At 44.7% G+C, this 69,180-nt stretch overlaps 7 protein-coding genes and 1 pseudogene across 10 annotated transcripts; 3 read left to right on the top strand and 5 right to left on the bottom strand.

The window, feature by feature from the left end:
* Positions 1-17,602: 17,602 nt before the first annotated feature.
* On the bottom strand, positions 17,603-20,096 carry tmem150b (transmembrane protein 150B). The gene is made up of 6 exons (XM_034539957.1): positions 19,995-20,096; positions 19,370-19,429; positions 19,200-19,267; positions 18,909-19,036; positions 18,625-18,802; positions 17,603-17,855 (listed from the first exon to the last, which is right to left on the bottom strand). Exons 1-6 carry the CDS (start codon positions 20,057-20,059, stop codon positions 17,647-17,649), a joined length of 708 nt encoding a protein of 235 aa, XP_034395848.1. The 5' UTR covers positions 20,060-20,096; the 3' UTR covers positions 17,603-17,646.
* A 564-nt stretch (positions 20,097-20,660) lies between these two features.
* adsl (adenylosuccinate lyase) lies at positions 20,661-27,203 on the bottom strand. Its single transcript, XM_034540114.1, has 12 exons — positions 26,813-27,203; positions 24,429-24,632; positions 24,182-24,226; positions 23,829-23,908; positions 23,531-23,702; positions 23,402-23,448; positions 22,546-22,636; positions 21,880-21,949; positions 21,635-21,782; positions 21,297-21,477; positions 21,035-21,211; positions 20,661-20,948 (listed from the first exon to the last, which is right to left on the bottom strand). The coding sequence occupies exons 1-12, from the start codon at positions 26,954-26,956 to the stop codon at positions 20,862-20,864; spliced, it is 1,446 nt and encodes a 481-aa protein (XP_034396005.1). The 5' UTR covers positions 26,957-27,203; the 3' UTR covers positions 20,661-20,861.
* A 572-nt stretch (positions 27,204-27,775) lies between these two features.
* On the top strand, positions 27,776-32,867 carry si:dkey-110g7.8 (GTPase IMAP family member 8). The gene is made up of 6 exons (XM_034540177.1): positions 27,776-28,419; positions 29,179-29,791; positions 30,241-30,338; positions 30,447-30,578; positions 30,795-31,385; positions 31,477-32,867. Exons 1-6 carry the CDS (start codon positions 28,389-28,391, stop codon positions 31,548-31,550), a joined length of 1,539 nt encoding a protein of 512 aa, XP_034396068.1. The 5' UTR covers positions 27,776-28,388; the 3' UTR covers positions 31,551-32,867.
* A 2,026-nt stretch (positions 32,868-34,893) lies between these two features.
* On the bottom strand, positions 34,894-37,897 carry atf4b (activating transcription factor 4b). Its single transcript, XM_034540178.1, has 3 exons — positions 37,725-37,897; positions 36,382-36,837; positions 34,894-36,230 (listed from the first exon to the last, which is right to left on the bottom strand). The coding sequence occupies exons 2-3, from the start codon at positions 36,731-36,733 to the stop codon at positions 35,278-35,280; spliced, it is 1,305 nt and encodes a 434-aa protein (XP_034396069.1). The 5' UTR covers positions 36,734-36,837; positions 37,725-37,897; the 3' UTR covers positions 34,894-35,277.
* Positions 37,898-38,057: 160 nt separating this feature from the next.
* Positions 38,058-43,504, bottom strand: LOC117735513 (muscle M-line assembly protein unc-89-like). 3 transcript variants are annotated; one of them, XM_034540174.1, is made up of 12 exons: positions 43,422-43,504; positions 42,119-42,217; positions 41,728-41,874; positions 41,502-41,639; positions 41,296-41,397; positions 41,033-41,146; positions 40,791-40,886; positions 40,003-40,137; positions 39,848-39,919; positions 39,527-39,566; positions 39,269-39,320; positions 38,058-39,048 (listed from the first exon to the last, which is right to left on the bottom strand). In XM_034540174.1, exons 2-12 carry the CDS (start codon positions 42,185-42,187, stop codon positions 38,304-38,306), a joined length of 1,710 nt encoding a protein of 569 aa, XP_034396065.1. In that variant the 5' UTR covers positions 42,188-42,217; positions 43,422-43,504; the 3' UTR covers positions 38,058-38,303. The 3 variants fall into 3 exon arrangements, with proteins under 3 accessions (XP_034396065.1, XP_034396066.1, XP_034396067.1); XM_034540175.1 differs by lacking the exon at positions 41,728-41,874; XM_034540176.1 differs by lacking the exon at positions 43,422-43,504 and having other exon boundaries at positions 42,057-42,203.
* A 1,502-nt stretch (positions 43,505-45,006) lies between these two features.
* napsa (napsin A aspartic peptidase) lies at positions 45,007-49,914 on the top strand. 2 transcript variants are annotated; one of them, XM_034540179.1, is made up of 9 exons: positions 45,007-45,189; positions 45,524-45,677; positions 45,902-46,025; positions 47,022-47,140; positions 47,288-47,487; positions 47,651-47,773; positions 47,953-48,097; positions 48,254-48,352; positions 49,170-49,914. In XM_034540179.1, the coding sequence occupies exons 1-9, from the start codon at positions 45,122-45,124 to the stop codon at positions 49,329-49,331; spliced, it is 1,194 nt and encodes a 397-aa protein (XP_034396070.1). In that variant the 5' UTR covers positions 45,007-45,121; the 3' UTR covers positions 49,332-49,914. The 2 variants fall into 2 exon arrangements, with proteins under 2 accessions (XP_034396070.1, XP_034396071.1); XM_034540180.1 differs by lacking the exon at positions 49,170-49,914 and having other exon boundaries at positions 45,014-45,189; positions 48,218-48,330.
* Positions 49,915-51,615: 1,701 nt separating this feature from the next.
* Positions 51,616-55,560, bottom strand: mief1 (mitochondrial elongation factor 1). The gene is given in 21 exon segments (XM_034539059.1): positions 51,616-52,274; positions 52,276-52,320; positions 52,323-52,679; positions 52,681-52,761; positions 52,763-52,827; positions 52,830-52,925; positions 52,928-52,970; positions 52,972-53,051; positions 53,231-53,285; positions 53,287-53,331; positions 53,333-53,394; positions 53,397-53,447; positions 53,450-53,509; positions 53,869-53,884; positions 53,887-54,027; positions 54,029-54,052; positions 54,183-54,200; positions 54,202-54,261; positions 54,264-54,379; positions 54,587-54,730; positions 55,548-55,560. Coding segments are annotated over 21 exon segments (1,629 nt in total). The 3' UTR covers positions 51,616-52,217.
* A 12,481-nt stretch (positions 55,561-68,041) lies between these two features.
* The window catches only part of LOC117735226, a 2,476-nt pseudogene continuing 1,337 nt past the window's right edge, over positions 68,042-69,180 (top strand).

The following is a 69,180-nucleotide window of genomic DNA, read 5'->3' as shown; positions in this document are numbered from 1 at the left end:
TTAACATTTGAGTGAGAAATGACAGTACTCGCTCAAATATTTAAGAGCTTTTCAGAAGATCCGGAGAGGGTCACAGCACCCTGCGCTAATCTCCTGTTGAACAATGATGCCATTTGATTTCATGCCTTTTTTCCAGCGTTGGCTCAGAAGCTCCAGTGGTTAATTTGACGCAGTAATCGCATAGTTGGGTCCTCTCTCCCCCCCCCCCCCCCCCCCCCCCCCCCCCCCCCCCCCCCCCACGGCCGGCTTCTCCGGATGAAAAAAAAAAAACATGAATGTACTGTATTTGTGTTGCACAAAAGCACCATGGGTTTAAGGTGCACTGCTGCTGCATGCATCAGAGTGGCGAGGGGAGACAATTGACCCTCGATTAGTCGCGGGGATAGACTCTCTCCGGCGCGTGTGTCTCAGAGATAAGAAAGGATCATGTGGACCAAATGGACTAATGGGAAGTCATTAGTTGGCCCCTCGAGCCTCCAGTATGACCACTCACCCCGGATCTCAAGTTTCCCAATCCCAGGAAGGAGGAATGTGACTGGATCAGATCAAAAGACGAAACAGCCGTAGATTCAGGTGCAGAGAGCCGTGGCTGATTTATTCACATTCGGCAACAGCATACACGCACACACACACACAACAACAAAACATAATCTCTGACTAGTCACATCCAAGTAATAATCCATTCTGAGATGTGGGACTTCTTAATAATGATTGACCACTGATCAGTTTGTCGGAGTTAAGGCAGCTGAAGGCCTCCGTGTGTCAGCAGGGATCTGTCACCAGCATCTAACCAATGGGTCTGAATGAGGGAGGCTGACTGAGAGGAATTGTTGGAATGCACTCTACTGAGACAAGGACGGAGAGAGGGGACGGCATGGAGAAAAGAAAGACAGGCAGACAGACAGACAGACAGACAGGCGGACACACTGAGATATGCAAAGTGTCAGAATAGATGGGAACCCAGGAAAGACCAAAAACACACAGCATATCTCTGTGAACAAGTCTATATTGGGGTACAAGTCAGAGAGCAGAACACACAGAGTCAGTCGGTTCGTGCTTCTGGACGAGAGCCAACAGCAGTCGATCAGGCTGCAGCCTTTTACCACGCTACTCTTCATGCATTGACCCCGCAGAACTGCACCGCCACGTCCTAAGTGGATCAAACGAGATACCTAAACTTCAAGAACTCATTTATACACAAGCATGTGCAGCATGTCACAATAGCATTTGTCAGAATATGTATTTATGGCTGGATTGATCAAAGAACATAGTTTGTCCTGTAAAGAATCGCAGGACTACAAAAATGGCGGCGGGGTCAGTGTAACTGCTCAAACTGTTTATTTTTCAGGGGCTTTACAGACTAAAAAGTCTGTAAAGTTTTTGTTATGTTAACTTGCTGTTGCTCCCAGAGTGCCTGTTATATTGTTCTGAACATTACTTCAAAATAAAAGCATGTATAGTTTTTAATTCATTCTTGATTTGTTGCGCATAATGCGATTCATCGCTGTTAATCACAGAAAAATCATGCGATTAATCGATTAATTTTGTTCATCTTTGACCAGCATTAATATATATATATATATATATATATATATATATATATGTATACTGTATATTTCTGATGTATTTCTCGATTGGCAGGGTTATGGGCGTAGATTCTGATTGTCATTTTCCTCAATGTAACCAACTGATTATTTATGCTTTGCTAAATTGGGAATATGTCAACATCTCTGTTCCAAATGAGGTTTTATTTCTGTTGGATGAGCACCCTGCTGACGCTAACAGATAGCAGTGAGGATGGAGCGTGCCACGCCACGGAGCATAAACACCTCCATGAGGAATGCCTGGTTTTGTTCAGCTCCGAGAGGCTGTAGACAACAGCATTCCTCTGCCCTCCCCGTCTTGGTTCACAGGGGACTTCCCTGCTCTCTACTGTACTGACGCTACTCTGAGGAATTATTCCATGTAGGCCTATTATGATGATAATATCTGTGTCACTAATATGGCCATGTACAGGGTCCTAATGTCTGATCCGTTAATCTCAAATGTAGTGTGCATGAGCCAATTTGTCAGCCATAAGCCACATGTATCAGCATTGGCTAGTCCATCTATTCCACATGGCATTCCACACTTAACAAGCAAAAGGTGTCTCAAATATCTCAACAACTATTGAATGGATTAGCACTACCTTTCAAACAGGCATTCGTGGTCTCATCGGGATTAATTGTAAAAACGTGGGTGATCCCACAACTTGTCATCGAGCTCATCGGCTCAACACAACTTCAACAATGTGGTGTTGAGTCCTAATTGGTCAAACGTGAAGATACTCATTTGCTCAACAAAGATGGAGACCATGTCAAACATAATGCCTGCTAAAACTCAGCTGGGCCGGTTTAACCATAGGAGCAAATTGGGCCCTTCAAAACCTCTGAAGGGCCCAACACGCAAGCAAAATATCCGTTTCACTGAAAGAAAAACCTGCTTGTGTTGCTTGCGGGCCGCTTGTAGCGTCCTCACACATCGGGTCTGCACCCTGACGGAACCTCCTCTCATTGGCCAGGGATCCTTGAAAGAGGTTTGAGGATATTGTGCATCAATTTGCAAAAAACGGACAGAGGCGAGTCGTGGCGAAGATTTGCCAAATGAAATCAGTTAAACATATTCCCACAACCTGTCTCTCATTACTTAAAAGTTGTGCATGTTGCCAGAAAAAAAATATTAATGTATATATATATATATATATACACATATATATGTATATATATATGTATTATTATATAAATATATACATTTATATGTATATATTATTTTATATATATATACGTATATATATATATATATATATATATATATATGTATATATATAAATATATATATATATATATATATATATATATATGTATATTGAGTGTGGGGACAACAAAAATTAAGAGAAAAAAAGAAAACAAATAGTGTATTCTGTAATATACAACTATTTAGGCTTCACTGTACCGACAGCCTTGAGAACAAAGGGAGTGGAGAGGCGATGGTGGGACAGACAAGAAAGAAAAGAAAGAAATTTACACTTTTATTTATTCCCGTGGGGAAATTCTTCTCTGCATTTGACCCATCCTTAGTTATTGAGGAGCAGTGGGCTGCAGTGAAGCGCCCGGGGTTCATCTCAAAACAATAACAGATGGTTAAACAGAGCCACAGAGGGATTACAGGAGTATTTGTATTTGTAACGGTCGATCTAAAAATGTCTGCATGGACTTTGTTCCTCTACGTTGCTCAGCCTCCTCCCAGTCGTTCCTGTTTACGCGGTTACTTCCTGATGACGCTGTGCTGAGTGTGTCACGGTCCGTCATCTGGTATTCCTCTCAGAGAGCAGCACCGCCATGTGCTGTGTGTATGTATGTTACTTGATTGATTGATCCGTGGCCTTATTGATCCTGAGCTTTTGACATATAGATTGCAGATAGACTCCACTCTTTCCTTCCTCTGATGGAGGATTCCTCACATCAATCCCTTGCTGACAGGATCACTTTTCTAAACCTGTGGGCCTCAGCCGGGCTGTTTGTAGGTTACACATCCTGGAACAGAGGACATGACATTGTTCTCTACAAAATGACAAGTTTGAAAATTGTTGATCTAGCTGTCATAACCGGGCCAAAACAAAAATGGGAAGTGGACGTGGAAATGCCAGCACATTTTAAAGTTTCTATTTGTATACAGGAAATAGACCAAAAAAGGACATTTTGTTGAGAAGTGTATTAGTTGCAATAAAAGTGAAGAAGTGCATGTGACGTGTGCATGTGACGTGTACATGTGACGTGTGCATATGACGTGTACATGTGACGTGTACATGTGACGTGTACATGTGACGTGTACATGTGACGTGTACATGTGACGTGTACATGTGACGTGTGGCTGTGGAGTTTTTTGTTTAAAAGGCACCTTTTAATGGAGTAACAAAAGTAAAGTAACGACTAGAGCAGAAACATTAGTAAAGTAGTGGAATCCCTCTTTCCGGGAACAAGAGGCAATTCAATTAAAATTTGTATCGCATCATATAAAAAGAAGAAAGGTCTTTATCGAGTAAAGATGAAAGACAGCAAAAGTTGAATTTCCAGCTTCGCCTAGAAAAAAAAGCACTTTCAGGATGATTATCTCTTTGAAAGATGCACAGAAACAGAAAAGCACATCAGAGGTCATAGCACAATATGTGATCAGTCTCTCTGCAAAGTTTGACTTTGAAAAAGTAAAGCAGAACAAAGTTAGAGGTTTTAGTACAGATAAATTAGGCGAAATGGGCATTTGGGCAATTTGAATTTTCTCATGTACCAAACCATATATTTCACTTTTATATTACTTATGGTGTTGAATACATCAAAATATAGCGGTCTTTGTTGATTAGAAGAAGAAAAATGTTTTTGTGTTTGTTTTTTTAAATCCAAAAATAAGCAACATTTGTGACTGTAAGCGCTAAATCGATTCATGTTGCTGTGTTCTTTGGCTCATATCTCAGAATTTAGAATCTGTGTGGAGTCCTCTTGCTTTTTGCTATCTGGCTTTTTCTGATAGCACCGAGCTACGGGTTGCTAGTTCCGAAAACGTGCTGAGTGGGCTGACTCCTGACAAAATGATGATTATGATATTTTCATAATTCTTTCAGTTGGTGTTTGAGTTGTGTGGAAATGGCTTACTGATTCTTGTAGCCCAAGTTATCTTGTTTAATTTGATGTACAACATCAATATATTTGCTCATGTTTATTGTGATGTTTTACACAGTCTAACTATGAAGTGTAAATCGGCCCCCAATTGGGCTTAAAAGGAACAGTCTCCTTAGTAACTCAAGCAGTAGCTATATTGTGCCTTGTGCATCTGTGTTAAGTCTCTTTAATCCACAGTAGAGACAACAAAGATCTACTGAAAAAGACACTACAAATAAATTCATTAATTAAAAAAAGCTCAGGAGGAGGCCGGTAATTAATTTGACGCGCCCACGCTCACCCCCCTTTGTAATTTGCTCTTTGTTGCTTCGCCATGCAGCTGCTTCAACGAAAGTTGGAAATCCTTCAAGCGCCGTAAATTACACAGGTGTCAAGTCCTCCTGCACAGATTCTTGGAAGGCTTTCATACGCACACCTGCATTCACAGGCACATTGTATACTGCGCTGTCCAAACGTGCGTGTGCAAGCGCATACAGTGTACGCGTGTGCACACGCCTCGTCAACCAGTACGCTTTAATACTTTGATTGAGCCGAGGACCCTGTAATCAAAGCGAACAATCAGACGGGTCCGGACAGCACAGCGAGCTGATTACCCGACCGCATCCTGAAAATGCCTTAAATATCTCTGCTGTACCTGCTTATTACATCATGAAGGTAATGACTTATCCCATGGATTTGGCGGTGCAGAGGGGAGAAGCAAAATGGCCTGCAAGGTTGCCACTTTCTATCTGGGCGAGTGGAGGGAGAACTCCGTGGAGGTATTCTGGGTAAGCAAAGATGAAGAGAGTGAGGACGATACGCTCTCACGCGAGCATATACATTCATGTGTGAAAACGTGCCTGATTTTTAAAACTAAAGCCGGGGATATTTTTCACACGCTGTTCGTGGGATTCTGATGTTGAGATTTTGGACGGATAGAAGTGGTCCAATGAGAAATTGGCTGCTGGAGGTATCCGACATATCAAGCCACGAGGACAGGCTTCAGAACAGGTAGACACAGAGCGGGGGGGGGGGGGGGGTGGGGGGTGGGAGGGTGGGGGGGTTAGCTTTTGAATAAAAGGACATAATGGTTTAACAGGGGAGGGGAGGAAATGAGAGGAGTGGTGCTAAATGAGAGGGTGAGAGCGAGGCGTTAGTTGTTAAAGAGCTGGGGAGAGTGGAAACGGGGAAATCCAGGCTTTACCTCCCAGAAGTCAGTGGCGGGGTGGGGGTGGGGGTGGAGTGCGGAGCGCTGGGAGCTGCAGCCGACTCTCCAATGCCAATAAGGGTCGTTGAGTACACAAGCGCTTGGCGTCGACTGCAGCAGTGATCTCCGTCCCCTCCTACTCCAGTTACAATGAAAATTGTGTCTGAAAACAATGCCATCTGCAGAGACAGAGTGGGAAGAAACTTTGGAGTGGCCCAGTTCAGCTGACTGGCAGCCAGGGAACTGTGTCAAGGATGTGATGTCTGGACAACAGAGAGCGGCCTCTGTGCGCCTCGTTTCTTAGGAAGGGCCGGTCTGTGGCGTGCGTCTGTGTTACTTTGCGTCAGTCCGTCTGATTTGTGTTTTTTATATGAAGTGAACCAAAATGATTTGTATCACTACTACAGTTGTATATCTTGTATAGCATTGTTTGTGTCCTGCAACAAACCTGTATTCTCAAAAGGAGGCTGTCGGGGCAGAAAGGCGTCCACATGCTTCCCTCTCAAGTCCTCAAGTGTTCATTCCTTAACCGGCGACTTCCATCACCTGCAACACATGAACGTCCTCCAGGAGAGACTGAATGTGAGCCAGTATATCACCATATGTTCAACCATTATTGCTTTTCACCCGCCTCCAAACACGGCGTGGGAACCCGTTTTTTTTCAGCATACCATCATCTTAAAGACACACACACACATGCTGAGGTCCTTCACTTTCTGAAACAGCTGGATGTGTAATGACTAAATTCAGTCCACTTTTTGTATGAATATTGTCAGCTAGTTAGTTTTTCTTGTCTGTACTGTACTGTACGCTATATGCAGTACTTTGACTTCCTTTGTGCTCCACGATATACATTACAAAAGTGCACCAAATACGCGTATTTGCTGTCTTGTCGACAGTTGGCGTTGAAGATTGATACCACTCTCATGTTCGTCCGTTAAATATAATGCTACAGCCAGCAGCCGGTTAGCATAGCTTAGCATTAAGCAGTGGTTCTCAAACTCTTTCTGTCATTTACTCTATTGGAGGAAGAAAATCACCTCTTTGATAATGGGGTGTAACTTGGTGGAAAGGTGTTTCTTAATATTCACTCTAGCGACGTTCCATACTGTTCAAAATCCGCCTCACTCAGAAAAATAATTAAAAAGAGGCCGATCAGACTTTCTGGCAGCGTCTTCTAAAGTGAGGTCTGAATGAAGTTGATGAAGGACCAGAGTGTTTATTTCTCCACCTCTCTTAAACCCAAAAGAAAGGGCGTCGTCAAGAGCTGAACAGCTCCAAGCTGCAAAGCACACTCGGCTCAACAGGTGATCTGAATAACCCTCCAATCGACTTGGGGGAATTGTGACGTTCACCTCATATTAATTAGGAAAGTACCAACAAATGATGGACAGCTATACAATGTGACCGGGCTGCATTGTTTCCACGTGTGTTCTTTATTTCTAAGGTCTCATAATGTTCCCGACATGAAACACATACTGTACTCATTTCACAAGAAAACTTCTTCTCCAGCAGCTCAATCCCAATGATGCTACACCGACGTATAAACCGGAACTCTCTCTTCCTGGACTCCACATGGCTTCAACGGCAGCTGCTCCGGCCCTCTCTCTCTCTCTCTGTTTAATTCCCCTCCTCATCCTGCCTCTCCTATCCCTCTTCTTCCTCTTCCCTTCTCTGGGTTTGTTTGTTCTCCCTCAGCTCCCAGGTTGTCTTCCTGCAGAGGTGCCGCTTAAAGGCTCCTCTTCCGCTCTGACTCAGGTACCGATGGCTTCCCCTTTACTGCAATACACAACACACTGATCAATGTACACACACGTGTCACACACACGGTGTCATATTGAAAGACATAAATCACACGCACACACATACTGTAGTAGGCAACACACACACACAGCCTTCTTCCAGTTCCCTCCCTCTTTCTCCCTCATCCAACAATAACACAACAACCCTTGCTTCCTGTGCGTGGGGGAACAATAGTGGGATAGCTTTGATGGCCAGAGGTGTTTTGTGGTAGCGACTCCCTTATCGGCCCCAGCATCAGCAGATCAGCTATGGATCCTGTCTGTGGAACGGCTTCATCGTTTCGCCAGCGTCCGGGACGTCAGGATGTACGGACGGCGTGCCGCTGCATTATTAACAGACAGCACCGACAAAATTTTCTCGCTGCTGCAAGTGGGTTTTTTTTCTGTGGGGCTTCATGCTGGCCAGTTATACTGTATGTGTGCTCATTGTAACCCTATAGTTTGTACTTCCTGTCGCTGACAGTTCACTTCCTCCTTAACAGCAGATTATGTGTGCGAAATATAAGTTTGTTATAAGAGGTATACTCGCTCCACTTTAGAAATTGTCATTTGTATTGTAATTAAACAACTATAACAACCAATTGATCAAATTACTATGAGGTGATAGGGTTTGCATGTAGTGATAAACAAACAAAGAGAATTGGCATCCAACTGATTCTCACAGTACTGGGAAGTGACTGTACAGTACAGTTAGCGCCTTTCAGATATGTATGGGGGGGGTGATAAGCTATCTTTCCAGCAGCAGGCAGCTGTTTTAGCAAAGAGCGACTAATTGATGAACATATGGGAGCATTTAGCACCTAAAGAGCAAGTTATTTCCATCAGGAGTTGGTTGAGACCTAAACAGAGCAAAAAGAAAAGTAAATATTAGATCTAAATGTGTTGGATTGGTTGCTGGACTAGTAATTAGGCTACTGTTAAAAAAAATACTATCAACAACTTAACACAGTGATATTGAGCCATTGTTGTGTTTACAGCTGCTCACAGTTGCTCTTAATAGCTGTTGTGAAACTCAAATATTGTTACAGTTTTCTTTAATATAACTCTCATCGTCCTGTATTAAATACATTTAATCCCTGAGTTAATCAATGCAACACAGGCCCATATTTGTCCCATAGACACAAATAACACACACACGTCCTCACAAGGTTAGAGAATACATACTGGGGTGGGAAATAGACAAACACAAACATAAACATAAACATAAATACACTCGCATCATACAGGGCTCTGAGTTTCAGTATTTAGGTAAAAACAATAAAGGAAAGCATATACTCTGCAACTATGACACACACACACACACACACACTCACTCACTGTCCATCCATCATTTATCTCCTCTGTTGTCTCACTCTCTCCATGTGTATCAATACTACCATTGATTCAATAAGCCACAGGCGTTACCGGGGTCAGAGCTGTGTTGGGTTATCAGTTGCCCCGGGCAACATCTCCATCGGGCCGCCTCCACATCCCACATGAAGCCCCCGTCCCTTTTGTCCATGCGCCGCACTGTATAACCAATGATGCACTGTGTGTTTGTGTATGTGTGCGTATCACTATGGAGCTCCGGCTGACAGCAGCTGTGTACGGCTGTTTCAGTGTGTGTGTGTGTGTGTGTGTGTGTGTGTGTGTGTGCGTGTGTGTGTGTGTGTGAACGACTGCGTGGGAGAAAGGAGGCAATGAGTCATAGCACACATACCAGCAGGACACAACAGCTCCCCCTGTTGCCGGGGCAGGGGAAGCCCCGGAGGTGTGGGTGTATTGTCAGGGAGAACAGAGCTGACCGTGACATCATAGGACGTCCCGCTCCCACACCAGTCGGTGGAGAAGTTCAGGGAGGAGGAGGAGGGGGGGGGGGGAACAGGTGGAGGCAGTGGTTCTTTCTTTTTTCTTCTTCTTTTTTCTTTCTTAACATTAGGGACAGACTGGTGAGAGCAGAATCTGTCACTCATTCCTGAGTTGTACTAATACTTTGATAAGTGCAGCTTTCATCAGCTATTAACTTTTATGAATGAGCCTCACTGTTAAGAGTCTGGTTTGCTTTTTTTCAGTAGGTTATAGCAAAAGCATTGATTGAGAAGTGATGTCGAAGGAAGAAAATGGTTATTATATTACCGTTGGATCTCGGTGCTTTTTTGTGCACTTATGTTAGAGTTGACATATATATGATGAACAATTTGTTGATTTTGTTTTAATTGTATTACTTTGTTTGTTTGGAGTTTTTTGTTTTTGTTTGTTTGCTGGAGTATTTAAAAAAGGCACATGCCATGCTGCCACATGTGATTTCAAGAGTGTAATAAACTTTAGATTCAAATATTGAAATCAGCAACCCTGAGCGTGTGCGTGTGCGTGTGCGTGTGTGTGAGAGAAAGAGAGAGAGAGGTGTCCAGCATGTGTGAAACATCATGTATCACTCTTCAAGCCTCTGTACTTTGTGTACGCTGACCCAGTTCACTAAAACACAAGCACACACACACACACACACACACATTGAAAACACAAGGACAGAGCCCTCGCACGCGCATCAACTCATACGCTCACATGCACGTGTGCGCACACGCAGCAGGGAGAGGAAACTGCAACACAATGATAAGGTCTGGGAACACAATGGGCTCAGCAGTGCACAGACAGAAGCCAGGACCAGTTTAGCTCTGAAAGGTCAACAAGCCTCTCCAAGCTTTCATTCAGTTCCCCCAGTTATTATTGTTCCAACTTTATAATGATTACTCTGATGGCCTTTATTTTGCAAATGTGGGAGCCATCCGGAAATACCAATGAAATATGAAAATGCAGGCCGGACCATGCCAGGTTCACGTGAGACCTCCAGTGAGGGACCGATTGCCTCTAGTGAGGGACCGATTGCCTCTAGTGAGGGACCGATTGCCTCCAGTGAGGGACCGATTGCCTCGAGTGAGGGGCCGATTGCCTCGAGTGAGGGGCCGATTGCCTCCAGTGAGGGACCGATTGCCTCTAGTGAGGGGCCGATTGCCTCTAGTGAGGGACCGATTGCCTCGAGTGAGGGACCGATTGCCTCTAGAGAGGGGCCGATTGCCTCTAGTGAGGGACCGATTGCCTCCAGTGAGGGGCCGATTGCCTCCAGTGAGGGACCGATTGCCTCCAGTGAGGGACCGATTGCCTCCAGTGAGGGCCGATTGCCTCCAGTGAGGGCCGATTGCCTGTGTACGCCCACACAGGTTGTCAGTTACTGTGGCTGATGAGATCTCTGCTCAGGCTTTGATGAGAAGTCATCAGGTCATAAAACCTCATCTCCCAATAAGAATGGTCAAGGAGTCACTCTGTCAGTCGATAGACGTCCACACCGCATGGAGAAAAGGTCTAACCAGACAGACTAACTTGAAATGCCAGACAAATTGTGAACACATGTAAAATATACTTCCAAGATGCACCTTGAGACTTTGTGCACCTTGAAAACAGCAAAAATAACTTCATTCTGAGTTTTTTCTTCCACTACACACATAAGATAATAATGTATTTATCAACAAATATCCCCACCTTTGTCGTCACCTTTCTTGTATTCCTGCAACCTAAAAACTATACAATTATGGCAGTAAACGTTTCATTATATGCGACCACAGGGATTAAAAAACAGGAATAATAGTTGTGTCTCGTAATTTATTCAACAACAAAAAGGTGATGTCCACAAAGAGTCGCAGCCTTTGATGTCACAAAGTCTTAAACTAAGACTTAAGGTGAGTGCAGACCAACTTCCCGACGAATGCCGGTGCTTATTGGGTGCCGCGTGGCGCCAATAGTGACATCTTTGTCGCCGCACATCGCACAGAGGGAGCCTGTGGCGAGCCTTTCTGCTGCAACTGCTGATGCTGCATCAAGACATCAATGCAGCCCACGAGTGGCGCCGACCTCTCGGGTCCGAGTGAGCAAACGTCTGACCGGTCCTCAAAGCAATGAAGGAGCAGAGCAGGTCACAAGCCCACTCCGAAATGTCACGGCCATTACATAATGCCTGCATGTACTTTCTGCAGCAGCTCAACCCCCTCGGCCCGCTCTGAAGTCCTGCAGCAAGACAAGAAGGTCAGGACGTTAGAGAGAGGAGAGAATGGCTCTGGCATGCACGCCGAGCATCGTGCAAAAGGTTAGCATGCAGAGGGGGAATTTGGACAATTAGAGAATGACCTTGACACCCCCACCTCTGACCTTGATGCTGACTTATTGATTGTGACACAGTTATTGTGGGTAAGTGACCCATGACAATGTGCATTCAAGTCTGGCTTTGTTAGACCGGGTGTGGTGAGACATCTGAAGACCTCGCTCGTATGGCTGTCACACAAAGTGACAAATCAGTTTAGTCCATTCACGGTAAAACTGAACGCAAAGCCTGCATTCTGTAGCTTACTTTTTTCATGTCACACCGCAAAGTGACCACGATTGTGAGCGACTCCAGCCCCCCCCTCCCCCAGCCCCACCCCTCACAGACTCGCTTCGTCCACCAGGGTGTTAGGAAGCTGAACTCTCTCCTTCCTCTCCTTTAAGAGTCTCCTTTCAGACTCCATATGTCTGATTTCTGCATATAAAATATATATGTTGTCTCATATGTTGTTAGTTTTTTGTATCTATTGCACTTTATTATCTGTACTCACGTTATATGTTGGACTGACAACATGTTTTTTCCACTCCTCTGTATGTTTAGTACATACAGTCGAGGAATGGACAATAAAACTGACTTGAAATAAACATGGCATGCAATGAAATAAAGTATTTCTTTTTAAAGAAGAAAAAAAAGTTGTATTTTTATTTCTAATTCATTTCCCATGCCAATAAATGTGACCTCTGCCCTATCACTTTTTTTTCCCCTGGAAAATGTTTACCAAAGAAGCGCAAACCTCTAGGGGGAAACAAAGCTTAAGATATAGCTGCCAACATCTAAAAACAGTGCGATCGAGAACAGAAAGCCTCGGCGATGGCACACATTTCTACTGAGGCGGTAGTTTCTCACCGTCTCAAAAACAATGTCTGAAGCCCAAATATAGTTCGGCAGCATGTGAATACATGTGAATACCCTCTCCGAGCTGGATGACGGTCTGTAATTGAAGATGGTTGTTGCCATGAGAGTGATACTTTCTACCGTATGAAGATCTATCTTTCTACGTGTTCAAAAGCAGTAATCTCAGCCGACACAGACAATCGGAGCCTCGTAAGTGCTAATGACTGTTTGCTGATGTTTCAGGGAAACGGTCGCCTGCGGCCTTATTCTGGCGAGACAAAGAAATTCTTTACCGTTTCTTGTGCGTGTCGGACAGAAAGCATCAAGGCAGAAAGTACCATGTGTGTAGTAATTGGAATGCACCATATACTGGTTCTGCATGTTTCAGCTCCTTGACTACAACGGTTCACATTACTTTTTCCAAAGCGAACCATGCGTTTCACATTGATTTTCTACCCTCTCGAAAATGGAAGGTTGCCCAGAAACTAAAAATCAATCATAAGGATCTATGCTGTGCCTTGAAAAAAAAAAATGGTCAGACCTAATGTACATTAAGTGGGAAAATGTAAAGTGAAATGGCTAAACACCAACATGGTTCTTTTGAAATTCCAGAAAACTAAGAAACACAAGATGTGTGTTTGACGAAGCCGAGTGACTCTTGAACGCAACACACTCCGTTTTGTTCTGGAGGAGGAGGAGGAGGAGGAGGAGGAGGAGGAGGAGGAGGAGGAGGAGGAGGAGGAGGAGGAGGAGAAGGGAACTTTACAACAGGGTACAGTTAAAGGTAGCCTTCAAAAATCCACCTCACAACTTTAACTGTAATTGCGCGTGCGTGCGTGCGTGCGTGCGTGCGTGCGTGCGTGCGTGCGTGCGTGAATACATGTCCAGTGGTTCTGCATCAGTGCACACGCATGTAAGTGGGAGGGGAGCCATATGCTTCATTGTCCATGTGCTTCTCGCTCGCTCGTTAAAAGCTAATTCCCCCCCCACCCCCTCCACCCCCCTCCACCATCTCCCTTCCCCAACACCGCCCCCCTCCCTCTTCCCCTGGCTCGCTGTCTTGTGCGATCAACAATAGTCTATTCTGTGCTGTCCCGTGCGAGTGGAGACACACCCAAAGCCAAGGCCACGGTGCGAGGGGAGATTGTTGGGTGGTGGCCAACCGAGCGGGACACTGGCTCGATTCTCGTCTGGGAGCGTGGATCCTGCCTGAGAGGTGGTCTGTTTGGTCATTTTAGTGGTCGTTTGTTACCACGGTTACATGGCAAGATAGGGGAGTAACTGAATACATTTAAAAAAATTATTATTATTATTTATTGGGCTGCACGGTGGTGTAGTGGCTAGCACTGTCGCCTCACAGCAAGAGGGCCGCGGGTTCGATTCCCGGTCGGAGCGGTCCTTCTGTGTGGAGTTTGCATGTTCTCCCCGTGGCAGCGTGGGTTCTCTCCGGGCTCTCCGGCTTCCTCCCACAGTCCAAAGACATGCTGCAGGTTAATTGATCTCTAAATTGCCCATAGGTGTGAATGTGAGAGTGAATGGTTGTATGTCCCTACATGTGCCCTCGATGGACTGGCGGCCTGTCCAGGGTGTCCCCTGCCTTCGCCCTATGTCAGCTGGGATAGGCTCCAGCGCCCCCGCGACCCTAATGAGGATAAGCGGTATTGAAAATGGATGGATGGATGGATTATTATTTATTTATTATGACTTTAAAAAAATAAAATATATTATGCATGTGTCAAGTCAGCTGTAAGACCCGAACACCACCGTGTGTTCAGAGCAGATGAAAAATTGAAAAATTGTTGGCAAGTGAGCAGAGAAGTCTAGATGGATACATTGTTAAACTAGATCAATGGATAAACAGATCAAGTTAAATGCAAAGGATAATAATTAACTGAAAGGGGTGGAGAAATGGTTGAAATTAGCGAAATTAGCTGGAAAGCTAAATTATAAAAACTAAGCTGATGTTGGATAAATGGTTAAAGTAAACAGCTTAGAACAATAATTAGAAACTGTCAAAATAGATTGAGCAATGGGAGTGGACAACAGGTTGGAATGGCAACGGGTAAATTGCTCAAATTGACTAGATTAGCTAGTAAGCGAAATTAAAAAAAAAAAGTAATGGATACAAGTTTGAAATGTCCAGCATCCCCACTCAGAGTTTGTCGGCCAAAAATGATGATGACAATATCCACTTTTATACATTCAGCGGTGTTAAATACCATCCAGCATCATGCCAGCCATTCAATTTGGTCTCCTATGTTTCTGTCTGGTTGTCGGAGCCCCAAAAGTCCCCACCTCTTCACATATCCCAGGATCCAAAACACACACACACACAACACACACACACACCAAGGCTCGGCCACAGTATGCGGGCCCTGATCTCGGCCGGGCCACATGCTGGAGGTCGTTCTATCGACCCGTTCTTCTCTATCGTGACAATCCCTTCCTAAGTGCCACAGCTGGAGCCCCCCCACACACTCCTCTGATAAGACCAAGTCTCTCTTCATTGTCCGACAACATAAATATGACACACCAACACACCATCTGAGGGTCCCTGTCTGCACCAGCCAGCCTAATTATATAATTATCCCTTGTCTGATTGTGCCTGTGCAGCTGAGACGAGGGAGGGCCTTTGTGTGGCGCTGGAATGTGGTGCGCTTGGCATTTTTCAGCGAAAGGGCAGCTTTCTGGATGCCGCTGCCAGAGGAGAGTATAGAGGAGGGTGAGATCACGGCTGCTGGTGCCCACTCTTCTTTATCCTCCCTCTCTTCTGACTCTATCACCCTGTCGATCTTTCTCTTGCCTCTCTTTATCAGTCTCTGGATCGAGCTCCCTCACTTCTGGACAATCGCATCTCTCTTCTGGGTCTTCCCCTCCATCCTCTTCATCTCCCTCTCATAACTTCTGAACTCCTCTCCGAAAACCTTCCCGCTTGGCAGATCCAGCTGTCTCCCGCAGATGAAGTGGCCTTTCCCCCCCCCCCCCTGAGATGGAATGCCCGGGATTCGGCTCTCACCGACTGCCTCGGCGATGGCGGCGACCGCCCCGCTGCATCGATAGGAAGGCCTTTGCTATTGTTTCTGGTGCAGAGCTGTTGAGGGGATAAGAGGGACGAGAGCACGAGCAGGTGTTGGGAGAGATTACAGTGCAGGCCGAGAACGCGTGCGCCTCTTTTCTTGAATCCGAGTCAAAAGCAACAAGGCGGGCGTCACATAAACCGCGTTCTCCGACACAACAATAGAGCATCCAGACCTTTTTATGACATATACATCAAGGGCCTCCCAGTCTTTGCACATCGCTACAGGTGATTTTTATGAGTTGTATGACTTTATCAGACGCCTTTTATACTCACTAATGAAAACAGCAGGGCTGAGAGTATTTTGGCGCCGCTTTCCCTCTGAATTCCTCTACACGAAGAACAAGTGGTCATTTCAGCAGACCCCCGCCGAGATACATTGCACTTTCAAAGACAAATATTCACGCCGTTCAAAGGCTCAAACGTTTTGTATGCAAGGCGGGACAAATCAAGGTCTCTCAGCTTTGGCATTTTGAAGTTCACATGCACCAACCGGCTGCAGTAACGTTTATCAGAGAGCACGAGACGGCATTATTTCACCCCAAAGGTAAGTAGCCAATCTGCATGCCGCCTGCAGCAGAAACACTGGTAACCAACAACACTTGAGAAATTCCCTAGAATTCCGAGCTGTCCATCTGATCCCTCTGCCCGCCCGTCAAAGCTCGCCCTCTGGTGATCGCACAGCACGAAGTATGTGAAAGAATGCTGTCGGGACACAGCAGGACACTGGGGGCCCAGTATTCCCAGCACAAGCTTCCCTACATGCCCAGTGATTTACATTTTCTAATGACATCAATAAAAGATACAAATACAAGTGAAAAGATTTTGATCACAGAGTACGACCGGAGGCCGTGCCAACGGACCCCGCAAGACAATATGTGTAAATAAACAAGAGGAATGGTTTGAGTGCCGGAGCCAAGAGGAGGACCTCTCCCACTATCTGCATGGCTGAGAGGACTCCATTGTTTTGCTCGTCTCAAATAGCCCTGACCAATTGTGCTGAATGTCGAACCTCTGTCTAAACTAGAGGCATCTTCCAAAAAACATGCTGGCACGGCGCCAGAGCTCTATTTTCCCATCAGGATTAATGATCACCGGCCAGCATCACTCCACAGCGCCGCTGCTGGCCGGTGCAGATACTGTGGCTGTGAGGGGCAACTTCAATGATTTGAAAAGAAAAAAGATTTTACTAGTATTGCAGAGCGTTGATGAGAATCTTTTGTAAATTCCTTCAAATTAAACTGTAAAATAGTGAGTTGCAGTCCTCATTATGTCACAAGGGGAACTTTTTTTGGTCTCCTGCAAACAAAACCTTTCCTGCATAACTCCATCCTCCTTTTCTATTCCCCGTCCTCTATTGTATTACATCCAGCTGGCAGGTGGAGAGAAAAGGAGCAGACTTTTCCTGGTATTCTCTGTCTATGAACTAATAAGAGATGTTGTTCCAGAGTATGACATGCAGTGCTGACAAAGGGAAGAGAAGGTTGTTTGGGGAATAAATATTAGAGATAACAATATATGTATGAGTGAATGATCTGTGGATAAACGTATTACATATAAGTTACCTTGAAAGGGTGATTATTAAATAGACATCAAGTCACTGTGCAGATTGAATGATAGTTGAATGGTGCCACCATGTGTTAGTGTACATTTATTGCAGTTTAAAATTCTATAGACGCAACAACGTAAAAGAGGTAAAGGTAGTCAACACTTGAGACAAAATATGAGATAGGAAGGTTCAAATACCACTTTTATTCAAAGATTCAAATACACAGCTATCAAACCTGATATCAACTTTTTCACAGTGTAGTATACGAGATCCAGAAGATGTCATGTGACCACAGTAAAGACGATATGTGAACTGCAGGTGAGATTGTTGTTGTGGAGCCACAGGGCCTCGTGTGCGTTCAGAGTGCATTTGCGACATAACCGTTGACCTCTAGGGAGGCAGTGTTGCGCTGGTCGGCAAGAGCCGCTCTCTGCACAGTGAGCTGGTGGCAGTCGATGTGTCTGAACTCAGCTGCAAAAAGGCCAAACAGGCAGAAGACCAACATGACCAGGGCCCATTCGCACACGGCGGCCCAAGAGGGAGAGCCGGTGTTGTGGAGAACGACCACTGGAGGGACGGAGCGGTCAAGGAGTGCAACAGGAAATAAACGTAAATCAAATACTTGGTAAAAGAGTGTGTGCGTGCGTGTGCGTGTGTGTGTGTGTGTGTGCGTGCGTCCCTTCCTCTTGCGCCTCTCTGTCTGCAGTTTCCTGTCCTGGTTTGTGGTCACAAACAATGGGAGGGACGGTGCCATTCACTAGGAGCTAAATCTGTCATTAAAAAGAATATATACATCTCAATATACATCTTTTAAAGAGATTTTAAGAGTTTATTGTGGCAATATCTTGTTACACCCTAACCCACTATAGTCTAGGAGCAGTGATTCCCAACGAGGGGTACTCGTATACGTCTAAGCACTGAGCTAAAGGTGATGGATAAATGTTTATACAGCTAAATTATGAACACTATAGCATAGTTAGCTAAAAAGTAATTTATAAACAGTTAAAGTGTTATAAGTTGTGGATAAATAATCTAAAAAGTTAACATTTGGCTAGTAAACTGAAAGTTGGGGATAACGGTTGAAATGGATAGCTCAACATAATAGATAAACTATTGCAATGTAGTTATGTGAAATAACATCCAGTTTCAAATCAGTTAAAATTAACACATGTTGATTAAGACAAAAAGGGGGTGGGGACCACTATCGTTTAATAGCTGTGCATTACAACTGTGGTTGCAACAATAAGCACCCATTTATTTTTAATAATCCTTGTATTCCTAATAATCCTACTATTCCTGACACACACACACGACTCAATTACGTTTGGAAGGATACTAGCGATGACCAGGATGGTACAGAGGATGCAGCAGGTGGCCCGGGCCGGCCCGACCCAGCATCGGTCCGGAGACGGCGGAGCTCTGTATGTCAGAAACAGTTGGACCCAGAAGTAGGCCAGGCCCAGGAAGAAGGCCAGGAACACTCCCAAGTGGTGAATGTTCTTTAAGATGGATTGCTAGACAGAGAGCGGTTCTAGTCAGGGCTGAGAGATTCTTAAGGGTTAGAGAAAGATAAATAAAAGTCCTATATTATTCTATGCATTACCTTTTGAACATCTTTACCTGGAAGTTGCCAATGATGGAGATTCCTATGGAGGAGATGAATCCCAAAACGACGCTGGCTGCATTGGCCTTCCCGTGGTTACCGCAGTCCCTAATCTGCTGGAAGCGGATCGCCACAATCCACAGGGCTGAGAGACGAGGGCAGAAGATGGTCCAGAGGGCACTTCATTGGTTAAAGGAATATTTCAAGAAAGATACTTAAAATACAACTCCCTCTGGCCCATATGTGGTGAGAGCAGATGATGGACAAGTTCCTACCACCAAGGATGTACAAATATATCCCGTCATTACCTAAAACAGAGCTGATGCTGCAGATCTGGGAGAAGAGGCAGCTCTGAGGGGGGTAAGTGCCACACTTACTACCGGGAGGATGAGAACACAACCATCGTCATTCAACATGGAGTTATATTCACAACACCATTTGGCTCAGCATCGCTGCCTCTTTGTGGAATCACACCCACCTGATGTACGGGACTCCCTCCGTGAGGTTGACTGATCCATTTGACACAGCAACAGCCAACCTAACGGGAAGAGAACCACCGCTGGTTTAGTTTATTTATGTCAGTGGATCGGCCTTATGAATCCAAAGTCAGACAGTCATTATTTGAGAACGTTTTTTTTAAAGTGTGACTATTGATTATGCAATGCAGTAGACTGGAAGCCAAAATCCTCCACTGCAGCAGCAGAAATGTAAACAATTTAAAACTCTAATTTGCAGGCAGCAATATGATTCACTACCACATGAATACACAATGTACATACATCATTTCTTTCCAGAGCGCTCGCACTAAAAGTGTCTTTTGGTCCCAGAAGGTGCAGGTGTTCACATTTAGATGTGCGGTGCCATTTATTGTAGCTTGCCGTGGAGGATTTCAATCATTAAACTAAGAAAGCAGTATTTTTTATGAAAGACCCTTTCCAGTGAAGTCGGTTAATGGGACTGACCCACCGTGTCTTAAACGCTGCAAACACTCTTCATTATGTTGAACCTCTGGACAGAAGAGGTCCTAATAAAGATCACTTCCAAAAATCTAGAAAAACAGCATAAAGTGTAAATAAAAAGGAAGGAGGAAGCTGAATACTCACACAGTCCAAATGCCCACAGTGCCAAAGACGGCCAGGCAGACGGGGAGCAAAGCCCACATCCACATGACGGTCCGGCTGCTGCTGGAGGGACACTAAGTGGTCTCACACACACACAGGTGAACTTTGTCCTGATGTCTCTCACACAGTGTTCAGTCAACTTTGTGTTTTACTATCAATTAGATCTCAATGTCCGTGGTTCCTGCTGGAGGATGGGTGTACATTGAGCAGGGTGATACAAATAAAAAGATTTTAAAAATAAAATAAAATCACATTTGAATAAGTTGATAACAAACCAAAAAGCAGCTCACTTTATTCTCTGCTCTGAGAATTATCAAGTGGGGCACTGAACTGTTGGGTATGGTAACCGTTGCTATGTGAGGGTTGTGCTGGACTTTGAGCCACGTTTTCTTTTTTGATTTACAACCTCTCGTATAAGTTCCCTTCGATTCTAACCGACGGTTTCCTCCCCTCCACATTTCACCTTTCCGTTTATCTGAACACAGTCTCATTAGATATATTCAGGCTTTGGTGTTTAGGTATGATCATTAACTAAAGTAGCGGATTAATAATTCACTTTAGTATACAATTAGCTTCTTTTTTGGGGGGAAAACACATTTTATTCACTTAAAATGCAGCAGGCAGAAATGAAAACACTGATCGAGATGATTAATTCAGTGATTGTTCTTTATTGAGGGGGAGGCGTTCAGCATGGCCACATACCATGTCGAGGCATTTTCCTGGCTTGTGTGCGAGCCATTGTGTATCTCTCTCTGTGTGTGTGTGTGTGTGTGTGTGTGTGTGTGTGTGTGTGTGTGTGTGTGTGTGTGTGTGTGTGTGTGTGTGTGTGTGTGTGTGTGTGCGCACGCATCAGAGCTCGAGCTCGATCTTGACATCCATCTTAGCCCTGTAAGGCTCCAGCAGGGGGCGTACTTCTTCAGACAGGAACCTGGTCACCTGGACACATTACACCTCATTAGTATACAGATACTCCTGCGATGTCTGAGGAGCGGTCAGGACGGCAGCTGGAATAGATGCCTTACCTGCTGGGGAGCACGGCCGATGAAGGTCTTGGGGTCCAGTATGGCATCCAGCTGCCCCAGGACGGGGGCAAAGTAGGGGTCTCGCTGGACTCTGGCCAGCAGGTCGTTATCTCCACCCTCCTGTTTGACCACGGCTGCCGCCTCCTGGGACAGAACACGGATCTTCTCGTGGCAGTCCTGAAGGATGGAGACGGTCGTTATTTTAACCGCTGAAGTCGATTACAAACTTACTTGTACCAACAACAAAAAACTAAAACAAGACCTGTCTGTTTCCTCCAGCCTTCACCATGGCCATAATGATATTCTCTGTGGCCATGAAGGGCAGCTCGTGGCGGATGTGTCTCTCGATGACTTTGGGGTAGACCACCAGTCCCTCTGAGATGTTCTGCAGGGTGCTGAGGATGATGTCTGCCGTCAGGAACGACTCGGGCAAGGAGATCCTCCTGCACACGTGCGAGGGGGTGAAACGAGTAAACATGTGGAGGAAGCGAAAGAAAAGCCTCCGCATGATCCAGGAGCGCATCGGAGACCGGACAGCTGATTCAGCAACACTGTGGGTTGTCACATGAGCATAATTAGTAAATCGTGCAGCGTGTCGACCTGTTGGCGCTGTCGTCCAGTGTCCTCTCCAGCCACTGGACCGAGGCGGTCTGCAGCGGGTCGGCCAACAGCGCCACCAGATGTCGGGCCAGGCTGCAGCAACGCTCGGCGCGCATGGGGTTCCTCTTGTAGGGCATGGCGCTGGAGCCTGGAGGAGGGACACAAGCGCATGCTGACTGATGGCTGCATTACAGGACAATGCGTCAGAATGTGACCCGGGCACGGCAAGTAGTGAGCGGCTGTACCGATCTGCTCCTTCTCGAAAGGCTCCTCGAGCTCCTTCAGGTTGGCGAGCAGGCGGATGTCTGTACAGATCTGCAGCAGACAGACGGAGAGAGGATGAGCGCAGACGATTTTCAATAGGAGACGCATCGACACCAATATATTGGTCAGATACGGATTCAAATCTGGATCGGTTGTTGGTGACAACGGGCCAGTCTGGTATCAGACACCATTCATTTAATTAAGGACAATTCAGTACATCCATATATTTAGATATTGTTTTGCAAAGTTAAGAAAGTCATGTTTAAGTCAAGCCTGATGTTGCACTATCTTTCTGGGTCAGACCTCCTCACCATTTGTGGGGCGACGCTCTGGTCATTCAATTGAATTATTCCAAGTTTCTGTTTCACACAAATGCTTAAAGACAGAAGTGTTTCGACATCACACTTTCTCTAAAGGAGATTAAAAAGGTGAATTTCCATTACAACTTCTACGCCACTTTTTAATTAAACACTGGGATCATTTCTCAGCATCGGGACTGAAAAAGTCAGCTTGGTGCACCCCTAGTGTCCAATTCATACTTTAAAAGTCAGGTAAAAAGAGCAGGTCTATCGGAGCGCATGCAGATTTCCATCAAACACCACCAGATGGCAACGTTTCTCTACGTGTCTCTGTCTCCTGCAGCTCACCTTGTGAACAGTGGCTCCCAGACTGGCCAGGCTGGACAGACAGTCTACGTCCACCTTGCGGCTGTAAGTCTGTCCCGTCACCAGGTAGGCCCTGTGGAGCATTGGAGCAACACCATCAGGGCGTAGAACATAGAACGCCAACCGTATTGTGGTTGTGGCATTTAACACTTTACACAATAACTCTTTTTATCATCTCCATTGTGGAAGGAAAATGTATTATAGTGTTTGCTGCCACAATATATAGAGGAAAGTGTTTTATACTTTTATGTTAGGCTTAAATTACAACTGCATTACAACATACAGCGCATCTATCTCCCAGACAGGACCCTGGTTACACGAACACCAGACGTAGATAGACAGTGACCTTGTGCTGTTCCAGTATTAAAATCGGTAGAAAGAGGGCTGTAGACCACGGACTGGGAGGCTGACACAAAAAAAATGATAAGAGAAGGATCGGGTGGGGGACGTCAGCAAGAGCAGCCACATTCCTTAAAGTAACCGGCTTGAACTGGTCTACGGGGGTAAACTGAGTAACGAGAAATATGTAGTGAGGGAGTGGACGGAGGCTGCACCTGCATTGAGTGTGATGTTATAAATATTATGTCAATGTGTTTAGGAAAGACAGATGGGGAAGGAGGTTTTCGAGTTAATTGTAATATGTTTGTTACAAATTAATCTACGTGAATTGAACTCCTATGGCGTCTCGCCAGCAGTCAGATAGGAGATAGATACAAGTTTATACAGCATCAGGTTAAGAGATTAGTCAGCATCGATCCAGAAGAAAGAAATCCAGCCACAACACCATGTCTGCTTGTCTTGTGTCATAAATCAAGAAAGGACTCACTACACAACTTACTTCTTGAATCCAGCCATCTCTGTCACCATTCTTTCAAGATCTTCCACCTGATGAAGGAAAATACTACATTTATAATCCATAATAAAAATGTTTCTTAATTATAAAGCCGCCATCAGTGTTGATGAGTACCTTATCATGGTCCCCCTGAAAGAGCTGCAGGAAGCTGGCCTGGGTGCCAGTGGTCCCCTTGACCCCCCGGAAACGCAGGTCGTCGTGGGCTCGCTGCATGTTCCGCATGTCCATGGCCAAGTCCTGTAGCCAGAGACATGCTCGCTTTCCCACCGTGGTCAACTGGGCAGGCCTGCAGGCAGAGGAGGAAGAGAAAGGTGGAAGAGGAGGATGGAAATATGTAAACGCTGCATGCTCTTGGTTCAGAGAAATCAAGCCACGGGAAAACTGCAAACGGGACGCATCTGAAGAGACTCACTGGTAGTGTGTGAAGCCGAGCGTGGGGAGGTCAGCGTATTTCTCTGCAAAGTTTGCCAGTCTATCAATGACTCTGGCCAGCTGTGGGGGAAAAGGGTTTTAGTACAGAATTATTGCATAACACACTGATGTTACTCAGGCCCATACGGCCCCTCGCATGTAAAGCTTATTGGTGCGTTCCATGCACGGTGTAACAAAACACTGCAGTGATTATTTCTACACTGTTGACTCATTACTGAACAGCTGAGGCTTGCAGAGAAAAAAAACAATCCTGTAACAATTAGATGCACAACTGAATGTGTGTGTGTGTGTGTGTGCGTACGCCTGTGTTTCTGGCAAACAGCTGAGCCTCACCTTAGGCAAGAGAATGTCAAATCCATCGCGCAGGATAATCAGATCCTAAGGAGGAAACACAGAACCACTTAGGGAACATAAGAACTACGCGCTTAATCCCAATGCAGTACTAGGTTTTCTAGATGGGAATTGGGATTTTTCCAAGGGCATCCTTGTTGAAGTAGTTTCATCATTACAAGATAGGTGGGGAGAAACTATGAGACTTTTGATCATGTAATCAATAGAAAAAGTAGTCCATCGTAATTACAGTATTGTCTCCCACGTAGCAGGAGGTGGCGCCGAGGTGGATGATGGGAGCAGCAGTCGGGCAGCAGTGTGCGAAGGTGTGGACATGAGCCATGACGTCGTGCCGGAGCTTACGCTCCTCCTCGGCCGCCATGGCAAAGTCAATGTCCATTTCGTGGCTCTCCATCTCCAGAATCTGGGCGTCTGTGATGGGAAGACCCAAAACCTGGAGGAGGAGAATGATGGAGACATGGTTAAAAAAAAAGGGGGGGGGGAGATTTGTGCTGCTTCTAGTGTACAGTAAATCTATTTAGAGAATAAATCATGAGTCCTAACAGGAGACAAACATCCTGATAAGGTTTTTTCTACAGTCTTGACAGGCATGTGCACTCCTCGTGAGATCCTGATTAGATTTGCGGGGGGTTTTCTATTGGGATTGAGTAGTCATGTGATGGGACAATTGACAAATTAAGCCCAAACCCTGAAAGTACATTTGTCAACGTGTTACAACTACAAACCCTGCGAGGTCAAAAGGTCCCAACATAAGAAATGACAAAAACACTACAAAGGCTGCGGCGGTTAGGCTGTCGGAGTATTAACACGCAGCCTCTCAGGGAGGCGGTCTCCTGTTACCGTGACATTCACTGGATGCTATTTTCATTCACGAGCCACACAGAGGCCGCCACAGGCCTCGCCAACTTGTAGCAAAGCTAAACCCCCTGAAGAGCATCTCAAAAACACTGGAAATGTAGAACAGATTAACTCTGATCAGTCCTGATTAGTGTGTGGTCATGTGAGGTGATGCATGTGAGAGGGGGGTCTGTCAGCAGTTAATTAACCCCCCCATCCCACCACATCTGCCCTTTTAGATATGCCAAATGCAGAATTCACTCTGAGGAATTAAAAGCTTGTGTTTTAGATCAATTTACCTTGTTCTTTTTGGGATAAACCTTGATGCCGGCGTGCTAAACATGAGCTGAAGGATCGTAAACTTTACGAGGAACATTTTCAACTTCTCAAATTGATTTAATGACAAGATGCTTCAGTTTGAACCTGAGATAGTAAAGAACATCACAGTGTGCACAAAATAAATAGTTAGAAATATTCCCTTTACAGTCAATTATAAACCCAACAGTGCATCTTAAGGACACAAGGTAATACAACATAAATAACTATTCAGTAAAAAAAAATACTCTGTGCTTTCATGCACAAACATGAAATAAAATAAAAAGTCTAGTGAGAAGTAGTTTTAAAAAAGCCTCAAAAGATGTAACTTATGGCTCACTCTCTGAATCTATGACAACCAACGTTACGATGGAAACAAGTCAGTGTCTTGAGGAGCAGCTTTTATCCACAAACTCTAAATTAATTAAACAAGTGTAATTATAAAAAATTAAAGTATACAACATTAACTTTTCTTCTGGTTACCTTATTAGTAGGTAAATACTGAAAAACATGAAGCAGCACTCAGTTCAACCTTAGTGTAACACTGACACAGAACTGATGAAGGAATTCATAATGGGAGAACTGGGGAGTAAAGCATCGCGAGAGTTCGCTTCTCGTTTTCGCGTGAACACAGGATTTTTTTTTAATGAAATTCTTTTAAGAAAAGGCGATCATGTCTTTCAAGCCGCCACTGTGTTTGACACCTGTGCCGTAAAGGCATCATATAACGGTTTGGTTTGAGAGTTAAATGTCAAAATGTTTTGGAGGGTATTTGCCATCAAGCCCTGAAGGCAGACACAGCCTTCCCCCAGTGCAACCAAGCATTGTTCAAACCCACGTTCATGTTTTGTAGATTTTTGCCAAGACAACAAGTTTCCAAAGAATGCAAATGCGTTTAATTGGATTTGACTAAACAAATGTACCGATTCAGAATGGAGGCTCGATCCTGTCCGACAGTGAGGTATTTCTGTCTCTGGTTATCAAAGTAAAGAACACAGGCACAGTACTTGGTGTCCAAATGCAGGAAGAACAGTCCAGAAGTAGTATTGGGTATCCTAGAATACCAATGTGTGTCTACTTTAATTACTTTCATTTGCATTCCTTAAAATGTGATTAAACAATATGTACACATGGTTTCTGTGTACATTAAACCTGATAACCTTTTAAAGACTTCAATTATGATGAATGCCCCCCCTCGCCTAAAACGGTTTGTCATTCTGCTTATTGTATGACACATTGGGTACACACAGTTCTTAACTCTGCTTAGCTCGGGACCTGACAACCACGCAAGCAGCTCCTTAATGGGGGTCCCCCGTAACACTATATTTAGGGCATGGAACTTGATAGGGCTCTCTGAAGGTCGCAAACTTAAGTTCATAAGACTCCTAAAGCATGAAAAGGTGTGCATATCCACCAACACACGGCAGGGACATATATCACGGTTGCTATTCTTCGTCAAACCTTCTCCGCCTTGGCCAGGTAGATCCACAGCTTTCTCCAGGTGGTGAACTTCTTCCTGTCACTGAAGTTGTAGGCCATTTCCTTGCTGGCGTACCTCGACACCAGCGGGGAACGGTACTTCATGTACTCGTCGGCTCCCTCCATGTTTGTAAGACGAGGTGGTGTCCGCTGAAACACAAGCGTCCGCCCTGCAACCACACGGACACACACACACAGTAGCCTCTCAAGTAGCCGCGCCGACTTCAGCAGCGTCACGTGGGAGAGGAGAGCGGTTTTTTGGGTTTACGACACTACAAGTCGGCGTACGGCGTGAGGTCTGAGTACGACACTTGTCACGCGCACGCTCGCTCGACTGAGGTCATCGCTTAATTGCTCTTCAATTGCTTTGGTCAAAACAGCTGCGAGGCAACAGAGTAAAAACAACGCCCCGGTGCGTGCAAGTGACGTCACGTCAGCAGCCTTTACAACAAAATGTATCAATGTGGTTATTTTTTCTTTAAAAGTACTAACAACTAATAATTATTTAACCGTCTTTTCTACATGATTTGACTCGGGTCCGTGAATGTATCTGTCCATGTCGCGTGCATAATGTAGCTGTTGAGGAGCCAAGCGTGAGCTCATTCCTTTATATTGTTCACCCTTCAGATATGCTCCCATGCACTCAAATTCAATGCAATTAGATAACAGTCTTACAGTCATCTGCTATTTATGGAAGCGTGTATGTATTACGTAAGCAGTGGTTGCATGTCTTATATTTCAATATTGAAATGTATTCATGCAGCATACATCCACCCCGCACCCTGCCTCACAGTGTTTCAATGTCTGCGGGCATCACATAAATAGTTGTGTTTGTGCATGATGCAGCAGCTGGGGAATACATCCAGCTGTAAACAGAGAACATAGTGCTCCCTCTCTCTCCCTTTTTCTCTCTCGCTCTCTCTCTCTCTCTCTGTCTCTCCATCTATCTGTCCTCCTGACTGCAGTCTGCAGACAGTGCCACGCTGCTGCTGCTGCTGCTGCTGCTGCTGTGTGATACGAGCAAGTAGGAGGAACAGCTTCCTCTGGTTTTGCCTGAAAAAATAAGTAAATGACGAGACATCTTTCTGGAGCTGCTGCTGCTGCTGCAGGGGAGGATTTGGCTTCCAGTCTCCTGCATTGCACAATCTGTCCCCTCTGCTCGGACTGATAAATAAGACAAGAGACGGAGCCGGGAGGGAAGCTACAGAGGGAAGAACGGTAAAAAGCCATAGTGGGGTGAGGTGGTGTGGAGGGATAATAGATTTTATTAAAGAGGAAAAAAAAAGAGGGGGAGAGGTTGAATGGCAGAGGAGGTATGAGGAGAGAAAGGGAGGCAGGGGGTAGACACGGGGAACAGAGGGTAGACTGAGCTACACTGCAGTAGAATGAGGGTGAGAGTGAAAGAGAGAGCCAAGAAGCATTCGAGCTGCCAGCCTTCCGCACGCCACTCAGGATCCGTCGCTTTCTGAAGAGGCAAGAAGAGGAATCCACCGTGGAGGCGAGAAGGAGAAGGAGGAGGGGGGCTGAGGAGGAGGAAGCCAGAGGTTCTACACACAAGATGGCTGCTGTGTCCTCTGCCTCTGACACTGGTAAGTGGGCTTTCATCCTTTGCTGCACACCTCGCTGCAGGTCCTCCCCCCCTCCCCCCCTCCCCCCTCCCACCGCTATTCATTCAGTCACAGCATCCAGGGGTGAAAAACCCTCCAAGCCGTTTCACGTTTGGAACAAAACATACTCGGAAACTGTTGCTTGTGTCAACTTCCTGTGTTTAGCAGCTCACATGGAAAGTGTCAGCAGTGGTGAATCAATAAACTTCCCTCTCGTCCTATGTTCTCCCCTCTTGTCTGTCGGAGCAGGCGTCCTTCCTGTTGCCATCCTCCCGAATGCTCATGTTCTTCTGTGGTGCCGTTTAGCAAAGCATTTATCCTCTTCATCCAACTTTCACTGAATCACGTTCACTCCACACCCCATTCTCTCTGGAAGGACTCCAAGGTTCCTCCTCTTCCTCCCAATTATTGTATTATCTGTTTATATAGGACAGAGGAAAGCAAAGAGGAGGCATGATGGGAGGGAGGTTAGGGGGACAAGTGAAAGAGGAGGCAGCTATACGGAGGGGAGGTATGAGGAGACAAGGAGCTCAGATAAGAGGGGCGCAGAGGAAATGAAAGGAGTGAGGACAGAAATGAGAGGGACAAGGCTACGTGTTGGTGTGGGAACAATCATCATCTCCAAAAAGAGATACAACAAGAGATTGAAACAAAATAGAGGATACAGGTCATTAGAAAATACAAATGAACAACCCCTTCCTTGGGAGGAACCTCCAATCTAATGGTTCTGTGTTTCAACAGGGGACCCCAGGGGCCGACACCCCCCTGAGCGCAGACTGCTGATCCTGGGGGGGCCACAGTCTGGTAAGACCTCCACCGCCAACAGCATCCTCGGGGACGAGGTCTTCGACATCGGGACAGAGACGACTCACAGCAACGTTGGCCAGACGGAGATCTACGGCCGACGGGTCACCGTGGTGGACACCCCGCCATGGGCCATCCCCAGTGACCCGGAGGACATCCCCGAAGCTGACGACGACGACGATAACGCTAACGATAACGCTAACGACAATGACAACGACAATGACAACGACAACGACGACGCCGGTGCGGAGTCGGACAACCCGACACGGCCCCCGCCCAGCCTGGACAGCGAGGGGCCGTGCATGGGGGCCATCCTCTGCCCTCCCGGACCCCACGCCATCCTGCTGCTGGTGTCGGTCACCCAGCCTTTCACTGACACGGAGAGGAGGGCCGCAGAGGAGCAGCTGGGGGCCTTGGGTGGAGGGACCTGGAGGTACTCCATGGTGGTCTTCACCGGGGTGGACAAGCTGACCAAAGGGGTCTTCATTGAGGAGCACATAGCGAACACCGGAGAGGCCCTGCAGTGGCTGGTGGAGAGATGTGGAAGCAGGTACGGTGTTCCTCTTTACCGCTCTCTCTCTTCTCTGTGGGAGTTCATAAGCCATCGATCTCTGACCAGTGGAGCTCGTCTGTGTCAAATCTCTGTTAATGAAAATCACAAATAATTACAGTATCTTGTGGTTAAATAGCTTAAAGGGAAAAACAATGCACAGTAAAATACTACTGCATGTGCACCCTCCCACTGCATGCTCCCACTGAACAGTCAAGGGGCATTGTGTGTAATGTGGATAAAGTACTATTTTCATAGACTGACTTCATCTGGACACATTTGATTGTTTAAAATAATCAAATTTGATTTTCGCATAGATTAAATGGGCACTCCAGTGACTTGTTATTCAATTTTGGGCCGATTCAAAAAAATATTGTGACTTTCAAACATTATACAACTGTTTTCACAAGTGCCCCTTTAAAAAAAATAGTTTTTTCGTCCACCTGCAGGTACCACGCCTTCGATAACACTCGGAAAGACACGGAGGACAACACACAGGTACCCGAGCTGATGGAGAAGGTGGAGGAAATGATCACTGACAACCAAGGTTTGTTTTTTACACCACGTGATAGTAATATGAAGTACTATTTTTTGCATTATTAATGAATCCACCAATTAAAAATAAGATGGATTGCTTTTTGTTGCTCTCACACAGGCTGGTACTTTGAGGTGAACGAGTTGATTTTACTGGAGGAAGAGCAGGCCAGAAGAGCTCTGGAGGAGGAGAGGATGAGGATGGAGGAGCACGCTCGACAGAGGGAGCAGATGATCGGAGGACCTCCCAGAGGTACGGAGGAGGGGTTGCTGTGTTTGTGAGTGTCAGTGTGTATTAGTGTGTGGAAGTGAGAGGGTCATTAGGTACAGAAGAGAGATGACTAAGACCAAAATGATGATTAATCAACTCACAAGATCTTAGTTGAGACCAAAAGACATCCGTATTCCAAATGGTTTCTCCTTCTCTCTCACCATCTTCCCCTCCACATCTCACTCTGTCTGGGTTTAGAGTTGAGACTGCTCTTGTTAGGCTGGAAGGGGGTTGGAAAGAGCTCGGTGGGGAACTCCATTCTGGGCCGTCGGTACTTTGAGTCGGGCCAGGAGACGGAGCTGTGCCTTCGGAGGCAGGCGCTCGTGTCCGGTCGCCGGATCACGATCGTCGACACCCCGGGCTGGGATTGGTTCTCGGTGAGGCGAACCCCGAAGCGCATCCGCCAAGAGTCCCAGCGCGGTGCCGCCCTCCTTCGACCTGGACCCCACACCCTGCTGCTGGTCCTCCCCGTCGTCTCGTCCCTCACCGCCCGGAAGAGGCGGACGCTCCTGGCTCACATAGAGACTCTGTTTGGCGACAGCGCGTGCCTCCACACCATGGTGCTGTTCAGCTGTGGCGATTGGCTGGGACGCACGCCCATCGAGGAGCACATCCTCCGAGGCGGGAGGGAGCTGCAAAGACTACTGGAATTCTGCGGGAACTATTACCACGTCCTGGACAGTAAGATCCCTGGCAAGGACAGGAGCGTGTCCGCCCTGCTGGATAAGATGGAGGAGATGATCAGAGAGAACGGGGACAAGGCCTTCCTGCCCATACAGACCGAGTGGTGTAAGTCACACACGTTTGTTTGCATTACATTCATAATCACGTACATGTCATATGATACATCTGTCTAACATACCTGTGTTGCGTTTGACAGTGAGCGAGGAGAGCTCTTACTCCTCTGACAACACCGAGCCCGAGGATGACTGTCGGGGATGCCAGCTACAGTGACACGATCACACTTAAAAGGAACGCGGTCTCGTTTTCTGTCCCTGTTCTTGGTTTTCAACAGGCCCAAACACCACCTCACGTAACTCAAACCTCATCTAGAGAAACCTCACCCCGCTCCGACTCCAAAGAGCTTCTAGGGGAAACAAATGACTTGGATCGGGGAGGGGTGGGGGGATGGGGGGGGGGGGGGTCGCTCTGTTAGAACCGAACCGAACCGACCACTGAGCAAAAAGCTCGACCCGGACTGGAATGAAAGCGCAAAACTCTCCTCTGACCCCCAAGAGGAGGAGAAAAATTCTGCTTCTGCTTCAAGGGGCCGGAGCTCGATCCCCGTCCATGAGCATGTACACAGGTATCGGCTGCTGCTAGGGAGACCCTGTTCCAACACCGCAGAGTAAAGCATCACGCCTCATTGTAACTACGTCTCGTCGGGCTGCACCGATACAAATTAAGAGCATAAAAATCGAAAAACCAAAAGAAGACAATGTTATCGTGACCAGTCCGATTTGTCCGGCCCGTTAGTTTGTCCCTCTTGGTCGTTGGAGGGCCGATGACTCGTGTCATGAATTTGGACTGGACTTCTACATCAAGTGCCATTTCTGTCATTCGCTTCGAAGTAGTTTGGATCAAAAAGGGATTCAAAGGAAACGGTTTGAGTGAAAGCGAACCGGCAAACAATAATCGTGTGTGAAGAAGAAGAAAAGAAAAAACAGAGAGCAGTTTGTTTGTGCGGTATCATAAAAGTACACGTTGAGACACAAGTGAGAGCTTAATTCTCGGCATTAACATGCGATTAGTTTCTGCTCAGGGAGTCAGGGTTGAATCGCTTCCTCCAGGGCAAAAACGCTGATTAATGCTGATTGCTTACAAACTGCAGACGTATAAGTCACATATTAAATTCAGAGTGGAGCTGAGTAGTTGCTCTAGTTAGCTGGGAGTAGAAGAGAGAGAGAGAGTCTGTGTTTGCACTTTTTTCGCCTGTAATTATTTCCTTATGGATTCTCACGTGCTGAAGAAAAAAAAGAAAAAGGAGAAGAAAAAAAATAAATAAAAGAAAACTCAAAGTGAATCCATCCACAGAAGTAATCTGTCGTTCTGAGCCCAGCTTGTGCGCAACGAGGAGCTCGGGACAGTTGCAGGAAATTGGCTGAATTGAAACTGTGCGCGCGTATTGATTGAAGGTAGATTCAGCCACGTGCCTCAGCATCGAAGCGGCGGGGCGGTGTCCTATAGGCTACATCAAGCTTCCGCATGCTACTGAAACAACATAACCTCATGAACCATTCGAGCTCACATAGGGCTTTTACTACCTTTTCTACATCAGTGAGACATCTGTTCCTGACATCGATAGCGATGTTTTGAAGAAAAAATAAATACTATATATATATATATATATATATATATATATATATATACATTCAGCTCTCAGAGGCATGTTAAGACAACGCATGCAGATAAACGAGTGCCTATGGAGTTGAAGGCAACCTCACTTCTTTTCCCTCTGACTCTTGCTTGAGCAGGTCCATGTGGATTTCTGGTATGACATCACACTTTTACGATGGCAAAAAAAAAAAAAAAAAAGAGAGAAAATGGACAAAATAAATATTCACACCTTGTAAGGTACAAATAAATGCATATATAATATGTGACCGATACAAACTGCCATGCTGTACAACCTTATTTTCTACAAATGATGTAGCCTATAAAAGAAACCCTGACACTGCTTCCCCTACGCTTTACTGACCCTGTGCTCCATCTAGTGACCTAGGCTACCGCAGCACTTTATGTGACAAAGCATGACTTTACAATTTGATATGAGAATGTTTCAAACATTCATTTGGAGTCTTAGAGTCCCGCCTCACCTGTGAATATATTGTATAAGCCGTGTATATTTACAGTGTAAAACATGTCACGTCGTATGCTTTTAGCGAAGCGTTTTGCACTGTGCAACTTCTCCCACTTTTCTGTGGCCAAAGTGATGTTACCTCCCGTGTGGCCCTTCCTCAGTGGTGATTCATCGGTACTTTGCTCATCCTCAGACAACAATAAAAGATATGGATATATTCCTGTGTATTCGTGGCGTTCGTCTTATTATTTAACCACTGGTTGTTGCTGTTGTTTTTTGTTCCCCACTGAATTACTTCCAAAGTGCACTGCATGCTTTGTGGTGGAAGTAGCGGCTGCGCGTAACCGCCACTAGGTGTCACTGTAGCAAGCCGATCACACCCACAGAATACTCTCCATGAGTGAAAACATTTTTAAAACCATTGTCAAATAATACATCTTTAGTATTATCTTTCTATACTATATCATACAATGTAGGCTAAGGCAGTACAAAGTAGCCCACGGACAGTTAAATAACCTTTTATCAAATCCATGTGATGGTTCCTTTGCCAAAGGAATGCTGGTACATATAGTGGGTATACTGCACTCTGTGGGGATGCCTCATACTGTGTGTCACTGTCTTAACTGAGGAAAAGAAAGTCTGGCCTTTTGAGAATATGCTATTAATCTTTATTCTGCCATGTTTCATGTGAATATGGCCCTCTGGTTTACTATACTCTTGTTTAATATCACTCATATAGTTGTGATTACAATGTTCTAGGTCAACTGAAACCAAATATGTCCCTTGGAAAATGAGGACATTTGCAGAGGTGGGATGTGCAGTTAGCCAAATCTTTTTTTCTGGAGGAAATGTTTGTCCTATTGGAAGTGGCTCTGCACCATCTTGACTTTGGCGTGCCTCCAGATAAAGATCACCCCTAAGCTATCTGGACGAAAGCCCGGACCAAGTACAGAGAGCACAGCCCGGGACAGTTGTAGGCTCAACGCACACATTTTTGTTAGTAATATTATTCAAGCTGTGCCGAGGCTCTCTTTATCCTTCTCTCGCATGCTCTTCTATTCACCCAGACTCCCATGACAAATGCATCAGAGTATTTTATGCACACTGTACACTTCAGCGAGTGTCCTAATTCCATGATCAGCAGACGGACAAAACACACGAGAACAAGTCAGCTCTATCAGAGAAGTCATTTTTAAGTTCGCATGACTGTCAGTTGATTGAATACGTGTGTGCAGCACGCCGCTGGTCATGCGGCTCCATTATCCTCATCCCAGTTTGTTGATGGACATCCACCAGCTCATTGTTACGCATCAGACCGGGAACAAAGCTTCTAGGTGCGGCATGAATTCGTGCTTTACTAATATAAACCTGCGATGTGATCAGTAGTGTCCATATGCCTTATTAACTAGCATTTATGAAGTTGTACACGGTTTGGGTCAAGCGATGCTAATCATGTATATTACTGTTGCCCCAGAAGGAATCACACCAAATGACTCATTCATTGTAAGACTCTTTATTAAGAGATTTATAATACAGATGGTCCAGTTATACTACAATACACAATTATTAAAATACATCATACTGGCAGGTTACTGAAGTCCAGCGATGAGAAACAATTACATACATTAGACATAAATTCAAGTTTATATACTGAATGGAAAATACTTGTTTCCATATAACCACTCCAAACATGATAAAAGTATTCTATAATTTAATACCAGTGTTTGATATATATAAAAAAGGAACAGCGGTATTCTGAAGAAAATTGTGGATCCAAGACTTACTGTTTGGACAGAAAACATTTTACTTTACTTATACTTGCTTGTATTAAATAAAATCTTTCTTCTGCTTTCACACAATATATGTTGATAGGTCCGACCACTAGGGGTCAGCACCAAGACCTTTGTGTGTCCTGGCCTGGCACACCTCCTCCATCAGCTCTTTCAGGTACTCTATCTCCCTGGCCAAGGAGTCGGCTTTCTCGGTCAGCTCCAGGTTCTTCCTCTCCAGCAGACCATGCTCATCAAGAAGTGAACCCTGCTCTTTTCTCTTCTTCTGCCTGTAACGCGTGGCGGCCGTCTTGTTCTGCGCCATCTTCTTCAGTTTCTTGGCTTTGGGGGCCTTCAAAGTAGCCCTTGCTTCTCCATCTGCATCGCGGGGGGACTCAACATTGACACTGGGGGCACTGGGAGATGGTGGACTAGCTTTGTATGTGGGCTTTGGGTATGGTCTGCTTATGGAGGAATGAACGATTTGTGAGGTGGTGGTGGTGATCCCGATTTCATTTTTGGGAGCCAGGACAAGGACGATGCTGGTCGGTGAGAGGGAGAGTACAAGCCTCGGGAAAACTGAAGCTACCACTGGCTTCACCTCACTCTCCGTGATGTCAACTTCACTGCCCAAGTCGAGGGTGTAGGCTGGGGAGGAGGGAGAATCAACCAAGGGGGATGGGGGGTCTGGAGAAGCGGGCTCAGATTTGATTTCCAGCTCCTGTTGTGGCTCAGGGACACGCAGGGGAAAGCCGGGACAATCCTGTACGTCAATGTAGGATTCAGGCTCATCCACTGTAATGACAGAATGATCGGAGCTGACCAGAGGGGTTGGGGGAGGTATACTTGGAAGAGAAGCAGAGGGGAGACTTGAGAGAGCAGGAGTTGAGAAGCAGGGCATTGGGAGGGAGTCAAGCTCCATGGGGCAACCCAGGGAGGCTAGGAGGTCTTCTGGACAGCTCGGGGACTCCTCAGTAGGACTGCATGAGCCAATCAGAGAGTCCAGGTCAAACTCGGACAGATCCACCCTCTCAGCCATCCAGTCCAGGTCACCGAACATATCCTCTGTGGAGGCAAATGAGGCAGTATATTAATGAGCTGTCTGTATTCCTATTACACTGGTTGTCTACACTAAGAGATGGTGCTCATGTTTCAAATGTGTTAATAAGGGTTCTTAAAAGATTGCAGTTTGATTAGTATTTTACAAAGTCATTACCTTTGCGGTCATCTGAGGCGGCCTGTCTCAGCTGACCAGGGTGGCCCAACCAGGGGAGGGAGAGCAGGTCAGACTCCATCCCAGCTTTGTACCCCTGGAGGAGGACGGCCGGTGGCGAGGGAGGCGGAGAGTAGAAGGGAGGAGGAGAGGAGGAAGAGGACAGCGATGAGGTGAGGGGCGACGCAGGGGAAGCGTCGCCCTCCAATGAGGTTCTCCCTCCTTTCTGTTGTTCTTCTTGGTCAGGGCGTGAAGTTGAGAAGCTCATGGCGTCAGCCATGGGAGAGGAAGGTCCCCAGAGAAGGGCCTCCATGTCTTCCAGGCCAAACTGTGAGTTTGTCATCATCGTGGTCATAGTGGCTGTTGTTGGTCACGAACAGAGTGTGCGAAGAGGATAGGATAGTTCCGAACTCTTTTATGCTGTCGAATGCCGCAGCAGTGAGGGTTTCCACATAGGACCTGAGGATAGGGAAAGAAATGACAAAGTTGTGGTGAAACACTAAACTTGTATAAACATACTTACATTAATAAAGCCTATAAACATTCTTTCCTCCTCTTTAATAGTGAACTGAATATATTTGAGAAGTAAACAAAACAAAGTATGAGGGGGTAATTCTGACATTTTATTGACCACACAACCAATCCATTTATACAGAAAATAATCGACAGATGTATCCACAATGACGACAATAGTTACTCGGCACTAATACAGTGTCGGTGTGAAAATAATGATTCCGATCTGAAAAAGGCAGATCCCATTTCTGGCGCAACACTGCCCCCATCACTGCAGTGCACCTGCGAGACGTCACGTGTTCCCACCCAGCTGCCAGTCTTGTGACTCTGACGTCAGTCCGCGTTCAGACAGGGTCACAGGCCACGCCCACGACGTCCTCCCTCGCCATTAACAGACACGTTTTGTTCTCAATACGCCGACACGAAGCCGCCATTTTGACACAAAAGAGGAAACGAGCGGCCGCCACGCAGGCACTCGTGGCAGCAACACCGACGGTGTATACAGACGTAGAAACTCAGTCCTTAACGACTAGATTGGCTTTAATGGTCCCGGTACATCGACTCAAATACAACCTGTAACATCTCGTATTGACTACACCTTTTACTTCATGTCAGTATCTAACCCTGAATTACAATACAGCCCCACGTCATTATATCAAACCATACGACGCTTTAGAATAAGTAATTATATGTAAATGTCAAACTCATTTAAACTGGAATTATATACGATACAGCTTCGTGCTCTCGGTAACGACGGGCCGCTGAGGCGCGCGGACACAGTAGCCCGCGCGCTGTCATCGACAAAATGCGATAAAGAAAATAATAATACTTACGACATGTTTCTGATTTGGAGGTGACTCAGTGCACTGGCTGGATGCACTGTTTTGTTGGCGGCTGGGTAGCGGCGCACTTTTACACTGCCATTTCGGCCAATAGAGCGATGTTCGTCAATGATGTTACTTCGTTTGTTGTTTCTCGGAAAAGAAGATGGCGCGTGTTGTGGCACGGTCTTGATATAGTTCAAGCGATGACTGGAGGTATCCTTCCGCACTGCCCACTTTATCACTCCGCCATTGTATGTGTTCCGCATACAGCGCATACTCTACTGACGTCCTAAGAAGTAATCACTGGTACGAGCACTATTATTTGAATAAAGAGACGTTTTTATTTATCACAGCCATGAATGATAGTTCAACAACAATCTTGAACTTTCTTTAAATAGTAGATATTGTAAGTAGTCACACATAAATCCAAATATATAAATATCTATCACAATATAAAATGTGTATTCAAATACAAAATAAGGAATCTATTCTTCACTCTGTATATCTCGCTCACACACACACACACACACACAAACACATGAACACGTAAACACACTCACACACACACAGTTATGTGTTCTCTTCATTTCAACTAAACATTTCCCACATACGATTCAGGTTATGCAGTTCTTCCTGCAGATTTTCAGCCAGCAGGCGAACTCGGCCCGAAAACTTGCTTTTACTCGACTTCTTCAGCTTCTGGCTGTCCTTCCCCTTAAAATACAGATCCATTTCGTTGGCAAAAGCCAGAAGCAGTCTCTCCGACGACATCCCACATGTGTAAGCAGGAGAAGTCCCCCCGTTCTGGTTTATTTTATTGCTTAACACAAACTGTGACAGGTGAGCCATCTTCACTGAATCCGTCTGGGCTCCCGCCCTCTGTAACCTGGCAATGTCGTGCCTCTGAATTTCATTCATCCCACCAAGGATAAAGCCCAGGCAGTGTTCCAGATCGACAACGTTTGCCTTGTAATCGTATACAAGTTTCTCAACTGTCATCCTATTCACAATCTCCTTCTTGGCCTTGGCAGCGTGGGCGCCTATGCCTCCAGCGGACGCCACCATACCAGCACCGATCACTGTCGCAATCAGCGAGGCGCCCAAGGTCACCGGAGCGAAGGCGATACCCAGGACTGCAGTCATCCCTCCGACAGCACCCGTGGTGCCCCCAGCGATGTCTATGGTTTTGCTCTTCTTCTTCATCTTGTCCATGTTGTCGGAGATGGAGCTGAACTCCGTGATGATGTTCCGCATGCTTTCATTGCGCTTCATCATGAGGAGGTTGTAGAGACGCAGGGCCTTCCTCACGTTCATCGCCCCCTGGCAGAACAATCTGCAACGGGTCAGTGACGACAAAACCGTCTCATTCAGTTCAATTGATTCTAGAATAGTTTATTCAATTAACTTTCATTGCTATTCAACTGTAGCTATCTATATTTTGCATGCTCCAAAGCAGTTTTTGTTTTCCCCCTCAAGAAAACAGATCTAACAGCACAAAAATGACACCACTTGTGCACACGAAGGAATTCATATGATGGTTTCTGTGTGGTTACCTCATTTCCTCCTCTATACTGAGGCCGTACACTGATGAAGTCAGATCAGATTCTGTTGGAGTGACAGCACAGAGATGGATTAGCTAACGAACAATTTGATCCTTGGGATGCTCCCTTTTGCATGGTGACAGATTTATTTATTGCACATTTCCTTTCGAATGAATGAGTACAAATTATTGGCAGTCCATACAACTTGATGCTTCTTTAGGCTTCAAGAAAACACAATATCTATCTAGAAAGCAAACATGTTGCACTTACTTGATACTCTTTTCAACCATCTCAGCATCCCATTGATGTCCTGAGGAAAACAGTTCATATTTCTATCAGAAATCTGTCACAGAATCCACCCTTGTTTACTTTTATTCGTATTTTGTATAATTTAGTCATAATTGCTTTATTTTCTGTTGGTTGTTGTGTAAACACCAATTGTTTATTATAGATGTATAACTATGATTGTTATACTTCGTATGGCCTCTCATGTGGGGAGTTTTGTTTTACAAGACACATTTGTCGTGGAGACATTACATTTCATTCATGAAACTTCCTCAAACTCAATTCCAAACTGATAAAAGGCTGTACCTCTGCATCCTCACTGGTCTGTGGATAAGGAGAGTAGTACACCGACTGGACAACTGTCGTCTTCCTGAGCGACTGCGAGTGTTTAACAGACACAGATTAATGGATCGGCATTGAATTAGAACAAAACGTTGTCCGTGTCGTGATCTCCATCTCACCAGCTTATCTACGTCCTCCGGCAGGACGTCCAGGTAGGGACGGTGCTCGATCTTACTGTACGCTGAATCCAAATCCAAAAGTTCCTCTGATGAAGGAGGGGGAGGCGGGCAGAAGGACGGTGGTGGTGGTCTGGTCTGTAATAAACAAAGAAAATGTTGTTGTTAATCAACTCTACTGCACAAAGATACAAACACAGCATTGAGACAGAGTACACCATTGATACATAAATGGTTTTGTGTCTTCTCCACACTTCCAGGAAGAAGATCTTGCTCTGGAAATACAAATATTGTGTTGTGTTTGAAGCTTTGCTCTCAAGCTATGAAATGATTTGACTGGGAAGGAGGCAGATTTATTTTGACTTCCCAATTAGATTGATATTTTAAATTAAATAATGGAGGGAATTAAGTAAGTAATAGTCCACCCAACACGATAATGGGTTTGTCATTAAAAATGACCTTCTAAACTAACTAAAAAGAGAGCCTTCTCTTTGTAGAGAGGATAATCACAGCATTTGACTTAAAGGTCTAGGAGACTCTTCAACCAATCGTCTCAGTTTATAGGTGAAATCACTTGTTTAATCAACTTGGTGCACCAAAGGTGAATTGTACTTCCTGTTAAGTGTACAAACAGCACTTGGGCCGGCCCTACCGAAATCTGCATTTCAGGCTGAAAAAAGAAGCAAAACATGTGGAAGTCTTATTTTCTATGACAGCATAATAAATGCACACGTTTCTGTGCACCTTTTGTGTCAGGGTTCATCACCTGAATTCTGCGGTGGCTCTCATACCTTTGTAGGCGAGGTTCCAAACAAAGAGGCAGAGCTGGATAGGGAGGACCGACCGGGTCGAGGTGGAACCGCAGGTCTCTCTTTGCCGCTTGCGGCCTGAAAACCAAAGATGTAACAAAGTGGTTACACAAGACAAAAACATTCAACATATTCCAATGTTGCTGAGCTTTCGTGCTGTTGATTGTAGATTAGGAATATTTACTCATGAGTCCATAATGCATAACCTTTAGCTTGCAATTTACCTTTGTACTACCAGACTTGCAGAGGTTCACCTCTTCATCAGAGAGAGCTGGTGGGACTGGAGATTGTGGCATAAAGCTGAAGTAGGAATAACTGGATTGCTGACTCTCATCAGTCTATCCAAGATATTAACAAGACAGAAAAAAAAAACATTATTGAACACATTGCAGGTGATAAAAACCATATTAATATATATATATATATATATATATATATATATATGAAGGGAATGTCAATCCCATTCAGATGTGTCTCAAGTATTTACCTCAGATTGTGGCTTCATTGTAGAGCTTCTAGAAGCGATTGAGGGGGGAGGGGGGTGTTGGGGCCGCGGCGGGGGAGGAGAGGGGGTTCTCTCAGTAGGACTCTAGCAGAGAGATTAAGGACGTAAGATGCATCTTGTGAGAAGACACACACGCAGCAGTCTTTTAAAGAATAAAATGAAGCTTGTTATTTTGTGTGTGCCCTCACAGTTGGCTCAGAGATTGAAGTCGTGTAGGGATTGCCTGCGTCGATTGTGGGTTTCCTGGAGATCATACTCATGCTTAGTGGTGGTCTGGGAGGCCGAGGCCTCTTATAGTCTGACGAATATTCACCGATGGGGAAGTGCTGATGACAGAGAGAAAAGAAAAAATGCATGCATGCTAATTAATACGCACTACCATGACTTAATGCTTGTGACAGTATCCCCACTCACCAGCACATTGGCTGTATTGCTGCTTGTGTCTGCATAGTAAACACTGTTGTTGTTGTCTTTGCACTGAGACTTTGGTTGTAATCTCGACCTGGGACGAGGCACAGGCTTGACTTTAACCTCTGACGGGCTTTCATCTGTGACAGACGGCTGAAGATAAAACAACAACATCAGTGAAGCAACATTTCTAGTAGTGCATGAGAATATAGCTCAATAATAAGAGAATAAGAGAAAGCTCAAAGGGAAATCATCAAGTCTATTCAAGCTCAAGGATTTCTATTTTTCTCTCCCTCTAAAGACAAAACAAAGGCGATAACAGGAAAAGGACACACCGAACACCACACAGTGAGTAATGCGTTCAGATGAACCGCTTGGAACGGGAACTCGTGTTTACCACTGGCTCCTCCGGGTCTTCGTAGGCCAACTGTGTGACGTCAAAGGAGCTGGTGATAGTGGACTTCATTGGGCCCTTTGTCCTGGGGGGTTTGGGCAACTATGGGGTTAAATAGTGGAATAAATTAATTGTCTGATAGTAGAACTATATAATAGCAAAGGCTGCCAGACATTCAGTTATTGGTTTAAGAATACTATCTATGCACTGTATCACTGTGCTGTCCTTCTCTTTGTACATGAATACATACAAACAATACATTGTATATTTGCTCTTCAGCAACTCAAACCCCTAAACATATTTAAGTGAATGGTTACGACATATATCCCTTGTTTAATTTATGTTTTTTGAATTCTGTAATAGTGAAGAATTAGATCCTGACGACCAGACCTAAAGGCCTTTTTAATGTCAGTTGATGTCGTGCTTTAGTGCTACGTATTTCCTCATTTTTAACGTAGTTTTTGACGTTTTCCTAATCTAATAACCTAACCTAATGTTTACAAAAGCAATATGCAGGAAACCCCACACACCCAACACGGCTAAATCCACCTGCATTGTAATTGATGCTTCTCATTTATTACACATTTCAATGGACGCAAATTCAGTTTGAAACATTTGGGCTTTGCAGTATATTAATGTAACATCAATAGAAACATATTAATTACAGTAGTATCACGAATGTTGCAGCTGGTAAATATGGGGCTCCTTTCAACTTTATACAGGTATCTTAATCCTTAAAAATACATCAGAATTGATGAGTGGATTTATATTTTTTATGAAGTAAAGTTCAAGTACCTCAAAGTTGTACTTGGTTACATTCCACCACTGCATGCATGTGGATTTAGCCGTGTGTTTCTGAATCTCTGAATGTGAGAGGTGAAATGATACATCTTCTTAAGTTAGCGTCTGTATCCTTTAGGCACAACTCCTTTATAAAAAGACATATTTGACTATTCATACACAACAGAAAGAGCTGATTCGTACCATCATGTTTATCACTTATCGGGCCTCTTTATTTCACTGTTACGTTTGATCCTTTATTTACGGATCCCCTAAGAAATGGCCCAACGATTGCTCCATGCCTGTACATGCCTTCACTCTCTTTAGGCCATAAATTGTCATAAAGAATGTGTGGGTGAACCCTCTTTTTTAACAAAACCTCTCCACAGGCACTTGATAGACTTACAGCCATGACTTGCAGGCTTACCCTGGCTGTAGCCATCACCACGACATGCCAAACACCATCACCACGACATGCCAAACACCACCCGTAACTCTAAGGTAACCCTGAAGTTGAGTGGTTTACCTTGTGGGGGACCTGCTTTTCTGAACAGCTCGTACTCTGGTTGATGGTGATGCACGGTGTGTGTCGATTTCTTGTGTGTATACCAGTCTTAATGTCAAAGTCTTTGTGTTTTAACGGTTTGGAATGTAATAACTTGTTCAACAGGCTAAGGGAGTGTCTGTTTTGCGATGTTCTCCGCGAATGCTTGCAGGCTTTGTCATGAGCTTTTCAGAAAGGCCGACGTGGTTCCGTGGATGACTCATCTTGAATTGGTATTTGCTGTTGTTTGGATCGTGATTGCATGTTACTGAGTGACATATTTAGTTTAATGTTAAATTAATACATTTTAATCAACATAAGATAAGATAAGATAAGATAAGATAATCCTTTATTAGTCCCTCAGTGGGGAAATTACAGGATTACAGCAGCATTGCTCACAGTAATAAGTAAAACAAGTAGTATAATAACAGAAATAAGATAAAAGAGTAAAAAACAAGAAGAATATTATATATACAGACAGAGTAGAAATAGAATAAAGTGGATAAAGTGTATAAAATAAATTTAAAAATTAAAAAGTACTTAAACGTATTAGTATTGCACAACTGGGCTAAAGTAAGTGCTGTTCAGTGCGAAGTCCAAAGTGTTCAAGTGTTTGTGGCCTACTGGGAGCTCAGCTTGTTGTACATCTTGGTAATGTTGCTTGTTAGATGAGAAGATTGATACCACTCTCCTGGCTGTACGCTAAATATATAGCTGGAGCCAGCAGAGGGTTAGGTCAGCTTAGCATAAAGAAGGTAAATGGGAGGAAAGCTAGTCAAAAGGAACATTCAGTTTAAAGTTCATCAAAGCCCCCTTCACATATGCACTTATGTAGACGTTACCCGGAGGAGCTCTAAGCAGACAACCCCCTGTAAAACTGGGAATTACACTGTGTTTTTTTTCTGGATTAAGCAAAGAAAATATAACATGTTCCCCAGGTTTAACAAAATATGCTATTGGGTTGCATTATTTAACAGTTATAATATTGTGAAATTATAAATATAATCATTGAATTTGAGCTGACTTTCAATAAAAAAAAACAGTACTGTAGTGTAACTTCACATGTTATTATAATATTATTTGATATAATGTTGTTTTTGACTATATATGAAAGTATGTGACTATAAGAAAGTGAGGAAATTATTGCTGAGAAATGGGTCTATCTCCGTGCTTTTGGGCCGTACAAGCCCTCGTACCGTAACACCATGAATAGAGGTGCATTACATTTCAAGCGCCGACCCACATGACCGCAGTTTGATAAAGCCGAGGCCAAGTACTTACTTCCTTACTTCCTCACTAGGATTTAGTCTGTGTGGTTGTAGGTTTAGACATTCTCTGTGGAAAGGTGTTCAGTGAACTGTGAAAAGAACCTTTTCTATTATATTTCCTCAGCTGCAGTTTCAAACACAATGTGCTAGTATGTGCCCTATCAGTCTTTTCACAGACAACTCGTGACCCCCTCGAGTCCGCCGGTTTGTGATGCGGCATGATGAGCCATCTTCTTCCGCCAATAGGAGCGCCCCACTGATTCTTTTCCTCCAATCACTGCACCACATAACGGGGCGGAGGGGGGAGCCGAGTAAACCGGAGCGCGTTGGTTAAAATAGTGCTCTGCGTTTTGTGCGCTCGCTACAATCAGAAACGTTTCAAAAGAGTTTGCAATATTTCTCCCGAGGACAGAAATGACACGACTGAAGATATTAAGTGTCATCGGGGCGCTGCTGATAGCCCACAGCGCCGCCATAATCAGGTAAATACTTCTTACTCAGCGACGAGAGTGCAGCTAATATTGACGTCACATTACAACCTGTACGATTTCATAGCGACAGACAAGTGGTTGAATGCAAGTTAATGTATGCGCGCCTGTGCGTGTGATAACTTCCTTGTTTGGTTCTCCGGTAACGTTTGCCCAACGTGTTTCCAATTATGCTCCGAGTGTTTTACCTGCAACTACGGTCTCCCCGGCGCACGTAAACACGTTTAAAACTTCGCGTGAAATATAGACGCGGGCGCGCTCTAGTAAGGAAGTCTTTTGACGCGCGCGTGATGACACTAAATTCCATAAGTGCGTTATCTGGTTGCAGAGTGCCGCTTCACAGAACCAGAAGCCTGCGCCGCCTGATGAGCGACAATGGGATGTCGGTGGAGGAGCTGCGGGCTTTAGCGAGGAGCCCCGGGGCGCCGGACAGCGCCCCGTCCGCCGAGGTGCCCGTGGAAAGGCTGACTAACTTCATGGATGTATGCATTACACTTCAATTAGTTAAAGCCCCCTTTTCCAGCTGAGTGGGAATGATGGATTAGATTTGGACATCCAAGGTGTCATAGGTGTTTTTTTGTAAATAACAGAGGGGACAACACAGATGAAATATTTGTATATTGTAGTTACACCTGTGCACTTAATGGTGATGTAGTGGTGGTCTCACAGCAGATCTCCGTCTCGTCGTCGTATCCCCCCCCCCCAGGCCCAGTACTATGGGAGCATCAGCATCGGCACCCCTCCGCAGGACTTCACGGTGCTGTTTGACACCGGCTCCTCCAACCTCTGGGTGCCCTCCATCCACTGCTCCTTCTTTGATGTGGCCTGCTGTGAGTGACTCGTCTACATCTGTTGACCACTTCCTGAGAGCCGCTATGCCGCTATGCCGCTCCAGCGGCGCTGACTAAAATAACACACTTCTTCTTCTTCTTATTCCTTTTTTAGAATTTGCTTTTTATATCTGAAGTTTGCGTGCAACATTTGAGCTGTATGTTGCGTCTGTCGTTTCCATGACCTGTAACGGTTATCCTCAGGGATGTACAACTAACTAACCTCAGGAATGTATAACTTAATTTACACATCAGCGTTCTGGCATAAATGTGGTCTCAGTACAATACAGTGTATAATATTACAACGTACAGTATATTTCACAAACATTACAAGGACTTTCCCTGTGTCCTAAAAAAATGATGTGAAACCAAACCGTGACCTTTTGAACGAAATGTCTTTTAACAATATGAAAGAAAAGACTTTCATAACAGCCGATCACTTTAATCTAATGTTTAGAGGTGTGTGTATAGACACTTTTGAAAGATTCAACGAAGGGGACACATCAAGACATCATGACTCTACTCATGATAATTAACTGCATGATTTATAGCTTAATTGATTATTCGGTGTAATAAATAATGTCAAATAAACAACTTTAAACAATCTAATATTGATAAATCACTGTAACTTGTAACCCCAAATACAAGTAAAAGGCCCCACCCCTCCTCCTAAGACCTCCAGATTAAAAGAGACACAAAACTATTATTTTAGTAGTTTTGCATCTCTTTATAAGTTGTTTGTTGCCTCTTTAGAGTTTATAAAAAAAAATTTGTACTCCTTTTAACTTTCCAACATGAAATGTTAACGGCCACTTCATCCAAAGATTCTGATACTAACAAGCAAACTACCTGGCACAGTTTAACTCAGGTACGGGGCGGAGGCACCCCTCTGGCTCTGCTTTCAAACTATTAGCGGCGTACTGTCACTAACATTATGTGTAGTGAATCCATAAACACTGTACAATCTCATTTTGATGGATTGTGCTCTCTCGTTAGGGCTCCATCGTCGCTACAACTCGAAGAAGTCGAGCACATTCGTGAAGAACGGCACAGCGTTCTCCATCCGGTACGGCCGGGGCAGCTTGTCTGGCTTCATCAGCGGAGACACTGTCTCCGTGAGTTAGAAAAACACTCACATGCGCTCGTCTGTTTAACTGCAATTCCTCAATTTTGGGGGTCACGCCATTCCTATTAATTCATTAAAACACTCTTTTTTTTCTTCTTTTTTCTTCTTCTATTCCCATTGCCGCCTCTCCATGCAGGTTGCAGGACTTCCTGTTGCTGGCCAGCAGTTTGGGGAAGCGGTGAAGCAGCCCGGCATCACGTTTGCAGTGGGCCGGTTCGATGGGGTCTTGGGCATGGCCTACCCCTCCATATCAGTAATGAACGTCACCCCGGTGTTTGACACGGCCATGGCTGCCAAGCTGCTGCCCCAGAACATTTTCTCTTTCTACATAAGCAGGTCGGTGTCTTGACTTGAAGCAGCGTGGAAGAACCGGCGTGAATTATATCAATAATAATAATCTAATCGGTCAGCCGGAGAATCGTTGGTCAGAGGGGGTGTTGTGTTACATTATGGGACTGTTGGGGAAGTTATGTCTGTCCACCCCCACCCCGCCTCTTAGAGACCCGACAGCAGCAGTAGGAGGAGAGCTGGTGCTGGGTGGGACCAACCCTCAGTACTACACCGGAGACCTGCACTACGTCAATGTCACACGAAAGGCCTACTGGCAGATCAAGATGAGCGGGTGAGAAAGAACCCTGTGTGGCTATTATTGTTATAATTATTGTTATTGTTACAGGGAACTGGAATAAAGAAGGCTCACTTTGTTCTGTGTTGGTCATTGACGCAGTTCTCATATTGCCAATCCATGTAACTGAAACATTTATTTGTGATGCCTCTTGTCCTTTTCGCCCCGCCCTGCAGAGTTGACGTCGGCAACCATCTGACTCTCTGCAAAGCTGGTTGCCAGGCGATTGTCGACACGGGAACTTCCTTAATTGTCGGGCCCGTGGAGGAAGTCCGGGCGCTGCACAAAGCCATCGGAGCGCTGCCCCTGCTGATGGGAGAGGTAGTGTGAAAACAAAGCCCCTAGACCTCAAGGTGCACTCTGCTATCCCAGATGTAACTTTTCAAACCTTCCCCGGAGCACTGGCTCACTTTGGGTCTGTCCCTTTTATTTTCTCTTTAGACCCTTTCAGCACGTTCTCCTCTCCCTCTGCTCTAGTACTGGATCGACTGCAAGAGGATCCCATCGCTCCCAGCCGTCTCGTTCAGCATTGGAGGGAAGATGTTTAACCTGACCGGAGAAGATTATATCATGAAGGTAGAGTCCCACAGGGAGGACATTTTAATTTTGTCCCTGCGAGTTGTTTAAACAAATTAAAAGGTTGTGTTCCCCCTTCAGGGTCAATAAATGCACACATGAGGGTCTTTGGAAGATATTGATAATATATCCAGAATATAATGCAATCCAATACCAGCGTCGGGCAATTTAATATTTTAACATTTTAATATTTGTATTCTTGTCAACAGCGTACCAAAGCCAACCATGTATTCGTTGATCATTTTTACAACAAGCAAACGCCTCGTGCTTATTCTTCTGTGCCATCGAGTGCCTCTGTTATTGTATTATAAAATGTCTCAATGAGTCACATGGCACGGTGTCCCGTAGGGATGAACATGGGCGTTGGAGTTCATTGGGAGTCACTTCAATAGACACTCTCTGGCAGTGTCAATGCTGGCGCACATTAGTGTTTTAAGGCATGGACTTGATGTACTGGTCTGTGTTATATTGAGAGGTTTTTAATATCCCATCTCCTTTTGGTGTATTGATACAACCCCTCACATTAGATTGTACAAGTGTATCTATGTAACTAGAGTTTGTCTTGAATGGGTTGACATCTAAATCCATTTGGAAAAAAGAATTGGTCGCTCTAATTGTCCCTTAGTGTTGGCGATGGGGGACAAAATCAGCCGAAACTCGTTCTATATGGTCAATGTGGAGAGGAGCAACACCTCTCTCTCTCAATGCACACGTGAACATGGCAGTACTGTATTCAGACTTGGGTTAAACGTGTGGCCCAATCTTTTTACAAGTATCTTTTTCAAACCTGAAAATGCCTCTCTCCTATTTGATGCAGGGGTCTCAGAAGGGTGTATCAATCTGCCTGTCGGGCTTCATGGCCATGGATATCCCGCCTCCAGCCGGGCCCCTGTGGATCCTGGGTGATGTATTCATCGGGAAGTACTACACCGTGTTCGACAGGGCTGCCGACCGCGTGGGGTTCGCCCCGGCCAAGTAGTTGACTGGACGCCGTGTGTATTCCAAGCAAAAGTTAAATTTCATCGTAAGTTGTTGTGTTATTTTCTTTTGCAGCAATAAAAAAAGCATAGAGTGGCTGCTGTTGTATATCACCGCAGGACCTGGCTCGCCGCGTAAATCTCTCACATCTGCTTGGAATAATGAGGTTTCCATGACAATATGGCTGCTGATGAGCAAGTATGGATTATGCATTAATGAGCAAGTATGGATTATGCATTAATGTCCATCAACACATTTAGTAGGCTGGATGTTTGGTCCCACTGAACAAAGGGACGGCTTAACTCTATTGCACTTTTCGGTTAGAGCTTCATCTTCCGATATGGCAGGATTTAATCATACCTATGCATTTTGAGATCTTGTGCCGTTTACTTTTTGTAATATAGATGCTTGGGCGGAACAAATGCAACGTGAGCTTTGAGTTGGAATGTAGTTTCATTCCCAGTTGCCAATGTCTAACGATGGATGTTATAACTGGGGCTGCTTGTGTTTACTGATGGTATCTCACCTATGTGGATTTTATACCAAATCCGACTGAATAAAAGTTATGTCAAATTTTTTATGGATTCATTTACACTGACATTCCGTCTTTCAGACTCAATCTGTAGAAGAAGAAAAACAAGCACAGATAAACCTACAGAATGTAACTTTTAATGAAGTATACAAAGTGCTGCAGGGTTCAACTAGAGCTGAACTAAAATAAAATAAAATACATAGCATGCAACAAAGACTATGGCTAGTATGAATTCCACAAGGTACAGGTAGTGATCTACTTTGTGTTTTTGTTTTGCAACAATATTACAAATCAGCAGCGATTTGTAGCATAAACTTAATATGCAAACAAAGACCTCCTGTGGCTTCACTTTAAATCACATCCAGAACAAAGCACTTAATGAATCACAAGAAGTGACGCTTTACACGTTGAATTGATGCAAATAAATAGTCGGCTCTTATTTTTGGTTACAAATGTACAATAAATACAAAAATAGTCACCGGTTGGTTTCTCCGTTATTATCTGGATGATGATTGTTTAACTGAATGCCCGACCGGACTATAAACAACCCAAAACCCTCCCTCCGTATTGCACACTATACAAACTGGGGACCGGGGGGAGAAAGTTGCTCCATATCGCTGCATTTATTTTGTCATTCTAAGGCTAAAAGTGTGAACAAAAAGCAACTATGTGGTTCTATCTCGGACAACAGGTTTCAGGGCATTCATTGAAACAGACAAACTGACCCAAACATCGGCCATCAAAACTGCTTTTACGTAAAGGATCTGAGTAGCACCTGTAATCTATTAACAATACACTTAGACCGGACCTCCCTGCTAGTCGTGATCTTCACCACAGGTCATGCTGTTCCTGTCCTGTGTGTCATGGCCTCGCTGACTGCACTAATCCGGGTCTGGTGACCTACTCCAGACAGACTGGGCGCTTCTACATTAAATCAGGTTCAATGTGGATTTGATATTTGAACAGAGACACCGATACCAAACTACAGAGGCTCCGTGCCCTCACTGCAATCAGGCCAGGGAGTAAATACTGAGAGGACTTCACCAAACCGTGAACATTATTTCCGTGTTTACAGCAGTGTGTCTGTGGTCTCATCAAACTGCGCAGAGACAGATGCTGAAAAACTGAAGTGAGGATCAAGGGTAATGTTTAAATGAACGCAAAAACCTGAAGCACTTTTAGAATGTCCTACTGAGGCATCTTCGAACAATTACTAACATTTGACAGTGCAAAACAACCTGTGATGGAGGTCGTAGATAAAGCATATTGAACCTGTGCACCAAAGCAACAAATGAGACTGAAGAAGAAACCTCCTCTTCATAAACAAAGAGCAGCTCTGTATTAGACGGACAGTCACACGAAAACATTTTCTGTTCGCACTAAAATAAGTGAGAGAAAACGGTGGCGCTGCGCTGTTCACGTTTCATAATCACACATCAGACGTTTCCATAAATGGTGGTACGTTTCGAACTTTGCATCCGATTCATAGTTCAACGGTGGGAAATGGTACGAATAGACAACATATAGCTCATTGTATATTCACTGGTTTGATTCTAGATTATGTAGATAACACATGCAAGCCGCACACATTCCAATCACAGCCTGTGTTCTCCAAAGGTTCCTGGAAACATGGAAAGCACACATTTTGAACACAGCCAATGTATTAATGAAGCTATTCAAAACACCTTGATTTCAAACCGAACTCTATCAGACCACGAGCGCTATTTCAACAAAAAGGAGCATGAAAAGACGGTTTACTTGTCTCTTTGGGCAGATCAACAATTTATTCGCTTTTTTGGGTTGGCATACACACAATCAACGTCACACGCCATCCCTTGACACAGTGGCTAAAAACAGAGTTAACGACATTTAACACGTCTGTCCTCCTGACACATCTCCAACGGGTTCAAAAAAGCTCAAAGATGGTGGAGGCGTACATTTTGATATGGAGCCGACCAATGCAGCGTTCCATACCTCCATCCCAATTCATTAGAACCCGAACCGCATGTCTACTCTTAACTTCATTAATACAACGGCTTTAGTAAGAGCTCCAATGGGCCTTCACTTTCAAAAAGATTAATAGTATTGGCATGATCACCCCACAGCTTTTATGTCAAGGCTCCCACGGATCTCAAGACTAAGTAACTGCTATGGTGTGTGTGTGTGTGTGTGTGTGTGTGTGTGTCACACACTTTCTCACTGATGGCATTTAAGACTGAAGAGACCAAGGATGAGTCCATGCTGTTTTTTATTATTTTTTCTCCCCAGGAACCTTATTATGGCTCAAGGTCACCATTGCTCACAAAACAATGTCGATGCCCCGTTGCTGTGTAGTGATGTTCTTGTACGAGGTCGTCAGGGATGGGGCGGCTGGGCCACAGCAGTTCTCAGCAGCTCCTCGGGTTCCGAGAGGGGCGCAGTAGAGCGTATACCCCAGCTCGTCCACTTCCTGTTCAGTGTCAGTTCACAGAATAAGTTAACTTTAGGGCTGAGGGCACAAGGCAGCCTCCCTGCCTCTAAATGTCCCACTAGTGCTCGCTGCAGCTGCAGGAATCGGTCGGCCAGTGCCTCCTGGGTCCAGTCGCCTTCTTTTTCGCAAAGCAACAAGATGGCATTGGTGAGCTGGCTGGCATTGAGCCGGTTTAGGGAAGGGTTGAGCTTGCATACGGCCTTCGCCAGCTTCAGGCAGGCGCATCGGCAGCCTCCGTCCTCCTGGTCCAGGGCCCTGAGTCGTGCCGTCTCAGGCACGCGGAAGCTCTGCCGCCACAGGTTTTCGTGCCGCTCTGCGGCAAGTCGGTGTGGTTTAGCAATCAGCGAGGGTTCCGTCCTCCATCACAAGCAATGGTAGGAGTCACGTACAGTTTCGGTCCGTCTCGTACTGCACCTCCAGGGTCAGTGTTTTCGGAGGGAACCACAGGACGAATTATGTAATCGAGCACAGTCCCTATAGCTGGCCAGTTGATGAGCCAGCCACAACCTTGTCAAAGACCTCAAGGGACATGATTTAGGGGAGGAGGTAACCTCCGACCATGCAGCGGTCCCAGTAGCTGCTGTTCCGTGGAAATACTCCAAATTCTCCCTGCGGATGAGCCAGAAACCTGGAACATTTCATGATGGTGTCCTCCCCGGGGATGGACGACCACAGGTTCTTCTCCAAGATAAGAGGCACCATGAGCTGGGCGTGGTCCGCTCGTCACCACCTAAAAGATGGAAGGAGGTGATAAAATGGAGAAAAGCATGGCAGGCTGAAGAAGTTCACAAACCAAATACTTTCTGAAAGTGAAGCAACTATCAAATGGATGCGAGACGAAAAGTAAAGTTTTGGCTTGGAGTTCAAATGAAGACTCCTTTGTCTAAATGTAAGCAACCTCTTACCTGCAGGTCATCATACAGACTGCCACTCAGGTACATCTCTCTGAGAGGGCATGTCAGGCAGTTTGGCATGAAGGAACACTCTGAGTTCGGCACAGGATGTCCAACGCTGCCCTCCTTGCCACAGCCTGCTCCTCAGAAGGGATGTTTACATTATTTGGTAGAACTCCCACAAATGTTCCTGCAGGGACAGACGCATTCGGGCCCGCTGCAATCTGACTGAGTGGCGCCACAGCCTCCCACAGCAGCTCGACCCACGGCCCTACGCATACAGTCTGAGGAGATTAGAAGCAATTGAACGTTTTGAAAAAGGAGTTAGTGGGCAAAGTAAAAGACATGAGGCATGAGTTTGTTTTCAAATTATGAATACTAAATTTCACTTCTACAGTATCTGAGAAAGTATACCATTAAAAAAGGTTTAACTACATCATATCAAAACTAATATAAAACAGCTAGCTGACTAACAACAGCACTGCAGGGAGCCAACACCCACTGTAAAGGAAGAGCAAGAATCCTCCAGATAGGCGGTCTGTCAACAAATAAATGACAGCTGGCTGAAAGTCTAAACCACAAAAATAAGCAGATCAATACTGCATATTACAACATGGAAAGAAAGGGAAAAAATTGCCTTTACCTGGTTCAAAAGCATGGTGGAGGAAGTGGGCAGAGTCTGTAGAGACCTGCTCACTGTGGACTTCATGTCATGGTTCAGGACCCGTGGTGACGAACCCATCCAGGCGGGCTCCTCCCAGCTTCTCCTTCCCGTCGGCTCAATATTGGTGGGGCTGGTGGAGAGCGCTTATGGCACGGTCGTACATCTGCACGACAAAGAGTTACCGAGCACACCTTTCACGTTGGTATGGATGTTGACGCTCATCATCAAGACACGTCAGTGAAAGGGTTGGGAAGAAAAAATAAAACGTTGGGGATAAATCGCCCCTTACTTACTCTTTTGACAGCAAGCGTTTGCAATGCCAAGCATGGCTGCTCCTCCCACTCCCAGCACAAGCTTGGCATCTGGAAAGCATGAAAGTCAATGGCTGTGCCAATCCCATTGTCATCTTTCTTCCCTTTACGGTCTCCATTCCACCCCTGCCATCCTACGACTGCAAACAAAGAGGCTGTTACATGTACGTCAACGTGTTCTTACTCATGACCTGTGATCTTTGTCCTATCCTAGCAAAACTGAACAGTCCACCATCCCACACAAAAATGTCTAAAGCTAAACAATGTCACTGCTCCCATGAAGAATATTTTCTTATTTGGAAACCCACCTGGGTGATGCACCTCCAGATGACCTTTAACCCACCTGTAGATGACCCCGGGACCCTTTTCCCCCTACATAAGCCCACCCAATCGGCTTTTGAGGAAGAACTGGCCCCTCCTCAGTGCGTCCTCCTTGGCTTCGGGTAGTGTCAGGGCTTGGCAGCGTGCGAAACTCGCGAGCCACGGCGCAGCAATAGTAATTGCGGTCAGTGTGCTGAAGTTGACGCCCCCTGCGCGGAGCAGCGCCCGGTACAGCTCCCAGCACAGCACAGCGAGACCAGCCGCCCATTAGAGACTACACATGGAGAGGGGGGACACCCTGGCTCCTGGGGAAAGGGGAGCAGAAGTCATGCGATGAAGGAACTGGCGTGAGAGAGACAGCAACTTTGTAATAGGATGACACAGCAACCGTATCTACAATGTTAGAAAGGTCATATGGGCCAGAAATTCTGGTCATCATGCTGAAACCATAATTATCAAAGGGTGTACCTGGTAGAAAGTGAACGTGAAGTCACAGAAGAGTCAATGCAAGAGTTTGCTCCTGTAGAGATTCCATTTATCTGAAATGTTTATACATTGCACTTCGAAATCCTTTTTTAAATTTGCTTTAAGACCTTGGGTTAACTTTCACTCTTGGTTGCTTATCACACTGTTCTTAATATTTAGGGAGTATTTAGGGAGACAAAAAGCAGAACATTCAGAGTTCATTTCATGACTAATGCAGCAAATATTTTTTGTTCAAGCCATCTCTGCTCGGGAGGAAGTAGGTAACAGCAAAGCCCCCTTCTTAACAAGTGTGAAAAACACCTGTCAGGTTGTCTGTTGGGACAGTGTCGGCGTGTAGAGACTGTGACGCTGGTTCACGTTAGCAAACTCCAAATGTGACCACGTAGCTTCACACCGTGTCTCACTGTCTACCATATTACCAACGACTGTTACGCGACCACGCACTCTGCCCACCGTGAAACGACAGCCCTGTGTAATCTCCCGAGGTTACTGAGTCTCAAGAAAATGGCTGTCTGGACGGAAAGTCACACACTGTCTCACTCTTGATTCGCATGTAGCTTAACATGCTATATTAGGCCGCCAGGCTACAAACGCGCTGACCTTACCTTCAGCCCCGCCTCAGACACGTGACACGCTCACGAGACAACGGTACGCGATGAAGAGGCACGCAATAACACGAGCATACGAAGCGTAACAAACTCACGTTTCAGAAATTAGACCAAATAGGGTGTCTTCAGCTTAAGACAGAGGTAGAGCTCAGGCTCAATCCGGGGGTCAGATTCGACAGTGACAACCGGAAACAAATAGTCTACTACTCATGTACTACATCCGGGTTGTTTTAATTGTGTTACTATAGATTTTAGATATGAGATATAACTGATTTATTATTACTTTATTCTTTACTAATGATCTGTTTGCTACATCTGATAGAATCCATACATAGAGCATTCAATAATTATTAATACAAATGTGTTTGGGAAGAGCGACATGCTTCAAGAGCTTCAAATATTCTAGGATTGGTTTAAAGGACCAATGCTGCTGAGCTATTTTCTGTAGTTCACTGACCATGCCTTTGATGAAATGTCAATATTTATGTTATTATGAGCATTTCTCTCCCTTCATAGATGTGTTGCTTTGAAAAAAAAATGTTTTATATATGTTATGTTCTGAACATTATGTAATGTTGGTGGTACTGGTGACCCAACTTTGCAGATTAAGGCAGAGTTGTTCCACTTTCAGCTTATTATTCAGGAATGCAACAATGACGCACTGATAGGTTGTTGGAGAATGATATTGAGCAATCAGATCTCAGGTTTTGCAAGGACACAGGTCTTGTGATTCCAATAGCTGATTTACTGAATACAAGCAGTATTCAACGCACACTTTTTAGCTGTGCCGGGGGACCGATGACTGTTTGAGAGCACTATGATCAGAGGCTCCAGGAAACAGGTCCTATTGACCTTGTCAGTAAGACATCCAAATGGTGCCTTACAGCTGCAACAGTCAGCATTAAAAAGAGGAATGAAACATAATCCATATGACTTTCCCAGAAATCCTTTATATACAAAGACTGTTATAAATCAATACAAATACTTTGATTGTATTAATGACAGTACACCATTTAAGGATTAAAACAAATATTTTCTTTCATGTTATCGGTACATAGTTTGAAAAATATGTGTCCATACACTTTGTTTTACTTAAACCTTTTGTGCATTCTCAATTTACAGTTACATCAATATGAAAGCTTTACCACTATGAAATGAAACCAACTCTTCAATTTTAACATTTAAGAAACAACTGCTTATTTACTTACTATAACCTCAAATTCAAATCCTCTGAGACATCCATTTAAAAAAAAAAAACTGAAGGGTTTAAGTTTGAGATAGGATTAAGGACTGTGGAAATAGACAATAGTACTAATATTACTTGTAATGATTATAAACACTCAAAGCTGGATGAAAGTAAAAAAATATGGATTATTGAGGCATTTTATGGTTAAAATCCATATTGTATATTTCTCGTTGGCCCCATTATTACAAGTGTATCACATCCTAGGGCCTGTAGACCTGTGGAGTATTTTTGATCAGGGCATGTACTTCATTCCTTTCATCCTAGGAATGATATGGATATCTCTGATGTCATTATGCTGAAGCAGCCAACACAAGTAGCGCTCCGTCCCCATGCCCCATCCCCTGGCCCCATTATTACAAGTGTATCACATCCTAGGGCCTGTAGACCTGTGGAGTATTTTTGATCAGGGCATGTACTTCATTCCTTTCATCCTAGGAATGATATGGATATCTCTGATGTCATTATGCTGAAGCAGCCAACACAAGTAGCGCTCCGTCCCCATGCCCCATCCACTGGTGTGAAGTTGTTTCACTTGCCGCATGTTAATGTACCATTTGTAGGACTGCTCTGGCACTGCGTGGTGCTTGAGGGCCTCCTTTACCATGTCAGGGGTGGCATGACGTTCACCGAGACCCACAGTCTCACCCAGCCCCAGGAGAAGGTCAGCGGCTTTGGCTTTGCACCGCCCAGTGCCCTCCACATAGGCCTGGTAGAAGGGAACTCCGAGATGGTCCATCTCTGTCAGCCAAACAGCACCTCCATATTTCTCCATCAAGACACGCTCTCCTTTGCGTGTCAGCTTTCTGCCAAACTGCTGCTGGCCTTCTTGTATCCACTCCAAGCAGTCAGCAGAGGGCATTATGGGAATGGCCTGGTCCAAAGGGACTCTTGGGAGAGCAGTATTTCCATCCAGCTTACTCAGCATGGCTTTGACATGTGTAAGGGTCCCGGCAGTTTTAAGGATCATGTCAGAGTGTTTCTTCAACATGGACTTGGTGAGATAAGATAAGTATCCTTCTGCTGTAGAAATGGCTTTGTCCATGTCACCCAACAGTTCACACTCCACATGGTAGAATTGGTTCAAGTGAGTGGCATCAGGATCTTCCCCTCTAAAGCTGGGAGATATGTAGTACGTTCCTGGCAGGTTCTCCTGGAAGCGAAGGAAGTATTCAAGTACAAATTGCATCGAGTCAGCCAGGTAGGTGTCCTGGCCCAGCAGGTTAACAGAAACGGGTTCTGAATCCGATCCCAAGCCCATTGGTGAGGAGATGGTGTCTGTGGTGAGAGGGGTAAGAGCGTAGGAGTACTGACAAGAAGAGTGGAAATATTCCACTGTGCTGTGGAAAAGAGTGTTTTGAATCTGGAACAGGTTGCGATACCACTGGCTCTTGATGGCAAGTGTGGAGTGAGACTGAGGGTCTTGCCATGAGTGAGAAGGCCTGCAGTGGGTGATTTTTGAGTGGATCCCTTTGAGGGTCTCTGGGTCAGCAGCTGGGCCATCCAGTGAGGACACATATCCAGGGTAGCTTTGGAAGAACTCTGCTTGCAGATCAGCAAGCTGTGTGCCATCTGGTGAGGGTAACAGAGGAATTAGCTTGGCATGAGCATAATCGATCTCAAGGCCCTCAAAGATCAGTGCAACTCCTCGAGCTCTCATCCCTTCTGCCAGTAGTCTGGCCACTTTATAAGTGGCTAAGATCAGTGCTTTGTAGTCAGCTTCTTTCAGTTTGAAGATGTCACTGGACAGATGTTTGCGAGGCACCACAACGGTTAGACCAGGAGTGTTTGGGTACGGTGTCAGGAAGGCAACATGCTCACTGTCCTCCCACACTCTCCACTGTTGCTGCTGTCCACGTACAATGCGACAGAACAGGCTATCATTGGAAGAGTCTCCGTAGAAGTCAAAGCAAGAAGGTGCATTTGGTGTTGGCAGTCCATTTCTAATCTTGGCTTGAACCTGAGCCAGTGCCTCATCATCCCAGCGGGGGCCACTTTTTGAGGTGCAGTAGCCAGGATCATGAGTTTGGAATTGCTCTTCATTTGCAAGATTGGGCTGCCAGTTTGGCTCTAGGCCATGAAGAGGAAGCAGTCGGACTTGTGCTGGCTGATCAGGGGTTGGATTGAAAACCAAGGCACAGCGCTGCACTTCCAATCTCTCACATAGCAAGCTAGACACAGCTCTTGCTCCTTGTAGCATAGCCAAAAAATCCGGTATAGCCAACTGGAAGATGCTTCTTACCCCACTAAGAGTTTTTTTAGTCAGAATGGTTGACCCAGGAATCCAAGGGTTGGGATCCAGGTAGGCAACCAGCTCATCCGTTTCCCAGATCACATGTGAGAAGCTCCTCAGGGGTCTGAGGACCTCGACACGAGAAATGCCTTCTCTCATTGAGGCCACAAACATCACTCCAGAATTTGTTTCAATGATGGCATCACCTTTAGTGTCCACAGCAATGATCCCAGCACAGATCCCACCCAGATTTTCAGCCATCACTTCCCTGCATGCTTGCCTAAGGCTACATCCAGTATGGTGGTAGAGACTGGCTATTTTCTGTGCAACTGTGTGCCTCAGAAATACATCTCCATCTCCAGAGCAGGTAATAGCCAACTTGTCATCAGCATATAATCCTGCTCCAACAACTGCTGTATCCCCAACTCGCCCTTTCATCTTTCCGACCAACCCACCTGTGGAAGATGCAGCAGCCAACCCACTCCAGCGATCTAAGGCCACAGCTCCAACTGTCTGAGGGTGGCTGTTTTTTGTGACATTTCCATCAGTGGGCTTTGCGGTTAACTGTCTGTGACGTATATCAGTGTAGAAATACTCAGCCCCAACAGGCTTCTCTTGCTCCTCCAACCCTTGCAGAAACTCCTCAGCCCCATCTCCCACAATGAGTGAATGTGAGCTTTTCTCCATGACACATCTGGCTGCTTTTATGGGGTTCTTCACACTTTGCACACAAGCAACAGATCCTGACCTCATCGTATTGCCATCCACAATGGTTGCTTCCATTTCAATTTTTCCATCTTTGTTGAAAACTGAGCCTTTACCCGCATTGAACAAGAAGCAATCTTCAAGAGCTTCTACTGACTTCTGAACTGCGTCCAGACTCCTTCCACCTTGCTGAAGCACTTGAGATCCAAGGGTTAAAGCTGTCTGTAGAGCAAACTCAATAACTCCAATCACGTCTGTGTTCAGCATCATCTCCTCTCCAGCACCACCATGGATTACCAGAGTGTAGTCAGTGCTCATGCCAGAGGCGGCATCATCATAGGTTTTGCCCTTGTCCTGGCTCTGTGGGAAGTGGTTTGCCGCTCCATTCATATTCTCAGTTGGACTCCGATTCAGTGGATGCTCCATGGCTCCCATTTGATACGCAATGGCGTATCTAAGAGCTTGAAGCATCACTAACTTCAGGTTTATCTTCAGGCTTTCTTGAAGCTTCACCAATGCCAAAGCAAAGCTCCCTTTTCCATTAAGCACAATGCGAATCTTGTCTCTCTTCCCAAGGTAGGTTACAGCCAGCTGATCTTGGGCATACACATTCCCTACTGCACACTCCACACCCTCCGTCAGATCTGTACCTGTGAGGTACACACATGGACATCCAAATGGGTCCAGATACTTTTTCAGTGGGTTGTCAGATGACAACGATCGACGCAAGACAGCTAGGTGGGGACCAACTCCTTTACCACTTTTGGTACTTTTGATGAGGCTCTTATGCTCCAAAAATGCAACATGGAACAATTTTAATAGTTCAGGTGTGTATTGGATTGTGTTATCTGAGCCACTGCAAGATGCTAAGGCACCTACTAACTTGTGAGAATGCGTGGTGATGGAGTACGTAGGATCACAACGGCCATGTTTGTAGTGACGCATATGGGTAGGTGTGACAAGCATGAGATTGGCAGCAGATTCCCCAAAAGTCTTCCTCAGGGAAAGCTGCAAAGAGAAGTTAATCCAAGCATCATAGAGGCCTCTCTGCCCTCTGAGAGTAGAAAATACATCAGGATAGGCAGACACATCAAAAGTGAGAACTGGATGTGTTGTTTTTAAGTCAGGACTCATCTTGTGTGTATTTACTCCTTGCAAGGAGAATGGTAGGGAAGTTGGAGAAACATAATTGACATTGTTTACAATCACAGACCCATTCACATGTTCATTGTCCTTATGGACAACGTTTAAGTCAGCAGTCTCAGACAGATTGTACACATGCTCAGTTACAAGCCCTGCTACCATCCCGTCCACAGCACTGTGCTCAAACACCATCCCAGCTGTGCTGTCGTTGAACACAACTAGGTTCACCACCTGTCAACAAATAGAGAAATAAAGATGGATTGATTATTTTAGTCCCTTGAAAATCACTGTAACCTCTGACCACATTTAGTTAAATTGTTGAATTTATATATTTCTTTACTTTAAAGTGTTTACAAAATCAAAGCACTTTACTAGCTTAGCTTGTTCATCTCTACTTTTGTGAATGAATGTCCAAGTGGCAAATATTCTGACCTGTAAATCTGGTTGTCCGTTTAATGCACTGAGCTACTTTAAATATTGTGGTAATACATGGCAGTGTATATGTGAATGTAGTTGAAAAAGGAAAAGTGAAGCAGATGTGAAACGCACAGCCTGGTATAAATGTTAAAATACACATTGAACAAATATTTGACAAACACTACCGTTTTTCATCTTTTCAGAAAAGGCAATTCTTTCTTAGCAGAAATACAATTCCCAATGACTGCCAATCTAGGGCATTTTTATTAAATGCCCTAGATTGGCAGTCATTGGGAATAGTATAAGAGAGTAAGTGTAAAAGGCATGAAGAATGTAATCTTATCTTGATTTAAAATTATTATCAAATACCTTATCGTAGTATCTCAGACATGGGCTGTCTCCTCCCAGCCTCACTGCGTTGAGGATATCAGCCAGCTCAGACGGTGCGTTACAGTCTTCCAGACAGAGCGTCAGCACGGCGCTCTCCATCAGCCCCAATGATGCCGCTGCATCCCCTCCTTGTCCCAGGATCTCTTCCCTGGCGGCAGCCCAGACGTTGCGCTCCAGAGCCGAGAGGCTGCAAATGGCGAAGGGATCATTCTGTTTTCCTGCACTGGGTTGGTCCATTACCTGAACCAGCTGGTCGTAGATGTCAATGAACTGTCGGGCAGAAACAGGCCCACCGCTGCCGGGTCGCCCCAGTATGTCAACAGGGAACACTCCTCCAACACAGGTGACGATGGCGTGGAGGCTATCTGGGTAGACCTGGAGATAACAACGCTTCAGATTAGAAATAGAGCAGACCCGACATATTTATCATTAATAACCTTTTCATTTTGTTTAAATCTTACCAGTTATCTCACCAGTAATCTTACCTTAATCTCATCTTGAGTTCTTCCAGGAATCCGACTGGCAGCGAATACCTCAGACTGCTGTGTGCGCTCCATGGACACATTGCCCTCTAGTAACATGGGCTCACTGTACAGCTTTGCTGCTGCCCAAAGCAGAGCGGCTGCCCTCCCCAGCTGGGTACATTCCTTTGCTTTTGAAGGCAGAAGAACAGCAGGGAGGGCAGTGGAGGTGGGCAGGGGTTCAGCACAAGACAGCAGACCTCTTTTGAACTGCTCCGTCACCCAATTCTCTTGGCCTGAAGCAACAGGTGACCATTTTTCCTGGGCCTCTTGAAGGAGCTCCCTCTGCTGATCCAACGTACCTTTGAACTCTGGGTAAAGGTCAGGACCTAAAGTGAGCTGCAGCACACGGCTCACTTCTTCCAAGGTGACATCCAACTCTGGAACAGGGTAGTTGAGAAGGGTCATATTGTTGATTTGGTGGAGGCTTAATAGAGAAGGACAAAAAGAGAGAAATAATGAATGGCGATGCCACTTACTGTCCTTTGATAGGACGGTGCCTTGTAGCTGCCACAGCAGTGAAGAACACAGAAGAGGAAAACCATGCACCTGTATGTTAAGCGTATAACATATACAATGTTGCAGGGATGATGTATTTTTGGAGGCCAACCCAGAAATGTAGCATTGTATTGGGATTTTTGGGGATTTTTTTCAACTGGATTTTGGATTACTGCAGAAATTAAGCGTGACTGATACTTTGAGGTAACAGCAAAATCTCATTAACCACAGACCTTATTTCAAGCATCTAACCAAAAACCTTCAACAATCTCGTGCTTGAAGTTCTTGTGTTTGTTTGACCCCACCCACTGTAAGTGGTCTTTTCTCAATATTAAGTACTGTCACCAGCTATGACTGCTTAATGTGTGCCTACAACAAAGCAGGATTCAAATTGACTTTCCATTGGCATTGTTTTCGTGCCTGGTGACTCACTTAAAAATAGTCCATGTACGCGAATCAAACGTTTACATTTTGTGACTATTTCTAGTAGGAAAGGCAATGGCAGTCTATCATTGGGGTCGGTTCACTGGGGACTTGAGTCCTAATGACTTTGGTGACGCCCTAACATTTCCTCTAGCGCCACCGTGAGATTGACTTTAGGATATTGCCATGTAATTCTCAAATGGGTGTGTACCCCTGGGGGTACCTGAAGGCACTCCAGGGGGTACGTGAGATATTTAAAAATAGCATTGATTAAAAAATCCTTTAAAAAATAGTTATTTAATAAATATCCAATCAAATATCAGTTGATAAACTGAATGTGATATATTCTATATTCAATCAGACACTGATGGCACAGCGTACAAAACATTTAGTTCAAACCAAAATGCTTTACGCTGGTTCGCGGGCACTTGGCGCACACACACACAAACTGGCATGTGTGACTTCTCATTTCCCTTTTCATTTCCTTCACATGATGTCCAACCTTTTCCACATTAGTGGTACCTTTAATTAAATGATCAGATTTTTTTGTAAGGGACAGCTGAGTCTAACAGAGGTCTCTTTGTGTGGTAATGTTGTCAACAGGAATGGTATCTATCCAGATTGTACTTCTGTGGGAGACAATACCTCCTGGACGCAGCAGCTATGTGGACCCAAGCATCTGCTCTCTCGTGAAACCACTTACTCCCATTTCGCCTACATTTGTGGTTGCCGGTTGTCATGGGAATGCATCCCTCGCAGTATAACTGTTGGAAAATTAGATTTCTCCTGATTTGTCTCATCAGTTCAAGTCCTCACAATGCTGTCTGTATGTGTTCTATCTGAGGGTGGATTCAGGTTCTGCAAGGACACAGGTCTTGTGATTCCAATAGCTAATTTACTGAATACAAGCAGTACTACCAGTACTGCTATGACAATGTAATCCATAGTATATATTTTCAATGTAACACTAATGGATATTTGACACATTTTCCATAAATTATCTGATTTTAAGGCCATGGAAATGGGTTTTTATTATTTCAGACGGTCAAAGTAACAAAGCACATCAAATTTATTTAGAAATGTGAAACTTTTCCCTTTTTTTTCAATTATTTTTCTTTAATTAAATGTCCAGTTCACCCAAGTTTCATGACCTGATTTTCTCCTTTAACATTAGATAATTTCTCTTTCATCTGCAATGATAAAACCTGGACCGTCTACCGTTGGATTGCATCACTCCCGATCTCACATCATGTGGAGTTTTAATCTGCTGCTTTGGATTGCGCTATGTTCGACTCTCACGAGCGCATCTGTATTATCATCCTGTATTATTTTATTGTAAGGTAACCTTGGGTGACTTGAAAGGCGCCTCCAAATAAAATGTATTATTATTATTATTTATAACCATTACTGACCTTTTTGTCATTGTCCTGGTACAATCGAGGTACAGTGAATGGACTTTAGCAGAGCATTAAAATAAAGATTTAAATACTTAATAACAACAAGACAATTACACCAAGGAAATAGTCCCAATGAAAATTGTTTCCACTTATCTGCATGGATTAACAGGACATTAGTTTCTGGAAAGACATTGTACTCTTCAAAATGTAAATATGCTAGGTTTCATTCTGATGTCTCAATCTTAAAGAAACATATTATTTGTGTTGTTTGAGGACTTATTTATTCTTCAACTTTAAAACTATTCTCAAGACAAGTAATCCCCCTAAAACAGTCAAAAAGATATCAAAGTGACAGAAGATTACTTGTGTTTTTGTACTTTAATTTAATAACATATCCCAAAAAGGTATTTCCTAAGGTTTTTTGTTTTACTTTTTGCACCTTCTTTGCAAAAACAAGACATATCAAGTTTCAGAGTTATAATGATACGCATATTTCACATGTGAGTATATATCATTATAAATCTATTTTCTACATTTAATTTAAAAGTGAAAATCAGCTTACCTAAATTTCTCCAAGATCTGGCCAGTTGGTAGGGTGGAGGAACAGTCAGTGGGAAAACTTGGTTAGACTACAAAAACAAGGGTTTTGCGTCCCTTGTGACTCCAATTAAGCAATTCAGTTTATTGCCTTCTCTCTTCTATCTCTCTCTCTCTCTCTCTCCCTCTCTCACCCACAGACAATCTAACTATAACACTGTAACTATATATTGAGTACCATTATCATATTTAAGGCAGCATTTTAGACATTTGATACAAGGAGTGCTGTCATGGTAAAAGCACCAATCCTCTTTTGAAAACATGATAGCCAGAAATCTTCTGAACAGGGTCTGCTATATTGTTAACAAACTGAGGTGTCTTGTATTCGGGAAAAATTAATTTTAGACCTTTGAGATCCCCATTCTCAAAACATTATATCAGAGGTCTGTCTGCCACCTACAAATTAGTTTGGAAATGCAGGTCATTATTTTAGGTTGGTTTATGGTTATTCTTTTTATTCCCTATTTTATGTTGTGGTCTTTGTGTCTGTCCACTCAGTGAACCGCAACACGCAAACATGGAGCTAAGAACCACAGCAGAGAAAGTATAGGGTCAAGTATTTGACCTAATTTATTTGTACATTTTCAGTTAGTTTTTCTTAATTGAATCTCAACATTATGTATCTACATTGCCTGTCTGCTATAGATACACTGGTACACAGTTTCAACAATTTGATTCAGTTTTAACTAATATATGTGTTGAATATATTGTGTATTGATCATCTTATTATGTAAAGTAGGCTAAAACGGTTTCATAAATGTAGCACAAAGTACAATATTCCCCTCTGTAATGTAGTGAAGTAGAAAATAAAGTAGAATAAACTGTATAAGTACCTCAAAACTATTGCCCTGCTGTTCATTGAGTTAAAAACTACATCCAAGTGCCGCGCTCTCACATCTAAGGTTGTATGTCTACGTGTGTGAAATATTGAATATTTTCAGTAGCAAGTAAGAAAAAGAAAGTTGATTAAAATTGAAGCTAAAAGAAAAGCAAATGAGCAAAAGTGCTGCTGCTTACAGGGGGAACCTGACAAGTGAAACTGAAAGAAACATGGAGTTAAAAACAGTGATGCAAGATGTATTTCTTATCAGATATATATTATGTAAAGGACAAATTCACTTTTTTATCTGATGTAGAAAAGTCCAGACCTATTCGATGGGTGTTTGAGGGCACAGGCTTTTATTATTATTGACTAAACCCATAAGCCATCACATAAAGACAATAAATTGGTCAATCATGTGATGTTGTTCTGTCTTGTTAGTCGGATCCCTTCCCTTGCACCCACTCCCTCACGTGTTGAAGCTGTCCCTCCGAGGTTAAGCATAGCCCCAAGTTCAGTAAAGTCTAAATACTTTCATAAAGGCCAACAGTTTGACTTTTTCCTATTGTTTTAATTGAAGCAATATTGTTTTAATTTGTGAATGCACATCAGATAAGACATCCCACTTTTACAATATTAGGATATCGACTAAAATAAAACAAAATAAAATGAAAGCTGCAAGCAGCGATGAACGGGTTCTCGCTCCTTTGTGTGCGTCGGGTGTGCCGCCTGCTCGGCCAAGAACATCAGCCCGCTAATGTTTCCTTAGAATAACAACAGGTAAAAAAAGGTACATTCTCCAGTAATGGGGGTATCAAAAGTAAATGTACGTCATGAAAAAGATAAAGATGAGAATGTCCCATTTCTTTGCTATTTCATTGAAGGCCTTTTCTGAAAGTACATTCATTTGATAACTAGATAATCAAAAATAACGGAGGCGAGCAATTTATTGGAGAAATCCTCTGATGTAGAATATAATCAACAGTAGAGCTCCAGTTGTAGAAACAGTGTGTAACGGTTACTAGTACCGGAGCAGCAAGGAACCCAAAGTGGATGACACAGGACCGATTGACCAGGACAGTTCGGTTTACTCAAGTTCAGGCTGGGTCAACACCTGGATGAGTGAGCGCTATTAATCAGTCGGCTGGAGAGGTCGGCTATAACACACAAGACAATCTGCAGCGAACAAGTGCAACTAGTGTGGCTTAGTGAGGCTCTGGTGAGGGGATGTGCTGCAGGTGAGATGGCGTGGCAGAACAGGGTGAGGGAATGAGAGCTGATGCAGAGTGGTAGGATCTGAAATGACATGGAAGTTATAAAACAGGCAGGTGGGGTGAAAACAGGTCGATGATGTGGTGAACGGCTTGCTTGAGACTGCACAGGGCGAGGTATCAGAGCAGGGGGCTAGACACACGCTTTGAATCCTCGACACGAAAGGACACATCACTACTAACAGGTAAGAAAAACTAACATCAATTAAAGGTTTTAGTCTGTTTTACTGTTCTTCACTGAGTGTGTAATGCTGGAAATGCAGGACACTCGGTTTTTGGATTCTTGCCTTGCTCCCATTTGGACTTGTTTGACTGTAAATACATGTGTTTACATGCCTGTGAATGACCTGTGCCGAGTAAAAATACCTCGCCTTCTACCTGACCTCGTCTCCCTTTTTTTTTGGGGGGGTGAGTTTTTCCTATGCCTGATGTGAGGTCCCGGGTCAGAATGTACGTGTACAGATTGTAAAGCCCTCTGAGGCTTATCAAATTTGTGATTTGGGGATTTACAGAATAAAATTACTTCAGAAGACCTACTCTTAGTAAAGACAAATCTGTAAAAAAATATAAAATTCAATGTTATCGTTGTGTGGCTTGGTTAATTGATATAACAGAGTGTGTGTGTGTGTGTGTGTGTGGTCCAGGTGTGTACAGGACAACAAATGGAACATATGGTTGACAAACAACAAAACGGTCAAACCATATAAGGCATACACAAATAAAAAAGGCTCCCATGCGCGTCAGTTGGCCCGGGGCTCTCGTGCGAACATGGGGTTGCAAGCTCAGGCCCTCGTTTCTGCGAAATGGCTTGCAAACATGCTCGGGCCGCAATCTTGTCGGACCGCGTCTGCGGCTCCTGGACACGTCCTGGTACCTGCCGCAGATGAAGCGAGACGCCCAGAAGGAGTTTACACGATCTCACATCCCGGGGAGCGTCTTTTTTCGACATAGACGAATGCTCGGACCGGAACGCAAAGTTCGACCATACGCTCCCCACCGAGCAGTTCTTCGCCGACTACGTGGGGAATCTGGGCGTTGGAAGTGACAGCCATGTGGTTGTCTACGAACGCCAGTGACTTTGGGGCATTTTCTTGCACCAGGGTCTGGTGGATGTTCCGGTTGTTTGGGCATTCACAGGTGTCGGTGCTGAACGGGGGTTTCAGGGACTGGCTCAGGGGAGGGGTACCCGGTCTCAAGCGCGTCCGCCAGGCCTGAGGCCGCGCGCTTCACCGCCACGATGAACCGCTCCTGGGTGAAGTCGTTTGAGGACATCTCGGACAACATCGCAACGAAGCGGTTTTCAGGTGGTGGACGTGAGGCCCCACGACCGGTTTCGTGGGGAAAGCGCCTGAACCAAGAGAAGGCACGTTTAGTTTGTATATGGTCCCGAGTTTGATTCTATTTTTAGTATCTGAATTAGATCATTTTATTGCCACGTATGTTTTCGCATGCAAGGAATTGGTCATGGCGGGTCGTGCAACATTGGACAATAACATTAAACAATCAACACAAGAATTGAAACATATTACATTTACAGTAGAATATACAATTCGACTTTAAATGTTAAGCCTTTTGTGAACTTATGGGAGGGTGCATTTGCTTTTCAAAGTGACATTGTGGGTAACTAATGCAGCTCACTTAAAAAAAAATGTTTGGAATGTATAATCTACTGCATTACTTTACTGCCACCTTCTGGGGATTGTGTGTGTGTGTGTGTGTGTGTGTGTGTGTGTGTATGTATGTATGTATGTATGTATATATATATATATATATATATATATATATATATATATATATATATATATATATATATATATATACACACACACACACACACACACAATGTGTTGCATACACCTCAAAAGTTCTGAGTATTTTCTCATGTAGTCCACAACTTTAGTGCAATG

This window comes from Cyclopterus lumpus, chromosome 8 (genome assembly GCF_009769545.1).
Source record: "Cyclopterus lumpus isolate fCycLum1 chromosome 8, fCycLum1.pri, whole genome shotgun sequence".
In the NCBI taxonomy this organism is placed as follows: domain Eukaryota; kingdom Metazoa; phylum Chordata; class Actinopteri; order Perciformes; family Cyclopteridae; genus Cyclopterus; species Cyclopterus lumpus.
The sequence above is the reverse complement of the archived record's forward strand: the minus strand, read 5'-3'. Positions and strand labels throughout refer to the sequence as shown.

Coding starts and splice junctions, on each gene's coding strand:
- tmem150b (XM_034539957.1), bottom strand. CDS start 20,059: ATGTGGATGTGGGCTTTGCTCCCCGTCTGCCTGGCCGTCTTTGGCACT. Junction 19,430..19,994: donor ACTGTGGGCATTTGGACTGT/GTGAGTATTCAG, acceptor TCTTCCCGTTAG/GTTGGCTGTTGCTGTGTCAA. Junction 17,856..18,624: donor TACCATCCTGGTCATCGCTA/GTATCCTTCCAA, acceptor CCGTCCCTCCAG/TGGTCGTTCTCCACAACACC.
- adsl (XM_034540114.1), bottom strand. CDS start 26,956: ATGGAGGGAGCCGACGAGTACATGAAGTACCGTTCCCCGCTGGTGTCG. Junction 24,633..26,812: donor ACCTGGCCAAGGCGGAGAAG/GTTTGACGAAGA, acceptor CTCCTCCTCCAG/GTTTTGGGTCTTCCCATCAC. Junction 21,212..21,296: donor AGGCTGGAGGAAACAGACAG/GTCTTGTTTTAG, acceptor TCCATCCTTCAG/GACTGCCACGAGAAGATCCG.
- si:dkey-110g7.8 (XM_034540177.1), top strand. CDS start 28,389: ATGGCTGCTGTGTCCTCTGCCTCTGACACTG. Junction 28,420..29,178: donor GTCCTCTGCCTCTGACACTG/GTAAGTGGGCTT, acceptor GTGTTTCAACAG/GGGACCCCAGGGGCCGACAC. Junction 30,339..30,446: donor AATGATCACTGACAACCAAG/GTTTGTTTTTTA, acceptor GCTCTCACACAG/GCTGGTACTTTGAGGTGAAC.
- atf4b (XM_034540178.1), bottom strand. CDS start 36,733: ATGACCACGATGATGACAAACTCACAGTTTGGCCTGGAAGACATGGAG. Junction 36,231..36,381: donor CGCCTCAGATGACCGCAAAG/GTAATGACTTTG, acceptor TTGCCTCCACAG/AGGATATGTTCGGTGACCTG.
- LOC117735513 (XM_034540174.1), bottom strand. CDS start 42,187: ATGAAGTCCACTATCACCAGCTCCTTTGACGTCACACAGTTGGCCTAC. Junction 41,640..41,727: donor GCAATACAGCCAATGTGCTG/GTGAGTGGGGAT, acceptor CTCTGTCATCAG/CACTTCCCCATCGGTGAATA. Junction 41,147..41,295: donor CAATGAAGCCACAATCTGAG/GTAAATACTTGA, acceptor TATCTTGGATAG/ACTGATGAGAGTCAGCAATC.
- napsa (XM_034540179.1), top strand. CDS start 45,122: ATGACACGACTGAAGATATTAAGTGTCATCGGGGCGCTGCTGATAGCC. Junction 45,678..45,901: donor GGCTGACTAACTTCATGGAT/GTATGCATTACA, acceptor CCCCCCCCCCAG/GCCCAGTACTATGGGAGCAT. Junction 46,026..47,021: donor CTTCTTTGATGTGGCCTGCT/GTGAGTGACTCG, acceptor CTCTCTCGTTAG/GGCTCCATCGTCGCTACAAC.